The sequence below is a fragment of the Furipterus horrens genome, unplaced genomic scaffold (genome assembly GCF_987537825.1).
Source record: "Furipterus horrens unplaced genomic scaffold, mFurHor1.1.pri manual_scaffold_2, whole genome shotgun sequence".
NCBI classification, from domain to species: Eukaryota; Metazoa; Chordata; class Mammalia; order Chiroptera; family Furipteridae; genus Furipterus; species Furipterus horrens.
Window position 1 is genome coordinate 131,225,933 of NW_028327172.1, and position 72,089 is coordinate 131,298,021.

General features: G+C 40.6%; 1 protein-coding gene across 1 annotated transcript; it reads right to left on the reverse strand.

The window, feature by feature from the left end:
- Positions 1 to 33,512: 33,512 nt before the first annotated feature.
- Positions 33,513 to 42,086, reverse strand: KLF6 (KLF transcription factor 6). The gene is made up of 4 exons (XM_090266451.1): positions 41,740 to 42,086; positions 38,424 to 38,997; positions 36,888 to 37,011; positions 33,513 to 36,464 (listed from the first exon to the last, which is right to left on the reverse strand). Exons 1-4 carry the CDS (start codon positions 41,839 to 41,841, stop codon positions 36,413 to 36,415), a joined length of 852 nt encoding a protein of 283 aa, XP_090122577.1. The 5' UTR covers positions 41,842 to 42,086; the 3' UTR covers positions 33,513 to 36,412.
- Between the last annotated feature and the right edge of the window lie 30,003 nt (positions 42,087 to 72,089).

Sequence of the window (72,089 nt, forward strand, 5' to 3'; positions counted from 1 at the left end):
TATGTATTTGCACACTTTCAGAGCTCTGCTTCAGTCAGCCTGAATCTAGATGCTAACAGTCCTCCCGTGAAGGGCACTGACATAAAGGGTTCTGGCACACCCTCAGCTCCTGGGAGCTCCTAGAAATAAAGCAGGCTACTGGGACGATCACAGAGGTTTGAGAGCCAGCCAAGAGCTGAGATAGGATTGAATAATAAGGTTCATCTCCTCCAGGAGACTGCTCCTTCATGACAGGGCGAGGGGCTATTTCATAAAATGCATAGAAACCAAAAGAGCAAGACAGAAAATGAAGGAAGGGAATTATGCTGAGGTGTCCGAAACACCAGCCCTCCTGCTTGTCCTGTATTTAAGTCACTTGTGCTGTCTTCTGGGCCCATGGACATCTTTTACTTCAGAATTTTGCAATATTTGTATGCAGAAGTAGCATATTCTTTATTCCTGGAGGAATTAAGGAGAAAAGAAGGGATATATAGGGCAGTGTTTCCTCCTAATGAGGTAATTTATGCTCCTGTATTCATCCATTTTCTGATGAAGGGGACTTGACCCTTCCCCCTGAGTTCTGTCCCTGGGAAGAGAAGGGAGGAGGAATAGGTATTGGCTGAAACTCCCCTCCAGATGTGAGTGTGTGCAGCAGACACATCCCTAGAATAAGTTTTCCTTCTGCCAACCAAAAAAGCCAGATCCATTGTCCACCAGGGGTTCTGGTGTTCTCATCTAGGAAGCAAATTTATAGAATATCATTAAAAGCTATTTCCAGTTCAGACAAGTTAATAGGACCCATCTCTCCCTGATCACTCCCACCAATGACAACTATAAAATCTGAAGATAAGCAAAAGATAAAGTGAAGTGTGAAAGGAGAAATGTGGGCTGCTTAGGGGCCCATGGACTGGGCGACAACACAGAGGCAAGTTGTAGACACCCCAAGAGCCAGAGTCTCTCTCTCTATCTGGAGACATGGGTGTCCCAGGAGACCTTGGAAAAGTGGAGTCCCACACCAGCACCAGCACCAGAAAGCAGCTCCTTTCCCCATCTTGAGGAGCTCATTCCACACTTTCAGGGCCCCTGGCAGTATCAGTGGGAGCTTCAGAGGCTGCACACAAACTGAGTAGACAACAATGCCTTGATCAAAGGCTTGAGAATTAAACAGCCATTGGAAGCGCAGCCCACAAAATCAGGCCAAGACCTGCTTGTTGAACCAAAACAGGGTGACTGCATGCCAAAATGCAAGATGGAAATGGGGTCCGTAATAGGCAAAATTTCAGGAAGCAATAAAAAATCACCTATCATAGAACTGAGAAAAATCACAACTTGCATGAGTAAAGACTGATGCCAAAAGGGAACTGAATTAAATGCTGGAAATATCAACAAGAATTTGAAAGCAGATATGATGAGTGCTCCAGCAATCAATTACAAATTATCTCAAAAGAAAATTTTTTTAAATAGCAAGTAGATGTTATAAAAAAGAACCAAATGGAAATTATAGAATGAAAAATGCAATGCAATAACTAAAATAACTCACTGGATGGGCTTAATTAGTAGAGTGTCCTCATAAGTTCAGCCCAAAGCCTTTGGTATAATCAACACCAAACCAGATTCAGATAATCGGCAAACCAGATTCATACTCAATGCCAATCAAAGGGCAGCCAGCACTAAGGAGCCTAAAAAGCCCATCAGAGATTTACCAGAACAATCCAGCTTTGCAACTAAATCTCTAATAAGAACATTAGCAAAATCTTCCTCAAACCCCAAGTATTATACATTTTCTCTTTAAATATGTGTATTCATTCATTCCATATTATTATGTTCATCTCTTCTGAGTGAAGAATTATGTTACACATTTTAAAGACTGCAGTGAACAAAATGATCTTGTCACTTCTGGAGCTTGGAGTTATTTCCCATTTCAAAGTACATTCAAGCAAAGCACCTGTACTACCTTCATATTTTCAAACCAAATTTCTTAATGTTTAGAAACATGGGTCCTGCTAACCTTCCTGTGGGCGTTCAGTGACCTGAGGCATTACTAGACAGAGTAGAGAAATAAATGTGTGTGTGGGAGTAGAAACTACTGTAAACCATTTGGGAAGCAATCTTACATTGGTCCAAATGTCTCTCTAATATATCCTGTCTTTCTGGAATTACCCAGTTCCTAAAATTCAGGTTCCAAGTGGATAGAGCAGGGGTAAATTGTCTGTAGTCCAATGACTGCAGGACATGTGAACATGTTGTCTCATCCTAGGCACATACACAATCTGAATGGGGAAACAAACTCCTATGGCAGATAACCTACCCTCTTTTCATACTACCTTATATTTAACCTTATTATGTGAATGTGTGTGCTGAAGCCCTGAGCTCCATTATGCGTTCAACTCCAGAATGGAGGCACAGGAGACCAATTAGCTCTGCCACATTGGTGGTCTGGAATCCTCTCCTCTTTCCATATCCCATGACTAGAAGAAGAAGGGTAACTGGTACAACCTCTAGGGAAAACAGTACTACTCAAAAAATTAAGAAAAGAGTTACCATAGGACCCAGCAACCCCTCTTCTGACTCTCTCCTTAAAAAATTGAAAACATTTATTTGTAAAGATATATGTACTGCTACGTTCAGTGCAGCATTGTTCACAGTGGCCAGGACATGGAAACAACCAAAGTGTCCCTCAATAGATAATTGGATAAAGAAGATGTGGTATATATATACTATGGGACACTTCTCTGTCATAAGAAAATAATGCCATTTCCAACAACATAGAAGGAACTTGACAGTATCATTCTAAGTGAAATAAGTCAGACAGAAAAAGTCAAGAACCATATAATTTCATTCATATGTGGAATATAACACTGTAAGCAACAAATCAACAAACAAGACAAACAAACAAAAACTTATAGACAGATAACAGTGTGATGGTTACCAGATGGAAAAGAGGGAAGGAGGTAGTAAAAGGTAAAGGGGGTCAAACATATGGTGACAGAAGGGGACTTGACTTTGGGAGATAGACGTACAATGTAATATATAGATGATATATTATAGAATCATGCACTTAAAACCTATGTAATTTTGTTAAATAATGCTGCCCCAATAAGTTTAATTTTAAAAAAGGAGAAGGGTTGTGAGGAGTTTTCTAGTTGGTCAAAGATGCCTCTGGTGACATCTAAGGAGCAGAGATGTCTGTGTCCACACCATGATGTAAGACCTCTTTCTTTCTGCATGGCAAAACATCTTAAGGTTCTTTCTTTTAGAAATATTTTTTTCCCCTTGATGCTGATGCTGTGTTATGAAATGTGAACACCTTGCACTTGGGAGAGGCTTCCTTTGCTTAGAAAACCAAATTGATATTGTTACCCAGAGAAATACAATAGGCAGCAAGCCACTTAGGTCTGCCTGTGCTCTCCCAAAATGCAGTAGTCCCTCCCACATGTCCCCAGTTTCAGTTACCTGTGATCAACCTCAATGCAAAAATATTAAATGCAAAATTTCAAAAAACAATTCATAAGTTTAAATTGCACACTATTCTGAGTAGCATGATGGAACCGCTCACTGTCCCACTCGTCATGTCGGGATGTGAATCATCCTTTCATCTAGCATATCTACACTGCGCACGCTTTTCCCCTTACCCCCGTTAGTCACTTAGTAACCATCTCAGTTATCAGATTGACTGTCGCTGTATCACAGCACTTGTTGAAAGTCACCCTTATTTTACTTAATAATGTCCCAAAAGTCTTTCTCATAACTTTTGTTACAATGTATTGTTATAATCATTTTACTTTATTGGTTATTGTTGTTCATCTTTTACTGTGCTTAATTTAATTAAATTAAATTTTATCATTGGTATGTATGTATAGAAAACACACACACACACCCATACACATACGTATGGTTCAGTATTATCTGTGGTGTTAGGCATCCCCTGGGGGTCTTGGAACATATCTCTCACAGATAAGAGGGGACGCTATAGTCTTTTGTCCCACATGGGACCGAATCTTGAAATCTAAACACATCAGATTTCAAGACCAGAACACTGACAATGAGAAAGTGTATATTTGTAAGAAATGTCTTCTGAATTAGTCAGCTTCCCTTTGGACCAAACCACTGTGATTAAGACTATGGCAGAAATAATTTGGGTGTTAGGAGCTCTAGAGCCTGCCTAAATAATTTTTCCATCTCCCAGCATGAGTAAGGTTTAATATGTGTGGACACAATCTAATACTTAATTAGATAATTTATTCTGTTGTTCCAAGATCTCATTCCTAATGAGGGAAGTCCAGAGTATATATGTGCAACTTTGCGCTACATTATATAATGCTTGTTAATTATCTCACAAGTTTTAGTAGTACTGTTTATTCCATTAAATTGTGATAATTCCATATAATTTTTAATATCATCACCAGAGTCTCCCAGAGTACACAGTACACTGTAAGCATTTAGCAGACACCTGATCACTATTGTGCAAGGTGAGCCCTGTTCCCAACAAGAACCGCTTTCCTTAGGGCTTGTTATCATGAGCTTTTCACTGAGCAGTTTTGAAGCTGGTAAAACGAAGAGATGCACACTAAAAAGATAGAACAAATTTGAAGGTCATAGAATAAATTGAGAAGAACCTCAAAATTCACTAACTCAATAATGAATCTGTAAAGAGTAAACTTTCAAAAGAAAATAAAGATAAGGATATAAGGAGAGAGGAGGTGAGGAAGGCCAAATCAGCAACAATAACAAAGAATCAAATAAAATTATTGTATTTCTGTAACAGTAAGTGGCTTAGAATAGTAGAACACAGGGAATTTAAAAAGAAGAAGAAAAATAACTTAGTACATTAAAAGAGACCAAAAATAAGGGCAATGTTTTGGCTGTGGACCAGGGACGGATATCTGATGAGCTACAGCCCTCTTAGCATTCTCTAATATGGAAATAGAGTGGGCGGTTGGGGGGGAGGTGTGTGAGGACGGTCTCTGCTTCAGCATCTTTTTAAGAGAGGCTTTACATAATTATATGAAGCCAGGACGCAAATGGACATGGAACAGTATCTCCCTCTTCCTCCCACAGGAGAAAAAAAATCTGGATCTGTGCATTAGTGTTGTCACGCACTTGTCCTAATAAACTGGTTTCAGTGTCAGAATCAATCACCATATTCCATACATAAAAGATGACTAAGGTTATATCCTAAAATCTTCACAACATGTTTTCAAACATAAAGTTACTTATGATACTGTAGTTTAGTCTCTCTTTCTTTTTTTTTTTTTCAAAATACAACAAAAAATTCTATTGTTATTTTTACTAGTTTACTCTGCAAAATCAGATGTTGCTCACCAGTCTTTCCGTTCTGAAATTCTCTATGCTTAGTTTTCAGTATATTAATTTTCTCTTGAATTTTATTCTTCCTCTCTGGCATTCCACAGTTCCCTTTCCCCTACCCGCACCTTAAGAGTCAGAGTTACCTTGGTGATCTCCTCGCATTTTCTCTGGGTGACACTGCCCCTGGATTTGATGTGCTGGATTAGATATTGATGTATTTTACCTTTTCCTATTATTTTCTGCATATTTATAGTTTTCTCAGTTATCTTCTAGACTAATGTAAATAACTATTTGACTCTTTGAAAGTCTAATATTAATATCATATCAGAGGTAAGATTTATGGGAGAAAATAGAACAATGAAACAATGACAGTACCTTACATAATATATATGTCAATAATGCTGATTGAATTAACTGTGCTAGGAGAACCACAAATTAGCTTTAGTGAGTAGAGAGGAAGGACACTTTTCCCATTCAAGAAATCATCGGGAAACATTGATCGGGCACTCACCAGATCTGTACTAGGTATTGCTGATCCGTGATAAGGCTGTCTGCTTGACCTCTAGTCCTGCCACCCTTTGCCATATTAAAACAATTCCTTACTTTGAATAAAGCTCCTCATTAAGTTACGGTGTAAAAATATTAAACTTTACTCCTCAAAATCTTGCAATCACTACCCATTTTTATAATTTATCAGAAGATTACCAGGCAGTAAGGACTTGTGCTCTTTCATTTATTCATGGTTTCATTCACCCTCATTCACAGAAACACACATACATTCATTATTCATGCACCTGAGAGCTAGCTACACCCCAATCAGTCTCTTCATATATTTAAAGTTGTGTCCTTTGTCACTCATTAGAACCAATTTCTACTTTGACTAGGATTCCATTAGCTGTAAAATTCTTAACCGTTAAAGAAAAGTTAATTACTTTCCAGAATTCTTCATTCCTCATGACAATCTTGTTATTTTTTTATTTATTTTTTTTAGGTTTTTCATTATTTTAATAATTTGTAATTACCCAATTACTTGTTTATATTCTTTTTTAATGTATTTTATTGATTATATTATTACAATAGTTCCAATTTTCTCCCCTTTACTCCCCTCCACCCAGCATCTCCCTCCCCCAGCAATCCCCCCACCCCAAGTCCATAACCATGGTTCATAAAAAATAACTATCCTTCCCTCTCAGATATTAAGACCCTTTGTAATCTTGTAGAGGACAATGGGCAAAGGTCTCAAGCTCCTCTAGCTGCTTCAAGCTGGACATGGTCGTCGTCCTACCTACCCTTGGGTCCAGAAATTCCTAATAATAGTGGGGGTGTGGAGGGGAGGGTGGCCTTCCCACATGGGGAAGGATCGTGCAGGCTCCAGGTCAGTTGGCTGTCTCCGGGCAATGGTGTGCTTGGTTTAATGGGCTGGCATCCTTGTTGTGTTCTGGGGGCAACAGATTTGGCAAAAAAGGTTAAAAGACGTCATTCAATCCATAACTACTAGATGACAAAAGGCAGGGATTAATTTTTCAATGTTCCACATTAGGGGAAAAAGAAAAGAAAAAAAGGGCTTCTTTGGAGGAAGGTGTGCTAGGCACATCTCACCTGTCCAAAACCCCTTTGCCAATTATACTTAGTTTGGGCTGAGGGAAATAGTTTATGTTTCCCCCCTCTCAGACCTCTGGGTCCTTTCTGTCCAAGCCATTAGGACAGAAAAGAGAAACCAGTTTTAAAGTGAAGCTCACAGACCATCCCATTCTTCACCAACCCATACATATACTGTTTACTCCCGTTGCATCTGGACCAGGTGCTGGAGTGAGAGACACAGGGAAACACCCCTCCTCCCATCTCTCAAAAGCATAGTTCCTCATGTCAATCACCATGAAACAGAGTAGGAACACAGGGCAAAAAGACAAGTGCCTAACAGACGAAAGAGTATGTAACTATCAGCAAAAAGTGAGACCTTAATACCAACCTCAGAAAGGTCTGCTACACCCCTCCCAAAAGCAGCTTCTTGCTTAAAAGACTATTGAAATTAGAAACTAGCTCAGGAAATAGTACAATGTCACTACTGATCTCAGCAAAAGACCCAAGATTAAAAAAAAAAAAAAAAAATTTCTCAGGAAATCATTCACAAGTGAAAAAAAAAACAGTATAAAATTAATGACAAAATATTTACCTTCAAAATATAATGGCAGCTGGAAACAGTTTAAATGCTTATCAACATGGAGATGATAGTATAAGTTAGACTGTATCTATTTGGTCCAAATTCTACACCCCCAATGTTACAGTTGACTGACTGAGTAGCAGAGGGAGACATGCCTCACCCCCTAACTCAGCGGTTTTGGGCCTGGTTCCATAATATTGCCCGGTGTTTCTATATTACAAGAAACACTATGTTAGCATGGGAAGAGGAAAGTTCTTGGAATTTTATGTGTCCTTTCCACCATTTGGAAAGGAAAGCCTTTCAAATTGTTTATATCCCAACACCCAAAAGATGGAAAAGGCCCATAGTGCCCAAAAGAAGAAGCCCATTAACATCTTTGGGTACTCACGCCCCAGTCCTGGAAAGCAAGCGCCACCTTTACCTGTCAGTCAATATGTGACTTCTTCACCCTCATCCTGCCAACTATATAAGTCCTCAGAACAAAGGACTCACTCTCTTGGCTCTCATGGTGCTTCTGGTGCTTTTGGCCTTCTGGCCACCCTAGGGTGAGCTTGTAACTGGCCTTTGACCACCCTTGCTTTTGCTCTCCCATTCACTAATAAACTTTGTGTGCATGCTAATAGGCTTATTGATCTGTAATTTCTTACTGTATCAGCGAGAAGAACCTGGGTTTCTCTGATAACATCAAACATACATGGCACCAACAAGCAAGTCTCTTTACACCAGCTGAGTGCCCTACAATTCAGCTCAATGCTGTCACTGTCTACCTAGAGATAGCAACAGATCCCACAGGTTGAGGATTCAGTCCCATGAGACAGCCCCCAGTTCAGAAGCCACTGCAGGTCCAGGCTGTCTCCTGTGCTTCTGACCAGTTGGCTGTAGATTGGAAATCCCCAAGACCCCTCCTCCTAAGGTTCAATTAATTTGCTCACAGAACTCAAAAAACATATTTTACTTACTGGATTTTTAGTTTGTTATAAAGTGATACAATTTAAGAACAGCCATATGGAAGAGATGCATAGGGGAACGTATGGGGAAAGAACAGGGAGCTTCCAGGCCCTTCCCCAGGTGTGGATGAAAAAGGAACCCTGTACTAACCCTGACAGGCTCAGGGGAGGCCTGCATGGCAACCTTACAAACTCAGAGACCTAAAGTAGCCGCAGAAGATGGTCTGAAATTAAAACTTTCTAACTAAAAGTAGTTCATGGCCAGGAGTCTTGTCATAGCCCAGTATCTTTTTCCCTAACAAAGGTCAATTTTTACCTTAAGTGTGCCTGTCTTTTTTGCATCTATGATAACATAACTGATGACATACCATTGGAATATCAAAGTAATTTCCTTTCTCCCGCCCGGCCCCTACTCCTCAAAGCACAACCACCACACCAGAGCAGAGAGCACAAAGCTCCTCACTGTTATTATTATGTTGTTAACTGTTAACTATCCTACCCCTACCTGTATAAAAGAAGTATGTGTCTATTCTTATCCAGTCTCAGAGATCCCCCGTTTGCTTTCACGCACCTTGCTAATTTATTGTCAATGAATTTTATGTAGCCCCCTTTGATTCTAATGTATAAAATAAGCTGCAAAAGTGCCATTCTCTGAAGCATTTTCTCTGTCCCTCGAGATTTTGCTTAGCAGAAAGTGTCTTCAGTGTAGCTCAGATAAGCTCGTAAAAATTATTACAGGTTTGGGCTTTTCTTATGTTGACACAGGCTAGCTACTCTCTTCAACTCTTCAGTTGTTCACCAACCTGGGACTTCTCCAAACCCCATCCTTTTGGATTTTTATGGAGGTTTCATTACACAGGCATGATTGATTAAGTCATTGGCCTTTGGTGATAAATTTAACCTCCAGTCCATCTCCCCTCTGGAGTTTGGGGTTCAGACCAAAAATTCCAATCCTTTGATCACATGGTTGGCTCCATGGCAACCAGCCCCCATCCTAAGGTGCTTTCCAAAAGTCACCTCATTCACATAACAAAAGACACCTTTATGGCTCTCTGCACTTAGGAAATTTAAAGGGTTTTAGGAATGTTGTGCCAGAAAAGGGGACAAAGACCAAACATATTCTTATAAATCACAGTGTCACATATCAATCCTAAAAATGGTCATATAGAATCATATCCATTGATTTGAAAAAATATTCATAATTTTTATGAGAAAGAGGTTTTATAGACACCTATTTTATTAAGTAAAACAAGATTCTGTTGTAAAGCCATGAGGAAAAGGAGAAACGGGGGTGAAAACTCAGTAGGATCTGCAACTTTGGTTAATGGTGGATGGCAAGTTGTTTTCTGTTTTTTCTTTTACTCTATCTGATCTAATATTTAGAATGAATATATATTGTGTAAAATATTTGAACATTTACAATTTACACAATGAAATGCAGAGGCACTGGGGGCTATGAGGATCAGTTCTAGATGGAGTCTACATGTCCAGGTCCCAATTTTGGGTCTGCTGCCAGGACATCCAGGAAGGCCATTTAGCTACCTGAGCCTGAGTCTCCTACCTTAAGAGTGAAGATGTTTTTAATTTAAATAATGGCTGTAAATTTTGAATTGATAGATTTCCTAAACTTCTATATCTCACTATATTACCTATCCCTACAATATACACTATCCAAACACATTCGCAAATACTCAAATACACCTTAAAGAGTGGAGACATGCTGACCCACGGTCCTGCTAGGCCATAGCACTGTTGGTGGCTTCCGGCCACCCAGAGTCCCTCATATGCCCTCTTTGTACCTTGCACATACCAGAGGCCATACAAGATCACCCTTGTCAGTCCAGGATACGGAATTGCCAGTAATAAGATGCTATTCATTTGGAGTTTCTCAGTCTTCATTGAACTTGACTTAAAATACAAGGAGACATTTTTCATGTTTTATTTGGGAAGGGACTTTTGAGGACTCTGTCAACTCCTGTCAATATTTGCAGTAAACAGGCATAGCTGTCTCTCTCACTGCTGGTCTAAGAAGTCTAATGTGAACCACTAGGGTGAATACAGCACATGTTATGTGGACTTAGAAGTGCAATCGTACATGTGGTCTAGATGGAATCCTTTCTTGCTGAGGCAAAGATATGAATGCCAGAGTCCACAGGCCAGGGGTGTGGGGGCCTAGAGCCCAGCTTCCCTGCTGAAGGCGGGTATGTATGCCTTGAGAATAGTAGTCAGAACCTGTGGATCCGTCCAAAGTAGGTAATGGTAAAGCCTGACAGTAAGAAGAGGCAGGCAAAGGGAACACTCTGATTTTCAAGCTGGAAGATGCCAGAGTAAATGGGGCCCCCAAAGAAGTCAGCTTGACTTGCATGAGCAGGATGAATGGATTTGGAGAGTGTTGTCCAGGACTCAGCCCAGGAGCATGAAGACCTGAAAACAGGGTGAGGCTACAGTACCAGGTAGGATGACTCACCCTGCACCCCTGTGTACAGTGCTTAGGTAGTAAGTCCAAGAGTAGGTTCTAGAATTTTCAGGGGTCACTATATATTTTTCCCTGAACTCCCCATTTTTGCTGCTCACATCTTTTTCACTGTATGGGGGAGGAAGAAATTTTTCTCTACCTTCCATGGTTCTTAGACTAGTCTAACAGTTGGTTGTATGTGAGACAGATTAACAAGAGAAAATGACTAAATTTAATTATATGTACAGATGGGAACCACATATACACTAGAGTCAGAGGCTCTACATACATGAGAGGTTCAGAGACAAAAAAGGGAGATGAGTCATATATGACATTCTGAGCTAAAGATGAAGTAAGGAGCCTAGAACTTCAGAAGGAAGGCAAGTCACTGCAGGACAATAAGAAGAATAGATGTTCAATAATTAGCTTTCCCTGCCCTACAGATAGGTCATAATAGTCATTTTTGGTGATAACTCTTATTATTGGCAGGACCCTTAACTTAAATTCTTTAAGGAAGAGATAAAAGTTTCTTGTGAGTCCACAAGGTCTTGATTGTCTTCAGATCAAAATAATCTCCATGCCAGAGTGGAACATCTTGAAGGCGCTCATGGGGATAGCCTGTTCTGAATCCTTTCAAATAACATCCCCACTGGGAAAGGTCTTGGGTGACACCCAGACTCTGAGGGAATGGAACATTACAATGGTACCCTACATGCTAGTTTTAATTGTTGACACTACTGTTTCACTATGAAAAACCATAGAGGAAGGATGACTAAGCAAAGATGGGAGGAAAGTAAGAATGTTCACCAAATAGGAATAAACATAATTTTAATCAAGTTAGATTTTCAGGAATGATACACACTTTACTATACAAACTCAAAGCTCTTTTACATTTAATCTGAGGAAGTAATAAAATGTGTTCTCTTTGACCGAGAACCCTGGTAATCCATTAAAACAAGAGTTCTCAACAAGAGCGGAGCCGATGGGATAACCCTGAAATATGAGCACCGTGCACACCAGGGAGTGATGAGAACAGGACCTTTTCCTGGATATTGTTTCATGGATCTTGATTACAGTTTCAAAATTTGTGTGCCTCATTATTGGCACAATGTTCTACACTTACACCCTAGTAAATATTTTTGCAAGATAATGTTTAATGATAAAAATATTTTGCTCACTAGCCTTTTCCCTGTAAACAACTGGAAGTTGACCTCTAACTTTCCCAAAGCTGAACAAACAGTGGTGGTGGATGTTTGCATCTGTCACTTCGAAAATGCCTTCCTTTTAAAATTTGAAATGAAAGAGAGTTTCTTTACCACCCTCACATACCACACCCCCCAAATTGTACCAAAATGAAAACTTATTATTATTATTTTCCTTCCTTTTTGAAAGACTCCAATAGAAAGCTGAGTCTTTTCTTGAAACACAGTAGTTAGCACTGATGAATAAAATGCCATTTGTAGTAACTCCTCTCCCACCTTCACAACTGAAGATGAGATTCATGACCATGTAGGAATATGCCATCAGAGAGAGTCTGAACTTTCAAACTTCTCTTTCCTATCTCACCTCTTTTCCTCCTCCAGAAACTTTTGTGGAAGTGATGCTATGATGTATGAATATTTCTGTGTTGTGCGGAACTACACGGAAAACAGCCCCCTACCATGCTCAGGAGGAATTATCCTGTCAAAACAGCATTTGCCTGGGAGTCAGGACACCTGACCACAACTTGGCTAAAAGTCATTTCCCTCCTCCAGGCCTCAGTTTTCTTTCTGGGTAATGAGGAGACCCCAATGACCCTATTTTGATATTCACCAATTTTATGAAACATAACAAGCAACAATTGCCGGCAGATGTATTACAACAGACCTGGCTTCTGTGGATCGAGAACATGCAGGCTCTTTCTAAGAGCTGAGATTCTGTCCTCATCTGACACTGACCTTCTGGGAAAAAAATATGAAGCACAAAGGACAACATGGAATGTAAAGGAGAGTAGGTATTTTCTGATGGGGCTGGCTGCTCTCTGTGGTGCATTCAGTGCTGAATAAAGAATTTGTGAGAGGTATGTGGCTCTCCCTAAACCAGAACATCTGTTTACTAAACACAGTGAGGCACCAACGTGACCCAGGAAGGATTTTATAGCTTCTTCTGAGCCCAGAGACATCAGCTGTGGGGAGCACTTGTGGCTGGTTTCATTCTATTTATGGGGATAGGATTGTAAAGGTGGGACATAAATTCAAGTCCACATGCTAAGGAGAAATACACATTTCCAAAGTGGCTGGGTGGCTATTTTTAAAGCCATAGCTAATAATTCACAGTTTGATGCCCTGGGGCTTGCCTGTGTCTAAAAATAGTTGTTCCTGAGCTTTCCTACAGCATCAGGGAACACTTGAGAGCTAAAATCTGGACCATCAGGAAATACAAGACCAAATCAAATCCTGTCACCCAAGATCTGATTTTAAAAAGATGGATGTGACTATTGATTTTTTATTAATTAAATTTGTAAAGATGTTTTCAGGATAGAAATAAAATGAGAGGCAACTGGATACATCCTTTGGGCTTAAGACTGAGTCTGAAATCTTATTACATCACCTCTTTAGTGGCAGGTTAGCAACATCAGGGAAACAATTAAAGCAAATGGCCCACTTAGGGCTGACAGCTGACCCTCCTTCCAGCTGGCAGCACTTAGACGGGTCAGGGCCCCCCAGGGAAGGGGGACCCATTCAGCCACAGGCAGTTCTTCACATTCTGACTTCTCCAAGAGCAGTGCACTTCACACAGATGGAATTAACCCTGAAGGAAACACGAAGACTGCCACTTGTTTCTCCCCAAAGCAAATCATAGCTATTTGGCCCTTGTCCAAGGACTGGAAAAAAATCTGTCCAAGTACTTTTTCTGATAGCTGATATTTATTTAACAAAGGAACTAAAATTTTTCTGTGTGCTTGGATTTGAATGTTTAAGAAATATTTGATTAGAGAACCTCCTATCATTACTTAAATAATGGGAAAGGTAGCTCAAAAAGGGGAATTCAAGACAATTTTTAAAACTTTTGCTATACTTTGGCTTCCTTCTGGCCAAGTGCTACTTGCATTATTGTTTATCTATCTATCTATCTATCTATCTATCTATCTATCTATCTATCATCTATCATCTATTTATCTATCTATCCATCTGTGTATCTTTCTTCCATGTACAAGTATCTACCCATCTATCTGTCTTGGATGTAGGAATTAAATGAGGAGTTTTCAAATTTCTAGTGAGTTGCTTCACTCACATTTTTACTAATATATTTAAAGTTCTCAGCTAAGTGAAACTGAGTATTTAATGCTTTTGGTAACATGAAAGGGAGTTGAGAGCGGGGAAAGAGAGGAGGGGAACACAGATGGGTTAATTGACACAAGTAGACTGTCTTTATTCCTGAACATGAGAGAAAATGCTTTCCATGCATCTATTATTTTCCTGCTTCAAACTTAGTTGAGACTGCAGATAAATATAGAAATCACATTTGAACATAGGAAATGCTTTCTGATAACAAAAACACATTCTTTTCTCTCTCTCTCTCTCTCTCTCTCACACACACACAAACACACACACACACACACACACACACACACACACACACACACACAGGGATCTTCTGCCCACAGCTCAGAAGAGAGTCAGAGGCTCTTCTGCAAACACGTGTTGGAGGTACTGGTGCCCTGGAAGGGGAGGGGCTGTTCTCAAGAGTAGAGGGTACACTGGCAGGGTATGTTTTGCTTGGTCGGTTGAAACCTAATTTATGGAGTTGGGTTTCTTTCAAAATTTTAAATCCATCATAACAGCCAGGCTATGGAGGAGAAATTAATGGATTCCAACGTTGTTCCAAACATTTTAATTTATTTTCATTCAAATGGAGAAAAATTGGAAAACAAATTAGTCTTGTACTGTCAAATTGTAATGGAGCAAAGAATATGATGCTATATTGTTTAATTCTGAAAGAAAACCCTGAAGGAGTCGAACATTGAAACTAAGCTAGGTACCAAGTGCTTTATTAGTCCATCCTAGGGCTACAAATATCATATTTTACTATGTAAACATCATATGGCTGACTAAGGAAAATATGGACTATGAGTTGTATAATATTTAAAGTAGTTTTGAGTGCCATAGCTTAAAAAAGATATTACGGTAATCAGTTATCATAGAGTAAGACATCTCATAGTTTTGATTCCTTGTATAAGTTTTTCCTTTGTAGCATAGTTCTGTGGCATTATTCTTTGATTTTTAGTAGTCAATAATAAATTTGGCACAAAATGTTCAGAGAACTTTAGGAGTTATTTTAGGATATATTTTACCATCAAATTTACTCACAGTCTTTTCCATAGAAAGAAATATCTTCCACTCTAAGAAACTATATATCTAATAGCAGGACATTTTTCTTCACCTTACTTAAAAATCATACAGCATATCTTACTTCAGGTGAGTCTAAATTTTCTAAAAAATTTCAGAAATCTTAGAAACATGTAAACATTTTAGAAGTATAGACATATTTCTAAGCGTATCCTCTTTAATTAGATCTCATCTTTTTATTCCCCTTGATATGAATAGAGCCCCATTCTAATAAAACAAACAACAACAAAAAATACAGAGCTCTTTGGGCTATATTTAGACATCAGAAATTTGAGTCTGCTTGTTTTCTAAAGATTATATTGATGTAGTCTCAGATATACTTTCAACGAGAGTCATAAATCGGCCCAGAAAACTGTATACTGTAAGGCAGGATGTGGGAGAGAAATCCCTGTCCTGTGAATTTGTTATATCAGAACAAGGGCTGGAGGCAAAGGAAAAAGTGTAGCAAAGGGGTAACAGGTGCTTGGACCTGGAGAAATTCCTGTCAACCACCAGGGCCTTAGGAAGGACAGGAGACGCTCTGTTTCCTGTGGGGTCATGTATTATCAGGTCAGTACCTATTCTGGGTGACTGCCTGCTGTCCAGTGGTCTGAACAGGAACCTCTCCCATCAGATGCAATGACAAGCTCCATGCTTAAATGTGCCATTATGAAATTTTATACTATCCTTATGTCATCTCTTCAGTAGGTATCATCATCAGGTGGTCTGTATAATAAAAACCACTTTTGAGTGTTACAGAATGCCATAGGCTGTTAAGTTATGAGGGGCCCGATTGCCCCCTGCCAGCAGCATAACTCTCAACACCGGAGTTTGGTGAAAAGAAAAAGGATTGTTTATTTTAAGATTATGCAGATTTAGATCTGTGGAGTTCCCAGCTTCCTTGCAAAGAAAGCATGGATCTCTCCTCTACCTCTGCAATACCGCGTGATTCTCTTTCTCACCCTTTCTCTTTGTAAACTGCCTAATTCTCCTCCTTTGCCAGCTGCATGGAACTCTCTTCTTCCTCTTCTTTTTTCTTCCTCTCTGCTTCCTCTCTGCTTCCTCTTTGCTTCCTCTCTGCTTCCTTTCTGCTTCCTCTCTAAATGCCTGCTGCCCTCTCCTTAAATACCGGCCTGTGGCCTGTGACGCAGTAGGCATGGTAACTGGTTCTGACCATTCACAGAAACTTCCAAAGGCCTTGCTTATTCACTGCTCATTATGTATTCCTTGGAGCTGTGGAAGAACTGAAGCCATTTACATAATTAAGACCCTAGTTGCTAGCCATAGATATGCAAAGGCATCTTGAAAGCTGTTTCTCCTTCCTCCATCCTCCAAACCACAGGCTCTGGGGTTTTCTGGGGGACCCCATTCTGTAACATGAGGACTCAAGAAAACCATGTTATTCTAAAGTCAATCTCTTGAGCAGATTTTCTTCCAGACATGTCAAAGGAAGAAGGCTGCTGATACATTCCAGAGATGACTGGCAAGTCAACACTAATGCTCTGAATGTTTTTTTTCCAACGAGAAGAAGAAAAATATCTTATCATACAGAAATTTGAAGACTTAGAACAAAAGGTCATGCATTATTATCAGCTCCTGTGCAAGACCTGACCTTTGATGACCAGAGTCCTGAGAAATATGGAGCAGGTGTCAGAGCTGGAGCCTGACGGCGAGTTGAGGAATCTCTTGCACAGTCTCAGGAAAGAGGAAGGAAAACTTGCTGAGACCGGAGAAGGTGCTCAGGTAAAATGGTGCTGGGGAGTAAACATGGAAGACAGTCTGGTTTTCTTTTGACCAGCAAGCACCATTGGCATATTTTGCACCAACACATTTCTTATTTCAGACTGAAACATCCAGGCCAGTGGTTTTAACTGAAGTGATTCTAGCCCTCCCTCTTGCCATCCTCTGGGCTGAGATAATGGGAATGTATGAAAACACCTTGGAGAATACAGTTGTTACTGGCACCTAGTGAGTGGGGGCCTGGGATGCAGCTGCACACTGTCCATGGACACTCCCACCACAGAGAGTTTTCTGAGCTGAAATGTTAATAAGGTTGAGATTGAGAAAACATAGTCTAAGCTATTTGGAAAAAAATGGATCTGATATCTTAGATTTATTTATAAATTTTTGCATGTGTATAAGAAATTAAATAATTTTACATGCATAACATAGAACTATATATTATGTAAAATTATACATTTATGTAATATGTAACTATTATGTAAAATTATATTTATATAAACAGAAATATATTGATATATATGCACATTTATATTAAATATATATATGGCATGTAATTATAGATATATGTAAGGTATAAGTTTATATATATGTATATAAAAAGGAAAAGCAATACTGGATTATAAAGCTAAAGGTATTGATTTGCAGAAAATGATGGTGGCAATGATGTTAGTGTGTCTAGCTCTATAGGACCTCAGACATCCCTGTAAGCCTCAGTTTCCTCATCTGTAACTTAAAAAAATAATATCTAGTTAACAGTTTCCAAGGGCATTAAATAATATAAACACTCATCTTAGTGTTTTGTGCATACATAATAAGCCCTAAATAAATATTGGCTATTACATACATAATAAGCCCTAAATAAATATTGGCTACAATGTTTTTAACATTGTACCTGAGTTACTACATGGAAGTGAACTTAACCTCAGAGGGAGTCACAAAAATAATATATTAACATTGGATCTTTGGGTTGATTAAAATAAAATAAAATTCTCAATAAGAGTAAGCCCTCATCACAAACTGTAAAGTGAGCAAAGGTAGTGTCTGTTGAGGGAATTTTGCCTGGAGAAGGCAGGAGAGGTTATTGAATATGAGCCTCTCATGGTGTGGGAGAACCCACTTCCCGTGGTAACAGATGGAGATTTGGGGGAAGGATAGCCTGTGAGCCTGCTGAATAACCACAAAACTCATGCTCACCATTGAGTAATCCTTCCTAGCTCACGTTCACTGTGAAGTAAGTCACTTCTTGAGCACGTCTAGGGACAGGGAACATACCTGTGTGAGAAGTCTTATTTCTCCCCAGTTGTCTTGGCAGAGTTTAAAATTTAAACATGGTCTTATGGAACTTTCTTGGCCATGACTTGTACAGTAATGTTCTCAGAAGCAAACTAATTGTCCTGGCTGGCTGAACTATTGGCTATGCTTTCATTTGGATCTTTTTGCCAGCAGATGAGAAAGAATGCACAGGAACCACAGACCTTCCAGTCACTGTCTGGAACAGGACCTACTGTAGCTGACTCAGCTGAGCCTTGCACAGCAAACACTGTGTGAGCTTGGATACCCGGCTGCCAGATGATTCAGGGGTGCAACCATGTAAATTTTCACATGGAAAGGAGTCAGGGTCTGCATGAAAAGGGGCATGTACACCACACACATAGTGGGATCACCTCTTTCTATCCACTGTTATTGGAATTCTTGAGGGTTAGTTTTATTTTTCCTAGGATCCCAGATGATGCTCCCAAACCAGAACCATATGATGATGTTCCTAATTTTAACAGGAATGACACACAGCTCTCACAGAAGTTCCCTGTCCACTGACAGAGCAGAAGTCACCAATGAGATTGAGCATGAAAGTTCCTCTGAAGAATCTTGAAGTGCTTGGCCACTGAGGTCCTTCAGGTTCTGTTTACCTGGATAATCTCTAAGTCACACTCTTTAGATAGATAGATAAGACAGATGGATGGATGGATGGACATTGCTGATCTACACTTCAGTCCCAGGACTCCCACCTAAGGCTCTTGTCGACAACTCTTCTAGGACCTGGAATAAGGCCTCTTCCATTCCCAGAAAACCACATTTCTTTCAGTAGCTATGGTCCTGCCAATTCCTGGAATTCTGTTTTAAAATGCCAATGCTGTCTTTGGGAAAGCAGGTATATGTGGGAAGAAAATCTCTCAATCACTCAAAGGTAGTTATGGAAGGAAAAGTATGACATTAATTTTTAAAACCTTCACCCAAATATATATTTATTGATTTTAGAGAGAGAGGAAGGGAGAGAGAAAAAAACATCAGTCAGTTGCCTCCCGCATGTGCCCCAACCAGGGATCAAACCCACAACCTAGGTATGTGCCCTTACTGGGAATCGAACCTGTAACCTTTTGGTGTATGAGACAACCACTCCAACTAACTGAGTCACTCAGCCAGGGCTATGACCTCAAGTTTTTATAAAGCAATACCATGGTTAGGTTTTCCACGTTGATAACATAACAAAGATCCTGTGGAATAGCAGAGCAGAAATCCCCAGCAAAGAATAAAAATCAGATTAGACAAGAATGACGCACAACCTGAAAAAAAAGGGAACACAATCTTCTCTATGTGGTGCCCGGGACCTCGCCTGTTTTGTTACCAATGAACATCGTTTTCCTGGAAGGGGCCTAAAATTGACAGTGGTACTGGGTCCGCAGCCCTGCATCTGTGTGTGTCTTAGTGTTTTCCCAGAGAAAGTCAATTCCACACAGAGCAGGACACATCCTGCTTATTTTATAATAAAGGCGAAGTTCCAGATTCAGTGAATAATTGTTTTTTATTTTTCCTGTGAAAGAAATTTGCCCTAAAAAGAACAGGATTTTCTAACACTTTGTGTGAATAAAAGAACACCCGTTACCTAAAAAGCAGACATCACATCTACTAGTATGGAGCCACACAGCTTCCTTCAGGCAATTAAATCTCCCTGACAGGCCTAGAAGGTGAGGGGAGGTTCCCTGTCACAGGGGAGGGCTGGCTTGGTGCCCCACTCAGGTCTCTGGGTCTGAGAGCTAGCTGGTCCTGATGCTATGCCAACACTGTCTCTGTCACAGCAGAGCTGTTTCCAACAGCAAAGTATATTCAGGAAATATGGGCTTGTGCTGGTTACCCAGGAGGATGATAAAAAAAAAAATGAAAAAAAAAAAAAAAAAACAGATGCTCATTGCTGCTCAGTTCTGCCTTTATTGAAGCTATCCATTTTCATTATTTCAATCAATGGTGTTACTGGGTGTATTCTCTGGAAATGTAAGCAAAAAGGATGATGTAGAAAATCTGATAAATGAGTAAAAGGGGATGAACAGAGAACCTCATGTTTTGCTGGCATAAGAACAGGGACATCAGTGAGGATTTCTCCTGCTCCTCATATCCTCACTAGCTTGTGCTGGCCAGTTTGCTGTGCATGATTACCTGAGACAGGTGTCACATCAGCACACAGGTGTCACATCTGCACAAAGGTATCACATCGGCACCAGTCTCTGAATTCTCTGCACAGCCAGCTTCTGGCCTCGAAATAGCAGAAGTGGGCAGGCAGTCCCTCTCAAGCAGGGGACCTCTGGCCAGCTTTCTCCCTTTTGCAACTTGAGTACCCGTATGTGTAAACTGAGAATAATAATGCCTATGTTCAATGCATTTTTATAGGAAATAAGTGTAGATTTTCTTCCCATTTCTAGATTTACCTTTATGCCACAGATAGATGAACATTTCTAGAGCACCTATTTTGTCATATTCTTTTCCTGCTCAAAAACATCAAGGCTCCCAGATATGACTTGGAAGAAAGGATGCAGTCTATGTGCAAACATATCATTTCTTTCTGCCCCATATCCTTGAATCTCCCTACCCCCATTCTTTCTGGGGCTGTGTAATTCTGTGTGACTTATTTCTGCCCACCTGAAGAGAAGGCTCACATTGGGCTGCCCTCGTGTCCTCTGGGTGCAGGGGGACCAGACACTGCCTCCTTTTTCCTGTGGTCCTTCCTCAGACACCAGACCCAGGATGCACGTGTAGCTACAAGATGGTGTCTAGATGCAAATCTCAGGTTGAACACACCTCAGTGCCTGGATGACAGAGCTAATGTTTCATGAGTTTTCCTTCTGATCCCTCTCCAAGATAACATAATTGAGATAATGGGTGAGTTAAAAAAATAAGAGGGGTTTTTGGTTTTATTTTTCAAATATGTTCTAGATAACTCTCAGAATGATAAGGTGTTCTCACGCACTTGCGGCACATTGAAGGCCAGGGGATGTGGTTAATCATGATGAGCTACAAAGAATGTGACCAGCAGTTGGGGCAGGGGTGGGTCTGTCATCTCCATGTATCTACCTCTGAGCTCACACCACTTTTCCAAAATAGTTTTATGCTTCATCAAGGAATCTGAGCTTAATTATTAGCATTAAGAAAAATACTGAAGGCTAGTGATGATTGGTTTCTTCTTCTTCAAACTGCACTAACACATCCACATTTGTTTTTTGGAGTGCATGTTTAGGAGTAAGGATCTGTCTAATATTTGGGATTCAGAGAAGTTAACTTTTTAATCTGAGCCAAAGGCTTCTGGTGACTTTCAAGTTCCCTGAATCTTCTGATTTTCATTCTGGGTCAAAACCACAGCTCCATGTGCAGTTGAAGTGGCATTTTCTCCCATCTGCTACTTCTGCATTTAGTATCAAGTCTTTCTTTGGTAAGATGCATGGCTGTGGGATGAGCAGGGACATCAGTGTTTGCCTCTCCCTCGGGAAGAGTTCCCCCAAATGAACTAGGGTCCATCTAGGCAGAAGTCACAGGTGAAGCCTTGCTCCTCCGAGTGCCAATCCAGGCTACCTAGAAACATCAAGAAGCTGGACTTAGCTTGATACAGGAAATGAAAAACGGAAGTGACCACATTAGAGCAGAACTGAAAGTCTGCAAGTAAAAATTGCAGATCCTTAATCACAACCTTTCCTCTGCACAAGCTGTATAAAAACACGCCATTCTGTAAGAGACCTTTTTTTTTTTTTTTAATTTCAAGAGCGCTTTAGTCATCTTGGTTTCTGTCTCTGGATTGATTTAGATTTAACTCAGAGAGTAGCAAAATAGTAAAACCACCGTGTTTCCCTGCTCTGCACACCAGAAGGATATTTCTCCACCAAGGAGCCTGATTTGAGGACTTTTCCTCCAACTTAACTGAGCTTGGTCAGCTTGATCTTCTCTCCTGGCAATTTGAGAAAGTGGGAAAGTACCTCAAACCCTAACTTTTTGTTTCATTTCTAAACCAAATACTTTTTTAAAAGGTAAATCGAGATAAAGCCATCATTGACTCTGTGGAAAAGAATGTCGGCAAAAAAAAAAGGACAAAAATAATAAGTTGGACATGTTTATTAAAAATTAAAGACTGAATGGGCTGCACAAAAGATTGTAAGCCAAGGTCATCTCTGCCCCAGTTGTTAAAGCCTTTTATCCATTGGGGTCTTGCCTTTGACTCACTGAATCAGCAGTTAGGAAACAGAAGGACATATAGACAAACAACTTGCAATTCCTCAGGAGTCTAACTTTTGATCCATATCCACTTTGTAAAGCCTTTCTGCACTTTGGATAAAAAGGAACTGACCGTTACCAGCCTTCAGGATTCTTTTTAATGCTAATAATTAAGCTCAAATTCCTTACAAGTTACACTGAGCTCCAGCATTAATTCTTGGGAAACATTTGGAGAGCTCATACCATCAACTTGCATATGACCTTTCTTCCAACCTCCTCATCAGAACCTATTGTTGAGGCAAAAGTTGTTCGTTCATTTGTTTTTCGGAACACAGCAAGTTAGAGGGACTTCAAAGGAGAAGAAAGAAACTTACAAACCTGGGCTCTTATGTTATGAACACACCCTGTGAAATATTAGCATGCCAATATATTTTAATGAGCATTCATTATTTACTGGACATAAGCCCACATATGCAATACTGCAATACTACCCTTAAATTTGTTTATAGATTTTATTGTTTTTCATGGGAGGTGATTTAAGGAAGTGCATTCCTTCAAGCCTGTCATGTCATTCATGCCTTAGCAGAAGCACCTGTGGCAATCAGCAGGCCTAAAGCCTGAGAATTCTTAGGCATGTCACAAACTGACTGGAAAATAAGGATAACAACAGTTTCTTCATTGCACTAACTATGGGGATAAAATAACATTTGTGAATGCTATGTAAACTGATATAAGATTACCCGAACAAACTAGTCATTCTGAAATAAATTATCCTAGTCGGTAGTCACCAGTAAGGTGAACATGCCATCTTTGCCTCTTCTGCATCTACAGTGCCCTGGCCCACAGGATTCTAAAGCATTAAATTGAGTCTACAACAGCGTGGTGTGCAAGTCATACTGTGACCTTGGTTTGTAATTGAAGCAAATGTACCACAGTCTACTTACCAACTTCTTAAACAATCTTTCCCAGCTGTTCCTTTCTCTGACCCTAGAAAAACTTAAATGCCCCACATTTGAAAGAAAGAGGACTTAATATCTACCAAATGCTTATTTTGTATAATTCCCACAGAGTTTTGCAAGGAAGGTAATTGTCCTTTCTTCACAGATGTCTCACTGAAGGCTCAGCGAGTTTGAGTGAATCGCCCATAGCCACACAGCTCAGACGTGCAGACAGGACTAGAACTCCGCTCTCAAACCTGCCTCATTCTTTACCCCAGGCCACTTCCCACGGTATAAGTCATCACCCAACAATCCAGTTTTTTGAGGCCACACCTTGCATTTCTTCAGGGAGTCTTACCTGGGTCCTTCCTTTTACTACAAGGTTAAGAGGTGTGGTTCCTTTTGTGTACATGCCCAAAAGATTAAGTCCTGGTGAAATGTGTCAGGCTGCCATTCCAGGCTTGATAGATTTTCCCAGAACGTTTATGAATGGCCCAGGAAAGTACAAATTCTTGTTCAGCTGCACCACCCTAGGTGTCTGTCTTCTGAGTCCAGGGCCATCTGTAGGTACAAGCCCAGGAGAACTGAGTCACCACAGCCTTCCTCCACTGGCCTATAGAGAGAGCTGCTCCTCAATAAAAGCTTGCTCCTCATGAGCCTGACCGATTACTCTACAGTTCTGAAGAATCATGGGCAGTTTAGCCAAATAAATATCTGGATGATGGTCTGGCTTGTAGTTTGGTGACATTAGCATGCTTGGGCCTCAAAGACTGCTATTATGAAACAGGGACAATAATTTCCACTCACAAGATTTGGGGGAGAATAAAATACCATATGCAATGTGTATTGGGGGGGGGGGGTGTACAACATTCAGTCCATAACAATATAAAATATAAGGAGTAGCAATGGGGATCAGGCTGATGAAGGTGAGGGCTGACTCCATAGCAATTCACTCTCCACACCCTCCCTCCACGCAAGGTCACAGGAGCTTTGATGACTATAATTCAGTAAGAAACAGGTAGAACTGGGAGCCAGAAAGCCTAGGTTCTGGTCTCAGCTCTGACACTAATATTATGGTCTTACTACCTACAATTAGATAACATTCGTACTTCAGACACAGGAGCCTGATGGCACCGGAAAGAACAGGCAGAGAAAAGAAAGCCACAGAGCTGAAATTGGTCCAGGGCTGAAAGCAACCTGTGGAGTCGGATGTTTTCATGAGTCTAAGTTCTGGGGAGGCTAGATACAATGTTGAAAGAGCTCCAGGTGCCTAGCTCTAAGATATCATTGCTCAGGATTGAACTGAAAAGGGAAGCAGAATATTCAGTCTACTAGGGGTTGAGCACTTGCCAAGAAGCAAATTCCTCCCCTCCAGGCTCTCCCAGAAGAGACATACTGGGTGGAGACCTAAGAGGTTGACGTCCCAACCTCCATTTTAACAGCAGATGATGGATGCTCCCAAAGTTCAAGTGGCTTCAGAGGTGAGAAGCCTTCAGAACTGGCATTTGAGCCCTGGTGTGTTGGACTCTAAAGTACATCCATCTCTAATCCAAGGCTGGTACAGAGACTTGCCCCCAAGGCCACTGGATTTGGTCTGTCACTCATTTCACTACAGTTGCAGAGATGGGATAGAGAAATGGGTAGCCACTGTGGGCCGCTGTGCTGGCAGGGGATGTGGAAACAAAAGGGTAATTTCCCTAAAGTAATGATTCACCTGTTAGTTTTATAGGTGCAAGCATTGCTTGTGATCTGCGAATGCCAAATAATTTTACTCTTTTTTTGTGACTGTTGCTGTTGTTACCTGTAGGGGAGGGATGGAGGAGTCTGGTTGCTATTCTGCTGCCCTTGTGTCTGAGACCATGTTGCATCCAATGTTTCCTCCATCGTTGGACCACAATGGACACAAACCTTCATAATGACAATATTCAGTGTAGACAACACTGTCTGTACTCCCAAGTTATGCAAATAAAAATGGACCTAACCATTTCAAAGCAAGGTGGTCACCTATCAATTCAACTAAGGTTTATTAATGTCAGATTCTTGGTAAGTTTTCCTCTGCCAGCAATACTTGTCCTCTTTATAAAGAAAAAATCTCTCTGTAGAGAACCAGTAATAGAAATTATGACATCATTAAGCAAAGATGAATATTATCTTCACGACATGCATATACAATGTTGGAACCCGTGACAGCTTCTCCCCATGAGGTTGGAAGAAGAGGGCCTCTTGTATGACCAATGTTACATCCTAATTTCTGTCTGTCATTTTTTAGGATAACTTGCTGGAGCTGGATGGCAAAGTACAGGTGTGTTCGACACACAGTTGGAGGCTGTGGTCATACTGAGAGCGACAGCGGCCTCTGAAAGTGCTACTACTGACTTCCCCAAGTTGTTTCTATATCTCAAAGTCCTCTGGACCCACCTAACAATTAACAATTTTATGAGAGTATTTAAAAATTACTTCTTCAGTTTTACATAGAAGAAGTTACAATAAGAATCTGAATCTTAGTGAGTTCTGACATACATCACCCACCTTGGATCCAGATCCCAGGCTAGCTTCTTCCGTATATTATTTCTCATCCTAACAACAGCTCAGCACATTGTGACCGATGAGAAGCTGAAGCAGAGGGAGGTAGGAAAGCAGCAACATGTAAGAACTAAGCACAATTCCAGCAGCCAAAGGCGTTTTTTTCGTGCCATTGCTCCTGAGACCTGCACCATAGGGATGTCAGAAGACAGGCATTTCTATGGCAGGAAGTGGAGCTTCTTGGCCTGAGTCACTGAGCCAGCGGTGGACATGGCCTGGCGGGGGACCAGGCCTTCAGGCCCTGGCACGTTTCATTTGTTGCTGTAATCTCCTGAAAGGACATTTCCCTGTGACTGGTCACAAAAATCAATTGAATGGAAAAGAGTTGCTAAAGGGAATGCGGGCATGTGAGAAAAGCTTCTAGGCAAGGGGCTTGAGACTAAAACAAGCTGCCTCTGAGTTAACCACTTGGAGAAAAGTAGATTGAGGTCTCTTGGTACCAGGGGCTGTATCTGGACATTCACATAAGTCTTTTATTTAATATTTGCAGCAACCATCCGAAGGAATCCTAATATAGAAACAAGAACAGACTCGGAGCTTCAGCAGCCATCCCTGCTTCTTTCAGTTGCATGAGGGAGAGATGTGAACTCATTTTTTGTTTCAAACACTCACTGAATCGTGCTTCCTTTAACTGGAAGATGACTGTACGCACTTTGTAATGTCCTGCCTAAAAAGAGAACATGATAAGCAATGACAGCTTAGTCACCCATTTGACCTTGAAGAAAAGGACACCACTCTGATTGAATGCAGTAAATCAACATCAACTGGCTTTGAGTAGAATGTAGAAAAAGGTTGTGAGAAGTAAGGCCTGGGATTGCAGACATTTTAACTAGTCACCTGGGAACCCCACATTTATTCCTCATGTGCAAAAGAATCACATTCAGAATTAAAGGGGTTTTGCGTTTGGTTTGGAAGTACTGTGTCAAAACAGTTGATTATTTAACTTTAATGACAAGAACAGAACATGCTCTCATAAAGTTTCACTTTCATTTCCCTGAGAAGCTCTGTTCAGTCATGTGGCCTTTTCTGGAGCATTCAATGCATCTGTAGGGGGGAAAGGCCTTTTAATTAGTACAAAGTTGAAAAAAAGACAATTCACATGGGTGATGTTGTCCCAATGTAGATGGTTCTCGCTAACATTGTACTATTCGGAACCCAGCTGACAGGTGTATGGATTTTCTTGATCATTTTCCTGATTTTCAAACACTTCTCATTGGATAACTTTTCAATCTAAGGTGAAAGGGAAGAAGGAAAGAATAAAACACAAAATGGGTAACTGGCCTTTCTTAAGCCCCTCCAGGCGAAAGATCTACCCAAGAAGTACAATATTTTGGATCCAATGAGTTGTTGGCTTTTATTTAGATGTTATCTTTAGAGATCCAGGCTGTTGGCACAAGAAGTAAAGTAGCAACAGGCAGTCATTCGTTCATTCACTCTTGGAACAGGCATTTCTATGACACCCATGCTAGAAGCTGAGCAGTCTGAGATGCAAACTATATGTACACAATTCTTAGCCCAAAGGGACTCCACCTCCAGGAAGCCAGAGAGAAAGATAAGGAAGCCTAAAGAAAATGCAGGTTATCCGGACTGAGGAAGAGCAGAGGACACCCCAGGAGGGACCATGGAGCTGACTCACAGGCACTTCCACCCATTTGGAAATGCGTTACCACTGGGAAGGATGTGCCAGACATTCCTTCACAACGATTCAACCACCTCATAGCAGAAATGAAAACAAATCTATTTGTATGTTGCTCAGATCCATCCTGGGCATTTGGTGGTGGAAACTCCAACACTGGTGCAGTAGTAAGGGCATGGATCTGCCAGTTATTCTGCAGGGAGAATTCCTGACAGCCATGAAATGCTCTGTGACCAGAGTGGATGGCCCTGGTGGCACATTATGAGATCTAATGAAACAAGTCAGAGGGGCGATGAGGGCGGTGGTGAGGAGCTATGGGTGCACACAAAACATATACACATATCATCATCATTGTCAAAACTAGGAAGCAGTCAGGAGCACTGACTTGATACAGACGATGTGATCTGTGCATGAGGGCCACGTGCACACAAGCTTTGCTTTGAAATGACTTGCTCTCTAGCCATGAGTTACAAGTGAAAAATAAAATCACGAACAATAAAAGAAAGTAGCAAGCAAAGGACAGAAGCACAGGGCAGGAGACTCCCATGGCTGGTGAGGCTGGGGAGGCTGGCATGGGTCGCTAGGGAAGCTGATGGAAAAAGTCAGTATGTAAGCTAACTTCTGAAGACAAGTGTCCAGATTCAATGAGACCATTTTACAAGCAAATAATAGCAACACAAAAAAACAAAACAAAACAAAAAAAAAAAAAAAAAAAAAACACCCTATAAAACAAAAAAAAAACTTCTGCAAATATGTGACATTTTATTTTCACTCAGGACAATGAAGGCATAGAATGCATGTTCATGGAAGCACGTAAGAACAAGGGGTGGTGAAAATAATAAACAATCAAACAAATGAAGAAAATAAACCAACAAGTGTATGTGAATATAAGCATAGGAATTTTAATTGTGTAGAGCCTATTGCATGCATATAATCTATTTATCAGAAAGAATATCATAAATCCAATAACGCAGTCATTCCTGGGGACCATGATTAGACATTTGTCCAGCTCAGTCCCCTAATTCAGGAGAACTGGACCCATCTCCAAATATGTAGCTGTTCATGAAAACTGCAGTTAACAGTCGGGACTTTGGAGTTCTTTGTCATTTGTTAAAAACCCTGTGAATTCAACTTATTGAATCTGTTGGTCAGTTCAGTTTTGCCATTGGTCAGTGTGTTTATGGCTTTGAAAGGGAAGTGTTTTACTCAAAGATTTGCAGAACTTCCTTCCTGTGAGATTTCAGTAGCACATCCAGTGTTGCGAGAGGAAACAACTTTATTGATCATAAAAACACAGCATAAAGTCTCAACTTGTCCTTTACTTAATTTACAAAAATCGTGTTGTGGAAAATATATATGAGTGAATGTTTTCTAATCCTACTTTTTAATTCTATTTTTTAAAAATTTCAAACAGAAGAACAAGAATTATTTTCCTGATGGGGAAATATATACCCAGCACACAATGAAATAATGACCAACTATTGATTCTTGAATACCTTATCTCCAATCTTCCAACGGTCCCCAAGGGGTTCCCATTGTCCCCATTTTGGAGAAGAGAAAAACAATGTTCAAAGGATTGAAGTCACCATCACAAAGCCAGGAATCAGTGAATCCTCTATTCATAAGTTCCATGTGGGAAGGCTCCCCAGAACATAATAGTTAAATGCCTTGTCTTGACAAATATAAATCTTAGAATTTCCTTTAAAAAACAGTAATTATGAGATTGCATTACTATTAAACATTTCCAAGGGAACTCACAGCTTAAAGAAAAGGCTATGAGATGCTTGGGCAGCAACTTCCCCATGTTCTTGTACAGTTGTCAGGCTTCTAGGTGCTACTCCAGCTGGGCGCTAGAACACAGCACTTTGGAAAGAAATATTCTGGATTACTTAAATGCAGGAAGCTCAAGGGGTGGGTCATGATTGATCCAGGGTGAACTAGAAGCTGCTGGCACTCTTTCCTCTCTTAAGCACCATAAACATTTCTCATCAGAATGAGACTAGAGCCTGTTCTGATAGTTCCACCCTGTTGACAGACTGGAAGTTTGAGTGTGCGGCATCACAAACTGGAGAAGCTCACAGATAGGTGGTATGTCCCCTAGAACCATCCTCATGTGCTGCTCTTCCCCTCAGCACAGGCTCCAGTCATCCTTCCTGATACACCTCTCTCTGTTCATGCCATTTAGATCTGAGGGATATTGCTGGGGGCAACCTCAGAACTGCTGCACTTTCAGTGGCCTCTTGCACCCCAGAGTCCTTCAGTATCTCCGTTACCTTACCATTGTCTTGATAGGATGTAAGGACAGATAGATATTTAAAATTGGAATATCATGGTTCAATATTTTAAATCTGTAGCAAACATGAATGTTTTCTTTAATTTATTTTAACTAAGTGATTTATGTATCTCAATTTTGTCCAAAGGCAATTTTACCATGAAGACTGAGATTTTTACACTTAAAATACATATATACATGTGTCATAGTGAGGAGGCTTGCTCAGGCTTTTGAGCTTGTGAATGAATGATCTGTTTTGGGAAGGATGGTAAGTGGTACAAGTGAAGATGGGCGCGAAAAGGCAGAATTTTTTTTACATTCCGTCTGAAAGGGACCATAAGGCACACTGCCATCTCTCCTATCCCACTTTGCCACCACGTTTTCATCTCCTCACCAGCACAAACAGAAAAATGACACTGGGCAATGTCACCTGTTTTTACACTGAGCTAATTGATAATGCCAGTGCATGTCATTGCCTATCTTGCGCATCTGCAGGGAAGTCTTACACAACTCACACGAAATGTGGTAATGTGAAACTTAAGCAATGGAGGGGAACAGAGCTATGCTTAGCTGATAAATGCAAGTCATAGGTAAATGTGTGGACGTCTAGCAAGCACAGGCTTCAGAAAAAGCTGATATGTGGCATGGTACACGGGTATCCATTATCTAAGCAGCTAAGCCTTTTAAAAAGTTCACAACCGTTTGTTCATGGCAGCTCTGAATTGGGGGCTCTTAATTTAAGGAACAATCCTTGATCACATTTTCTTTTCTTTTTTTTTTCTTTTGGCATGAGTTATGTACAGGGAAGTCAGTGGAAGGTTTAGCCATCTTTTTGAAGAGGGACTCCGTGACTGTGGGCATTCTAGTTAAATCTGTCTATTATCGAAAACTCTGAGGTGATTGCTCAGCCCAGTGTGGTTCCTATCAGGACATGTGCTACCCAGATTTCTTCTCCTCTTTGTCTTTTTTCATTCACAGTCATTTAGAGAATTCTCATTAAAATTACTTAGAGTGAAAGAGAACATGTTATAAAATAAATCTAGTTAAATACACTTCGTTGTATTGCCTCATTTGGGTGATGCATGCACCTAATTTTCCTCTTTGTGTCTTAACTACATACATTAGGTGATGCCTGCCAATTAATGCAGGATGTCACATTCCCAATTGTGTTCTCTATCTTCTTAAACATTAAAAATAAATACATGCCATCTGTCTCATATCTTGAAAGCAATTCAAAATGGTTACTTTGTTTGCTTAGGATTACAGCACAGTTTATAGCTTTAGTGCTCCTGAATTGTAAGGAAGTTCTGCCTCCGTTTCATAAATGTAACTTTATTCTAAGGTGAATTCGACAGGAGTAGAAGTCTCTTGTGGGAACTTGGGTGAGACAGAAAGCAGTGTTAAGTGGTGATTAAAACCTTGGTCTTTTCTTTGGCATTTGAGAGTGCTGAACTGAATGATTGCCTGCAGCTTCCCCAGGAAGGCAGCCTAACTTCCTGAGGCCTCACTATTCCTCATCTGCAAAATGGGGATAGCATTTACCGTGTGGTGTTCTATAGAACACACACAGATATGACATATTGCCTACTCAATTCCTGGTTAAGGCACAAGAAGTAGTAGATACCATCATCTTCCACTTTTGGGAAACAATTTATTGGGGAAGGAGGGTTGTTAAAAAATAGCTCATGGTGCCAGAAGGTTAGAACCTAAAAAAGGAGTTACATATGAAAGCTATGCTTTCTCCACAGCAACCACAATACAAAGGTAAACAGCTTGGCTCTAGTCACCTCCACGGCTGCTGGAGCACATGGCTCAGCCTGAACGTGTGGATAAGATTGGTAAATTGGAGGAATTTGAGACACTTGGATCGCAATGGCTACAATGGCACTTTTCAAAGAGGTTTATTTATTTGTTTGTTTTTGAAATAAAATAATGGCATGTTGTAAAGCACCAAGTGCCTGAATAACTAACTACAATTAAAGCGGCAAAGGGCGATTTGAGCATGTTCTGTTTTCTGTTCTAAGAGCAATTTTCTCAATAATACTTTCTACTGCAGTAAAAGAGAAAGTTTTCTAGATTTGAGCCATGTATCTGTGGATGGTAAACCTATGATTTGAAGTCCACCCTATACACACAGACTACAGAATTTCAGTGCTATATTAAATGCTAGATGCATGTGACCTAGCTGAAAATATCTCAGCAATAAAAAAACGGAGGTCCATCATAGCTCAACAAATTGTACAAGAGCTTACAGCAACTAGTTAGAAGGGGAATGTTTCCTTGTTTGAGCTAGATTTTAAAAGAATTTGTAAGCAGACTGAAATTTTTGATACTTCTATAAATACGCTGGGTTTACAGCTGATTCCTTGCACAACAGTTCTCCTAAGAACCTTATTTGAACACAACTGAGCTGTTCAGCACAGTCTGCACATGACAAAGTGGTCAAGTCTTACCAGTAGCCGACAGTGCATTATCAAGCCTTTATTTAGCCGTACAGTCAGGGCAATCCAACTATTAGTCATCCTGACATGTGTTTCAGAACAACACACCCATGAGTTCTGGCCAAATTTCATCTGCTTCCTCCACCCTCCCACACCGCAACTCCTCCCAAATTGCTGATATTTTTACTGCAGTTCTAGAAAGAAAGTCACTTGACATTCCTAATCTGGGGACGCACTTAAAATTCCCCTCCCAAGTTATAAAATTAAAAGCACTAGTGTAAAGTCTGCACATCCAGCAAAACAAAGGTCTGCTATGAAGAGAAGTCATAAGCACTTAAAGCAACTGAAATGTGAGAACTTCCTCACATTAAGGACATTAAGAAGCTTTCCCATGGAAATTTCCACGATCCCATATCCCCTTCTAGAAAGCACACATTGCTTTTAACCTATCACTACTGAGCTTAATATGACCTGAAAATGGACTTGCAGATAAACTAATGCTGCTAATTATGCAGTAAAACTGAGACCAAGATCTAACACTACTCACATGAAACCCTTCTAAAAAACCAAAAGTGGACTATTTATTTTCAGACTCTACATTGAATGTATCCCATTGGCCCTTAAAAGAAAGGATGTTAAATTACCTGGTGGTCATGTAAATAATCTTTCTCCCTTGTTTTACTGGTCTAACCAAAGAAGGCACGTAAGGGTAGGCTGGAGAAATCCAGGACAGCTTTTGGGCCTGTCCCTCCTGTCATTTTTGCCTTCCTCCGTGACATCTCAGCCAGGTGCGTGGGCCAGGTCCGAGAAGGCTGGCCCTGATTTAACTGCTTAACTGGAACAGGGCTGCTGGAGCATGAGGAAGGGAAAGGAGGCATTCACGTTTGTCATTGTGCAGATGCCTCTGCAGTATATTCCCCTGGCTGGAGTGACAGGAAGATAAAACACAGCAAATGTTTTCCTACTGTGCCCCGAAGCCTGGTGGTTGCTTCTGTCAGTTTCTGGAGAAGGGAATTCAGTACACTTCAGGGCAGCAACATTAAGCTGCTCTTTGCACATTAGCTCCCAGGTTAGGCTGTGAAGTTGACAGGAAGGGACAAGGCAGGCAAATGGTTTTTAGGGTAACACAAGGGAGATTTCCCAAGTTTGATTAATAGAGCAGGAATTTGTTTCACCTCCCCCCAGTCCCCAGAAAGAAACAACCAGAGTTCAGATGCTGATAAGAATTCTTTTATGTTATTCCGATAAAAAATACATTCATACAGAAATATAACAATCTTGCAAAAAACAATTTCAAATAAAATCTTGTAAAACAAAATTTTACAAAAATCTTACAAAGATTCTTTAGATAACAGGGTGCTTCCAAAAAAAAAGAAATTTCACTAATAGAAATTTTTCAATGTCAAGCAAAAAGGTTCTGCTTGATTGAGGCTCAGTTATCACCTGAACAGAATGTAATTCTTTATGTAGTTGTTTATTATGAAAATTACAGGCATGGATATACATGGCACCCAGCCCCACCCAATCAAACAACTCCATGGTGTTTCATAAGTGAGACAAGCTAGCACAAGTTGTTGTTTTTTTCTTTCTTTTTGTCTTTTGTTTACCTTCTTGCTTAATGGAATTGTTATGGCTAGGCGCACAGCAGGGCCAAAAAAGGAGTTTTCCAAAATCCAGTAAATCAAGTGCCTGGATTTTGAATTGCCAAAAGTGCATTTTCCCCCTTAGCAAATTGAAATGAGTTCTTTAGGTAAGTGTATTCATCAGCCCAGATAAAAAAAAAAACCAGTTAAGTGAGCTTTCATCATTGCTCATTTCCAGGAAGATCAAACAAAATACCAGCCCAGCCAGACTCACGTGTATATATATGTGTATATATATATATTAAGAAAAGATTCACACCCACAAGCCAGCAGCTGGATGAAATATCAGCTGTCCACACTGCAGTGTGCCAATTCAGGGAAATTATTTGTTGAAAAAATGTGAAGAATCTATGTGCTGAAAAAAAATATCTTCATCTGCATAAAAAATGTTCTAAAAAAAGAATCCCTGTAATTAGCTGACTCTTAGATTTTCTAATAAGGCTGAAATTCAAAATCAAAACCGTAGTGTGTCTGAGACCAGTTGGTGGGCTAGTATTCTGTTCATGCCATTTTTGAACAGCCAAGAGTACCCTGTTCCAGACCTGCCAATAAGGATGAGCAAAGTCAGCAGTCTGGAACAGAGTCTATGCCAAGAGTGTAGCAAATCATTAAATTAAAGATAAAGCCTTTATAAAAGTCATAGTTTTCATTTTTACCTCCTTTATGGCCATTTTGAAATATTTCTTCATAGGCTGTGAAATTTTCTAGCTAAACATCTAATTTCTCCTTAAAAAAATATTTATATATTATATATGTATATATATATATACACACACACATACATATACTATACACACAAATATATATACACACACAAGAGTTCTGCCCACTTTTACAAAAATTAATATACTTTCTGTATTACCAACAGATAGCTAGATAGATATGTGAAACTTGTGCCTTTTAAGCCAATACATTAACATTGTTTTTTATACTTCTGTATCTTTAATATGTGTGAAAATAGTACATATTAAATACAGCCGGTGTGTGATCTATACAACTGTTGTGCAAAGTCTATATGAAAGTCCCGTGGTGACAGAAATGATCAGATTTTCCAATTATCACGTGTTTTCCACTTTTTAACACTGACGGTCAAGTTGTCTAAAATACTGAGTAAATACTGACTTGTTTGGGGGGGGTTTCATCTCTATTTGTCTTTGTGAAGGAGGACCTTAAAGAGATTTTTCTTTTCTGTATTTTACATTGATACAGTACAATGCCAGGTGAAAAAAGAGCCTTAATAAAGCATGCATCACCCATACCCCTGTATGAGACCCCCACGTAAGGGGCCACTTGCATAAGGCACCATTATAAAGATCTACAGTGCATTAACAGCTAGAAAACCAGAAATTAGTCCTCAAGGCATAAATAAGAGAAACATAGCTGCATGAGAAAACACTTTCTAAGCTTTAGTGGTTTCATCCACCCAACTGAGAAAAACTTTAGGTTCTTAGTCTAACGTTACATTAGACCAGGAGCTCCCGGCCCTTGCATTCTTGACACCCAGCATGTGTCCAATGTCTCAAAGGACATCACTAAATTCTCCAAAAAGGTCGTTAAATTCAGAATCATTTAAAAAATAATCCTATGCTGCACGCCACCTTTCTGGAAGCGGAGTGTTACAAAATCGAAGGGGGAGAAATATTGTGTATTGCCAGGCCCAGATGGCTAGGGAATCACTAATTTTGACAAATTGCATTTTAGCTGCTCAGTAACTGGAGTCAAAACTGTAGTTCTGATTTAAAAATGGAAAAGCAGAAAGTTCCCTAGACCATGCATTACTTTTGTCTTATAAGGAAAGGTTACCATTGTGTTATATCTGTAAATACACAGCTTATACAACTGGTAACAAATGAGCTGTTGTAGCCAGTAGAACAAGCTACTTGACACATTGCACGTTTCATAGCTGCACCAGACGCCAACGTCCCTCTCACACAGGAGGGCTCCCCCCTCCCACACCCACTCACCACTCAGGGTCCTGACCACTCACACTCCCGCCCTCCATGTTCACCCCCCCTTTTTTTTTTCTTTTCTAAGGCGCAGACACCCCCCCAGGAAATGATTGGTGGTTATCTCATCTCATGGTTTACCCATCACACACAAAACATTCAAACAACATTTCTGTCTGTCTCTTGCAGTCTTGCCCCTGCACAGGAAAGACTCTGCCTCATCACACAGTCCCTATAGATCCTCCACATACAGTCAACCCAACCATTAACATTCTCAGTGCACATGCTCACGGCAAAGGCTTAGGGACCAGTGCGAGTCCAGGCCACCCAAACACCACACACCACAGGCGCTCTGCCGCTTCTGACATGATTTTTTTCGCCCTCGAAAGACCTTCCAAAGAGAGGTCCTGGAGGCAACTGGGTGGGGTGCAAAATGGCATGCTTTGGCTGGAACACGCACCCTCCTTCCAAGGCCATCTCTCAGCCTGGAAGCCGTTTTAGCCGCAGGATTCACACTCTGCTCCCTCAGAGGTGCCTCTTCATGTGCAGGGCCAGGTGGTCGGACCTGGAGAAACACCTGCAGAGCCAATCAGCATCAGAGAGGTTAGGTCTCCAGCCCTAGTTCACTTATAGACCTCCCACCCAGCTCTTCTCAAAGGGAAGCTGGCAATCCACTCAGTCATTACAATTCATTTTCAGGGGGCAGGAAATTCCAGCTGATAGGAACATAAATTAAGGTCTCCATTCAACTCTTTAGAGTTTCTGACCAATCTTACTGCACAGTCTTAAAATTCGAAAACTACTGAAGGCCTGTTTTCAGAAAGTAGGAATGAAATCACTCTAGTTTTACACACACAAGAGCATCTTAGCTTGCACAACTGGCATATCAGAGATGTTTAAGTTCTAGGCTAAAAAAAGGCCAATATAGGACAGGAAAACATCTGCCTTCCTACACCACTATGGGGATGGCATTCCAGAACCCAGAGCTTCAAGCACATACCTGTCACAGTGAGAACATTTAAAAGGCTTGGCACCAGTGTGCTTTCTGAAGTGTCTGGTTAACTCATCGCTTCTTGCAAAACGCCACTCACACCCTTCCCATGAGCATCTGTAAGGCTTTTCTCCTGGGAAGAGAAGACAGGACAAGCACACCATGATTTCACTGACCAGTGAGGAGGGAAGGAGCCCTGCTATGACAGCACATGGTGAAAGTCAACTCATTAGCAAGCTCCAGGTCTGGTGGCCCCAGGAACTCCTAACACCTCAATTGGGTACAGCAGCTGGTACTCAGAAAGCGACACCCCGGCGTTCTTTCCTCACCTAGCCTCAGTCCTCCAAGTGCTGCGGAAGGGACCTAGAGCCCACATAACCATATTCAGTTAACATGTATGGAGGACAATTACTCAGCCTGGAGAAATACTTCGGAGGTGATGTGTCAGCCCACTGGACCCACAGCCTCTCCAAGGGCAGGGTTTTATTGCTTTCTCCATGGAAACGGTTTCTTCCAAGCACTTATTTTGCTCCTTACTCACTTCCCTGTGGAATGACCTTTGTCATTTCCTGAGAAACTCCATTTCTCCAGAACTGAAGTCATGAGTTTCTGGGAAACCCCATGCAAAGTCTTCAAAGAACTTTCTAAATGGCAATCAAATAACCAAGTTCACTCTGTCCCTTGGTCTGATTATAAATATGAATTCACTAAACATGTGACCTGAGGATATTGAACATTTTTTGCCAAAACCAGTCCTAGAGAATGCTATGGGGACAAATGACACCTGGGTCCTGATCCCACTCTGCCATGAGCATTTTGGGGACCCTAATTGAGGGCTCAGCCATCTCCTCTCATTATTGGTAAGATGAGAGTCTTGGTGTCTTGATCTCTAAGATCCCTTTCAGCTCTAAAATTTCTGTGACTCATCACCAATAACCCTAGAGACTATCATGGTAATTTTAAGTGGAACTTTCATCTAGGTTGTGGTATTTTTTTAAGAAATTTCATTTCTAAAAAAATTGGTATCAGAAAACAAAAGCAGCATGATCCATAGAGAAATTCCTAGTAAGCACCCACTGACCAATACTGCTACATATGAAGTCTATGGTCAAGCTCAATCCTCATACCACTGTCAACACCGGAATGCTCCACATTGCCCAGCCACCCTCTCCGCTGAACCTTGAGTTTCATTAAAAAAAAAAAATCAGAGGCAACAGCATGTAACATTATTGTGGACACTGCAAACTAAGTATAATAGGTCCTGATAACAGAGAGGATTGGAGTGGGTTGGGGGTTGGGTGGAGATGGAGAACGTGATTTACCTCTTGTCTGTTTACTCTGAAAGTGTCAACCATTCATCGAGCACATGTCCAGTCTTTCACCTCCTAATCTGTCTTCCCCAGAGACCCAACTCTTTGGGGAAAGAGTGAGGTGAGGATGTGTCTGCTCTGACAGCCTTCTGCGGAGCCCGGCCCCCTCCCAGGGCTGGTACAATTCAGTGGTGCCCACCAGCGGCCCACCTCCCAGGTCACAGGAGGGACTGACCTGTGTGAGTGCGCTGATGTGCTTTCAAGTGGGAGCTTTTGGTGTAAACTTTTCTGCAACCGTTAAAGTGGCATCGATGCACCCTTCTCCGGCCATCTGGGGAGGCGTCCCCACTGCCCTTGTCACCAGGCTTCCCCGAAGTCCCACTGCGTATCTTCCCTGGAGGGTGTGGCTCACCAGGCGCACAGCCCCATGGGTGAGAAGGGTCTCTGCTCAGTTCTGGAGAAGAAGGAGGTGTGGAGGTGACAGACGAGCTCAGGTTCCCCGAGTTGACCAGCACTTCGCCGATGGGGTCAGAGGTAAACTTGGAAGTGGGTGAGAGTTCCTCAGAACTGTCAGATGACTCGCTGCTCACATCAGAGTTCAAGCTGTTGGTCTCCAGGTTGTAACCAAAGTTGGGGCTGCTTAGAGTATCCTCTGTAGGGCTGGGGGACACCTTCACTTCCGGGTCCTCCTTTTTCTCCCGAGCCAGGATGATTTTGGTCCACAGATCTTCTTGGCTGTCAAATTTTATTTCGGAGGCTGACACATAGCAGGGTTCACTCTGGAGGTAACGCTCCAACTCCAAGCAGGTCTGTGCGAAAGGAACCACAGGGAGGCTCGTGATTATGACAACTGAAAACAGAACCAAAAGCACTTTTCCAAAAACATGCAGGAATGAAGGGCAAACAGACTGTGGCCATGTCACTATAAGAACCGTGTCTTTAGGAGAGCAAGAGGAAAGCTGTTTCTAGGAATGGGAATGGATTGAGAAGAAATACCATGTAGGACCAAAGACCACGGTGACTGAAGGTCACTAAGCCAGTGTTTGTTATAGTTACCAGTGTTGATGTTTCTAATGAGTTTCTGTAAACCACACAACGAAAACCAGCCTCAGACACACACCCCTGACAGGTTTAGCCAGATTATCTGACACTCAAGAACCATGTGCATTAAGAAAAGCCCCAGCCATCCTCCTTTCTCAGGCACAAGACAAAAAGGCTGCACCGCACGCAATGCAATGTGTTCTGACATTGCATGTGTCTCCCGTTGCAGACACAGCTGACAGCACAGGGCCACACTCAGTGAGCAGACGCAGCAAGCTGATGGTCTATATTCAAGGACATCAATGGAGCTGCACAGAAACCACCCATTTCCTGCTTAGCCCAGACCTAGCAGGCTTTCAAAGAATGCCATTCCCAAGTGCAGGGCCATGAGTGCACACAACTTTTAATGACTTCCACAGTGGTCAGAGAAAAACAAGAGCTTCAACAACAGAGTGGAGAAATCATTCCAGAATGGCCATCTGCTATTGTAAAGGATGCAGGAGGGGAAATTCCTCCGGGCCCTGCTGGGAGTGCCACAATGGACAAGAACTTTATCTACTGGCCAAGAGTACAACTGTATGAGTCATCACTCTATTTCTTTCACGCAATGCCAGAGGAGACTTCCTTTTGAAATTCTGACCAGCAGCCAAAAAAGGACGGGGTTCAGATATACATGCAGTGTGTCATGGACAGAGTGCCCCCTCCCCAGACCCACAACCAACCTTTCAAGAAGCTACAAACTGCCGAGAGACCAGCATCCCCTCTCCCCACCATTTCAAACTTTCTAGCCACTGGAAAAGAAAAACGGTAGGAAACATTTTAGGATTAAATTATATCTGCCCTTCTCTTCATCAGGATCAATTGCCTTGATGGCCATAGAAGGTTATCTATATGACCACACTTCTACAGATTTAAATTTCTACGGCCCACTCTACTCTTTTTAGCAAATGACGTTCAGTACTAGCTAGCTAAGCTACCCAAATGGGCTCATGCTTGATTTTAGCAATGTGCCTGCTATCATAATATAGCACATACCCTTCCCCCTCCCCACAGAATCCTCACAGAGCAAGCATGAGCAAGCAAAGGGGGAAAAACAACCATTGTTTTCTCTTTACCCTTAAAATTGGATGTCTGGGTTACAACACACACCAGACTGTTCTGAGGATAGATGGCTAGATATTTTATGGATGTTTCAAAGAAAAACGAAAGCACATTTATTGAGATCTTGTTAAACTTTAATCATCTGGCTAATTTAAAATCTCCATTATGCTGATGAGCACTGGGGACCAGAACGAAGCTCTCCGAGAGTTTAAAAGCCTCTGAAGGCAAAGGAAAGCTCAGCCTGGCTTGTGGCCCAAATCCCAAATGCCCGAAGGAAACTACTTAGATCAATTTCAATCACGTCTTAGGGAGCAGCTTCTTAAGGAGGAAAAGGGGGGAGGGGAGAGGAAGGCAGGACAGGACTGAGAACAATTAAGCAGGCATGTGAAAGTTGCCACACTTAGCATTTCATCTCTCTTTAAGCTGTGAAATCCACAGAATATATTTGTAGTTTGTGTCAAAAAGCCATCAGTCTAGCAGGTTAGAAACAGCCCTTTCTGTTTTTAAAAACAATGGAGCAACTGTCAAAAGCTCTGTCCCTTCAGGTAATCCTAACAAATTAGAGGGGGGAAATTAAGTTTCATAATTGTCCAATGCCAGAAATTCCAGTTCCACTAAAAAATGCCGGAAACCAAGGCTCTTCTTCCCAAACTCAGACTTGAAGCAATTCAGAGGGACTCATTGTCATATGACTGATAAGTCACTGGTTGTGCAAACACTGTTGGTTTCTTTCTTTCTTTTTTTTTTTTTTTTTTTTTTTTTTGGTCAACAAAAGAGTCAGGTAAGAAAAACAAGGCAGATGGAGGCATATGTTAAGGATTCCAAAGAAGCAACTGGAAATGGTGGCCTGTTAGAGAAAAGGAGCTGGTGGATGTTTTGCTGGTGAAATTTCTAACTTAAAAAGGAAAAACACCCTCTAAGTACAAAGACCAAAAAGGAAAACAAAAACAAATCTCCTTAAAAAAAAATACCCCTGGCATCCACGCAAGTTCAAATGACAAGTTCCAGCTGTGGAGTCTGGAGCTGGTACAAGTACCAAACTTCTGCCAAGAGCTCGGGCCGGGATCAGGCAGCGGAGCTGGGTCTGCCCTCTAGTTCAGAAGCCCCAGAAACGGGCAAATATACTGGGAGAGACGAAGCGCTGCTAGCGCCACGCAAATGACAACTCCGCTCCACGCAGGAAAAAGCCTTTTTAAGGTGCCTCCCGCACCGGTGGCAGGAGTACGTTTTAAGACTAATTATTTTAATTTAAAAAAAAATTTTCCCCCCAAACCATATATATATATTTTTTTTATTTAAAAAAAGCCAAAGCAATAGCACTGAACCTCCAACCACACATCGTCCTGTCCGTGCGTGCATGCACTCCCTCCGAGGCGCACCGGGGTACCTGGCACACAATTCCTATTTACCTGTTGCCAATATTCCTCCAGGGAGGGCAACGCCGAGAAGTACCCGGTCTCGTGCACAATCTGGAGTTCCTGGAAGATGCTGCACATTGGGAGTACATCCATGTCGGGTTGGAAAAGACAGTCCCCGCTGCTGTACCAACACGGAGATGTGCGGTCGGGAGTCGGGAGCGCAGCGACAGTGCCTGCAGTGCCGGGAAAGTTTCATGCAAACTCAGTGCACAGCAATGAGGCGCCGCGGGTTCAGATCCTGCCGGAGCCCGGAGACGCGCTCGCTAGCCCACACAATATTTGCAAACACCGGACTGACTGCAAACGTAACCCCTGCAAAACTTCCCTATTCAAACCTCCGCTGCCAGATCCCCCTCCTCCAGGCCTAACTCCCCCCATTCCCTCCCCCGCCACGTGACTTGTACGGCCCGCCCCGCGCACCGCCCAATCACGCCGCGCCCGGCCCGGGGGCTGCGCGCCGATGATGTCAGCTTCGGCCAATGGCGGGCGCCGGCTCAGCGCGGCCCCGCCTGGCGTGACCGAGCCTCTCCATCACGGCCCTCGCCATTGGCTAAATTCGAACTTTGGTCGTCTCTGATTGGAGAGAGACCTCGCAGGCTATTTTTAGCAGGGTATTTAAGGCGAGGGCCGCCGCTCGCCGAAGGAGTCGGCGCTGGGAGGTGCGCGGCCGAGCGGTTCAGTGCGCCCGTGGCCTGGCCGAGGGAGCTGGTTCTCTTCTTGTACCCGTTCAGTCCCTGCCACCCCAGCCGGTTACCGGTCACCCAGGCCCTCGTCACTCAAGGCCGGTCTGGGTCTGCAGGGAGCGGTCTCTCGGACACCTTTCCCCAACCGTTACTGCCCTGTCACCGCGTCCCTTGCGTTACGCAAGGCAACTCGGTGTGTCGCGGCCTGACTGAGGGGAGCCGGGCGGATCTCCGTCACCTGCTCGTCCCTGTCCGTATCTCCTCTGTCTACCCCTGTTCACCCTTCTCCAGCCTCGGGGAACATCTCCTTTTCTCCGTCTCGCCTCTGCTCCATCTCCTTTATCCTGAGTCCCTCTGTCCCTACCCCTCCGATCTCGGGGCTCCCTGCTCCCTGCCTTCCCCAGGCCCAAGGCTGTGACTCTGGGGGTCGGGTGAGGGGGTGGGGAGCAGGGACACAGTCACGGAGATCCTTCGTGTGCGAATCGAGGCCCCATCCCAGGGGCAAGGGACACACCTGCTCGCCGGCGTACCTGCCTGACCTGCGGGAAAAGGGTCAGACGGGCCCGGAAGATCCCTGTTGTATCTACTGGCTCTTGATGGGTTTACTTTAGGGTAAAGTGAAGTTGTTCCACTGATTCTGTGGCGAACAAATGCTCCCTTAAAAAAAGACTCCCTATAACTGGGTCTCAGTAGGGGCAGGAGCTACAGAAGCATCAACCCCAGCTGTGTACTTGTTAGAAACGTAATTTCCAGGGCCCCTAAACCTACAGAACCAAAAAATGGGGGCTGGGGGCTGTCCCAGCCATTGTGTTTGAACAACCACCCCCCCCGCCCCCATGTGAATCTGTTGCCTGCTAAAGTTTGCAAATCAGAGATTTATAACTTAAAATGTTATTGGTTTTGTTACCTACCAGTCAGCAGCCCTCATTCTAAGAAGTTATGGAGTCTACTCCTAATTGGGAGAAATCTGTTTATTTTGTAGAGCTTCAGTCTCAGCCCTCACCAAGGTTAAAACTTAACAGTTTAGGCTTTTCCCCTCTGAATATGTAAACAGTTTAAATTAGGTTGAAGCTGACATTCAGAGTACCTGTGTGTATTTTTTCTATAAATTATCTCCTACAATATAGTGTTCATTTTAATTAAAAAATACCAAGACTACAAAGAATGCACATTTTAAATTCAAAATGGAAAACTGAATTATAGCTACTACTTTCATTTTTGTCTCTCAAAATAGTTTAATGAACATTCTTTTAAAAATAATTGTTTTTTAAAGTGCAGTATGTCAAAGAATTTTCAGAGGAATTTGTGTGTTAGATTCTAGCAGACTAAAGCAGAGAAGAATATACCAGGATTTAAGACGCTTTAAGATTCTAGGCAGGGACCCTTGTGAATCAAAAGTTAGGATTATAGCTATTATATAGAATCTGTGAAGGTAATGCAAAAAACACATTGATAAAAATTATCACAGATCTCTGTTCATCTTATTTTACACAGAGACAAAAGCATAACAGACTCTGATGGAAACAAAAATCCAGTGACTATACAAGCGAAGGCCAGCATGCTGGACCTTTTGGAAGGGATTTAGGTTATCCTTACTTATCTTTTTGGGTAATTAGTTATTGGTTGTTATAATACTTTTCTTTACAGACCTATGGAATGCAAATTTATTCTTGTCTCTTACATGCATTGACCAATACTTAGAAGATTGTATAGTTTTTAAAAAAAATGAACTGAGTACAAACTTTTAGTACCAGGGGTGCAATGTTCAAAGTGATGAACATAGCTAATACTGCTATTTGATAAATAGGAAAATTATTAAGAATAAATCCTCAGAGTTCTCATTATAAGGAAAATTTTTTTAAATTGTTATCTATGTGAGAAAATTAATATTAGCTGAACCTATTGTAATCATCTCACAATATATATAAATCAAACCACACGCTGTATGCCTTAAACTGACACAGTGATGTATGTTAATCACTTCTCAATAAAACTGGAAAAAATAGTGAACCTAATTGAACATAATGCAGATACACTCAAAATGGTAATTTTCAGGAAAAATAAAAAGTTATAAAAACAGGTTTGTAATGTATTAGTATTACTCACACCCTGTGACTGGCCAGGTATTTAGGATTCACACATTCACAAAATTTTGAGAAAGTTCTATTGGTGGGGGAGGTAAAAGACTATAGACGGACTCCTTAAAGCAAAGGCATGGCCACTCTTGGTGTATGTCACTATTTGGTGGAGATGTAGTGTCAGCTTCCTATGTGAAAAAGATGTGCTGGATCCTAAGCAATACTAGGCAACAAAGACAAATCACAGGAGAGAGAGTCATTTAGAGGGAGAAATGTGGCATGGTGTAAAAAGTTGGACTTTAGACTCTAGTTATCTGCACTACCTGTGTGACTTTGGTCACTTCCTTTCAGTGGGATGTAAATGTGTCTATCGCAGTTTGATAGAATTGAAATAGATGACGCATCAAAGTCCCTGGTTCATGGCAAATAATAATCATTCAATAAATTAAAGGCAATATTCACTTATTCAACACTCATCCATCTCAAAGCATACTGTTGATATTTATTTTATAATTCCTTTTTTAAGAAGAGATGAGTGAACACAGACAGCAAAATGAAATCACCTTTGCAAGTCACATAATCAGAGACCAAGTTGGGTCCATAGTCTGGTCCAGTAACTCCAAAAGAACTGGTTTGTCCTACCCCACACTGAAGATTCTTGTTCTCATTCCTTTCCACTCTCCCAGTCGTGCTGAGAAAATAATAAACTTCAGTTGGTGAACATGACTATTGTTCTCACTTCATCTCCATCTGTTCATCTCTTTTTCCAGTTGTCATGCTGCCTACCTATTCCACCATCTTCAGAAGGTCAGGACTCATTCATTGTGACTGCCCCAGGCTTCTTTCACATTCCTGAATGACTGAGGTATTGGATTCCCCTTGCAACCTGTGTTATTCTCTTTCATCTCCCCCACCCCCAACCTACCTTTACTCCCTCCTTCACTTTTTTTCCTTCTCTCATACTCCCAGTTACACTCACTTATTTTACACTACTAAGCACTCTTAGCCACACCTAGAAAAAATCTACTCTTTAAAATAAACATTGCATTTTAAACCCATTTTAATTTAAAGATTTATGGAATGGTATATTGGTTTTGAGTACTTTTGATCTTCCCGTTCTTCTAAATAATTCAAGAGGGACTCATATGAGAAGTCTCAGGAATCTGTTCCAAGGACCGTTCCAGTAATGCTCCCAATGACATTGGAGCTCCCATTGCGCAAGGAAGCCACTCTGTTCTGTTTTGTTTTCAGTATCACTACCAAAACATCAGTTACCATATGACATACAGTACAGATTCACTTTTTGTAATAACTATTAGTGTTGAGAATAGCTAATGAGGAAAGTTCTCTATTTATAGTTTTTAATAGTTGTTCAACTTCATTTGTTTCTCCTGGGACCATGATGGGAACCCTTTAAAAATCTATCACATGGGTTGAAAAGTAGACTGTTCCTAAGAAACCTTTTGTAAGCTGAAATGGGGTGAAGTGAGCAAACAATTATCTTAGGACACATCTTGCTAAGTGATGCGTAAAATATCGGTTTGGTCAAAAAGTCCATTTAGGTTTTTTCTGTAAAATAAAAGACACATTTTTCATTTTCTCCAATAACTTAATTGATTGGATATTTGAGTATGTCAGCGATTACTCACTATTTAGAGGCCAGGGGTGCTGCTAAACATCTTCCAATGCATAAAACAGCCCCACAGCAAAGAATTATTTGGCCAAAATGTCAATAGTACCAAGAAGCTTCACAAACCACTTTTAACACATTCGATCAGTCACAGCACCTTCTTCATAAGCTGCACAAGTCTTTTCTTTGTGTTTCAGTTGCATTTTCACCTTTCTTGAAATAATAAAGCATAATACAATGAAAATGTCACATGTTTTCTTCCAACTTCAATATTAAAGTGGCTGCACAAAAATTCACCAATTTTGATAAGTTTTCTTTTAATGTACACTGATATGACAGATGTTACAAAACAATCTAACAAAACTGTTTCAAGTGAAGTTAAAGAAAACTAAGTACTACTAGAGCCATTGTACAGAAAAATAAATAAACTTTTTGGTGACCCAATGAGTCAAGATAAAGCACAGATGCTCACAGACACAGGTCAAAGCTCTGGAGCTTGAGGCTGCGATACTGAGTGTGGTTCCCAGGGAAGGTGCTCAGGGGGCTACTCTCCCTGCTCTGGGGGAGCACTGCCTCTTTGTGCTCTGGTTACTGCAGAACAAGCTCTGAATTCTGTTTTAGCTTTCCACATTATTTTTTTGTAAAAGCAAAAATCTATTTCTTTCAGTTAGTAAAAATAGGTACTAATGTAGTCTTTTGTAAAAGTGAAGCAGTCTAACACGAACTATCAAAAAGCATGGGATACCTGTATATGTGTGTAGCAGAGAACTTTGGCATCATCTCACACTCATACAAAAACTAATTTGAGACAGATTATAAAGTAGGTGAAAAGCTGAACTCTAAAGCTTACATAAGAAAATATAAGAGAATATCATCATGACTTCGGGGTAATCAAAATTTTTTAGAACACAACAAGCAATACCTTAAAATTTTTTTTCTCATTAAATTAGACTTCATCAAAATTTAAACTGTATTAAAAGACATTACAAAGAAAATGAACAGACAAGTTTTAGGCTGAAAAATAGGTAGTTCTCAAAACATACATGTAGTATTGAATAGGTATCGAAAGAATATAAATTACATATAAAAGTCAATAATAAAAATATTTTTTTAAAAAACATAAAGATAGGAAAAATGTTTGAGCAGATACTTCATATGTATATCTTATATATATGTATATTTATATATATGTAAAATGACCAGTAAGCAGATGAAAATGTGTTCAACATTACTCATCATCAGGGAAATGTGAAATAGAACCCACGATTGGTGGGAATGTAGAGCTATAACCACTTTTGAAAAAGTTCTGGCCGTTTTTAATAAAACTAAGCATATGACTATTCTGTGACTCAGGTCTTTCATCATCCAGGCATTTAACCAAAAGCACTGAAAGAATATGTTCACAAAGAAATCTATACACGTCATTTGTAGCAGTTTATTCATAATAAATAACTGGTCATCTCCCAGGTGTCCACCACCAGGAGATGTGGTATTCTCATATAATGTGATGCTGCTTATCAGCAAATAGAAGAAATTGTTATACCTAGAGCAACATGAATGTGTCTCAGAAATATAGGCTGAGTGAAAGAAGCCTTGCACACAGGAATTCCTACTACAAGATTCAGATTACATTAAGCTCTACAGGCAACACTGATGTTTGGTTGCCTCTGTTGGGCAGGGGTGAAAATTAACTGGGGAGGGGTCTGAGGAAGCTCCTCTGGTGATGGGTGATGATGGTGGATGATGGGTGTTGGGTGATTAATGATGGTGATGGGTAATTAGTGATGGTGAGAGGTGATTGGTAATGGTGATGGGTGACAGTGATAAGTGATGCTCAATCCAGAGGGTCCTATGTCCTTCCTATCTCATTTCTATAAAGCATTAGCATTTTCAGATAAGTCAGAAATCTGGGTCACCTATATGGGAATTCTATTCCACTTATGCAAAAACATTCCTAAGTATTCTAAGAAAAGCTTATTTTGTTTCTGAGTGCTTACTCTTTGCTAGGCATCATTCTTTCTCCTCAGGAAATAGCAGTAATTAAGACTAATTGTTCTATACAGGTCACGTTCTAGTTGGGGGACAAACAGCTATTAGATAATATCTCTGGTGGTAACAGATGCTATGCAGGGTAAGGAGATGGGAAGTAATGGGCACGGGAGTTAGAGAGAGCTGTCTTAGACAGGATGGTTCTGAAAGGCCTCTTGGATGAATTACCTTACCTTTGTGCAGAGACAGGATAAGATGAGGATACACTGAAGACATCATGATATCAGGCAGGAACTGCACACAAACTATAATTGTCAAGTGACAATAGTTCTGCTTCCACCATAACTTTAAAAGACTTTTAAGCATATCCCTTTAATTAATTCCTTATATATAAATTGCATTTATTTTTATTAGATAAAATTTGTTTTTAGGCAATCTTAAGTATAAACTTCTAGGAGGTCATGATGACCTAAATGCTTGGAAGAAATAAATATAGTCATACCTCAGTACTCATTGGCTTCAGAACTCATCAAACTCTGTATTCATTACATGTTGACAAGGAAAAGAATGTTTCAGCACTCAGCATTTACTTGGGACTAAAACTTGTATGAGTCATGAAGCTGCCCCGCAGGAGAAAATGCTTCATTGTTTTGTACTCACTGGTTTCAGCACTTGTCATGTGTTCTGGAACAACTTAACAGTGAGTACCAAGGTATCACTATACTTTAAAACTTATAGTAAGTGAGTTTGTGGAAAGAATCTCTTGTTTGCACATGTTCCAAGACCATTGGAATCCTGTGTCAGAAACCTGGCCAGCCACTGCTCAGAGAGGACGAGGCATTTCAGATCCCTCAGCTCTCCCATGTTAAATGATTCTGAACCATTTTAACAGTTTTGTTGACTTTATAAAGAACCTACAGCACCCCATGCCCACGGTGCTCATCTGGAAGAACCAGGATCCTGAGTGTTGTGCTTCCTCCCTGAAAGTTCTCCAAGATCTATTTCTTGTGGAGCCAAAGCTCCCAAGAGCTGAGGGACAAGCAGATGATGATCTGCACTGAATGATACAGCACACTGAAACATGCACTGACTTATGAGTAAAAAGTGTTTGCTCAGGCCGTTGGCAGGATTGGACCATTGGCATGATCATATACCTGGAAGACCTTCTTTTCTGTTTTGTAATTGAGCCCCTTCCTTGTCTCAGAGTCGCTGACATGAGTCACTGGCCCTGCGCCTCACACGGGGGTCCGGATGGTCTTTCCTAGTCCGCAGGCAACATTTGAGCTCCAAGGATGAGCCTGACTGAGAGATGCTTGTCCACTTCATACTTTCAGGAGTCCTCAGGGGAGGGCTCTGGGAAGAGCAGCCTGAGATGAAAGTGTTAGATGTTGGTCCTTAGAAATGAAATTTTAATAGCAAAGGAGTTAGTGATTTACATCATGCTCTGTTTATTATTATAGAATTTGGAAGCCAGAGTTGGTAACCTGGTGTCAATTACAATAATAAGTTGTCCATTTCTCCATGGAATTTAAGTATAGGACAGAACTCTTGTCATGAGTTGAGTTCACTCAGAGACATAGAAGAGGGTCCTGGGTTGAACCCCTTCTCTGATATCAAACCAGCTTTTCTGAATTTAGTTAAAAACATGCTTCCTTTGCAGGAACTATCAGGGATTAGATGAGATAACGTATGTTTAGCACATAAGAGAAGCTCTACTAATTATAAATTCGACTTTGTTGAAGGCAAAGCAGTGACAAATCCAGCCTTACTCCCTGCAAGAAGCCATAGAGATAGAAAGTGGGGTAATGCCAACTGGCGACTGCAGAGGCTCGCCCCTCTCCTTTCTGTGCCCAGGGGCAGCTGCAGAGATGAATGTGGACAGCAGGGGAATTCTTGGATGAAGACTGATTGCTTTTTTTCCCCTTTCTACATTTCCTTCTCTACTTGGTTATAGAGACCTCTGGTCCTACATTGCCCTTCAAACAGCCTCAGACCCTAGGAATGTTCCCGTGTCTCCACTGTCATGGTGTCTTCTTGGTCCTTGGTGGCTGGCATATAGCAGGGCTGTGCTTTTGGCAGCTCCATACAGCTTATCCTTGTGACCCTGGTCCAAATGCATTGTCTTTTTTGATTCTTTGTACGGTTTTGGTTTCCCCTAGGAAAAGTCTTTGTGGTGAGTAAGCACACACAGAGATAAATACAGATACAGACACACTCATACAGAGATACACTCATAGAGACACACACACACACACACAGACATACAGACACACATGAGGGTCTCCTGCTGTACTGTGGCCAATTAATGGGCTGATAAGAGTTTATAGCTGACTTCAGGCAAATTACAGCCTGGATGAGTATCTTTACTTACTTTAGAATAAATTGTAGTATTGTTGTAACAAACAGATTTATAAAAACCTGTCAGGTTTCTGGAGTGTTTAAATGATTAATTTTAGGGACTGAGTAGGTAGCACATATTTAGTTAGAATTACCTATTCTCAGCACCATGCAATTGAAGGAAAACCCTCTGGGTGATGAACTATTTATAACATAATTTTAAAAGGCTGTCTTGTGGAAATGCAACATCTCATTAGAAGTTAAATCCTGGAACTTCCTGGCAAAAAAAGTAGTACTTCAAAATAGCATGTTGTCAAGGTAGTGTGAAAATGTTACAGTGGGACTGTTTCTGTATGAAGTGAGCAGATGACCACAATGACTTGAACTTCTGTGCTGAGAAATCGTGATGCTCTCCTGAGCTCAGAAACCCTTACAGATGGCAGAGCAGTGAGAAGTTTTCTTCATGCTTTAAGGTAAAATATTAGATGACAGAACACAAAAAACCATGTTACTTTAAAACACAAATTGACAAAATCTGTCATTTAGGAGAACTAAAATCATCAAGGACTTTTCATGTCTTGAGGAAAATAATGGAGAAGAGATGACAGGCACTATGGGTTTCCTGAATGGGTTTTTAGCTCATGTGCACCCCCAGCCATTTTTTAGAACAGTCAATTATTCACACATTTACAGAAATCAATTTTTATTTTAGATATGCAATGAAGGTTTGAAACTGCATTTTTGAAACTGTCAATCTAAGATAACATGTGGGTTATCCTTTTTATTAGTACCTAAATGAGATCTATGCAATATGGAAAAAACAAATAATTGGCACTACAAACTAGTGAAGAAAATAAAAAAAGTAACTCTGTAAGCATCTCCCTCCCTCCAGACAAAATGAAGTGATGGCTGGTATTGTGCTGTTATCAACATAGTTGCATGCATCAAATATGTGAATGACTTCAGAGATAATGAAACGTTAAGTTTTTTTGGTTCACTATTTAAAAATAGTAAACCAACAATTACAGATGAAAACTATTCATTCTGAGATTTGAGGAGGGAAAAGCAGAAAAAAATGGTCTTTCAACTTCTGAGAACACAGTGCAGTCCTGAATCTTCCACAAAGGAACCTGGCAAGTCTTTGAGAAAAAGGGACAGGCAGGAACGTGTGCTGTAGTTCTGGTTCTGGCTGAGCCCCAGGCAAGCCTCCTGTTGCCTCCAACCTCCAGCACCTGGCTGTGAAGAGGCCCACAGACAGTCCTGACACACATGGCCTCAGGGCCCTGCCTTCCATGGGGTCTGTCTGTAGTGTCCAATAGTGGGAGATGATCCTTATACAATAAATTATGCATCAGGTGGACTTTTTTCTCACTAGGAAAGCTGGCAATTAACAAGAGAGGTCACATGTCAACACCCAATGAAGCTTTCTTATTGAATCATTGAAGGGCTAGTTGGGGAACACATGAACATTTAATGATAAAATTTAAAGAATCCTTTTTGATTTTTTAATTCTCACCTGAGGACATCCTTACTGATTTTAGAGAGAGAGAAACAGAACAGGGGGTGGGGGTGGGGGAACCCAGAGAGAAAGAGAGAGGAAAACATCGATGTAAGAGAGAAACGTCAATTGGTTGCCTCCTATACATATCCTGACAGGGGATCAAACCCACAACCTACATATGTGTCCTGGCCAGGAATCAAACCCTATAACCTTTTAGTTTATGGTATGGTGTGCCAATCAACTGAGCTACCTAGCCAGGACAAGGACCCTTTTAAATTTTATTTTAAGCACATTTCGGTATTGGAGGCCCTGACTGTAAACATATTATCAGTGTTTCATAGGCAAATAGCTTCAGTGGTATATATGGAAATGTTTTTAAATATTGTAAGAAGCAATTGTTCTGAAATACATTTTTATTATATTATCAATTTTCACTGTGTAGATGCAAAAGTTTAATGGACAAAGATAAACTTCATCCCAGCCCTGGTCATAATGAACACAAATTCTGAAATTAATAAAATCTAAAGTCAGTGCCTCTGAATGTCTTAAAATTTTCCCTTCACCAGATGTAAGGTTTTACAACTGTACACCAAATACTAGAACCTGAGCCCTTAAAAATATTAAAGTACATTTCCTTTCATTAGAAATACTATCTGATTCTATCGTATACTTGTGAAACCTATTTTGCAATATTGTACTTGTGATATATTAATTGAGGAAGTCTCCCTTAATTTCCTAGAAAACATTAACTAAATTTTCAAAGCTTTCATCTCTAGGTTATATTTTTCTCCAAAGAAAATGTGTTATTTAGAAAACAAACACTGTTGCCTTGTGATAGTTATTGTTTTTCAAATAAGCCAACACAACGGAATAAAATATATGATCTGTCGGGGCTGAGTCACTTCCTGTTTCAATAACAAGAGTGTCATCAGCTAAACTCTAACCAGCACAGTTTGTCACTGTGTGTGTGGCTTTATTTGTACATGTTGCCAGAGCGTTCTTAGGGAAAATACACTCATCATTTTCATACCAAAAAGAAAACTTTCGGTGAGTGGTTTTGGCTGGGGCTGTTGCCTTGTTTATTATTGATGCCATAACCGAAGCTTTCCTAATGGAAGGGAGAATGCTTGCCCAGCAGCAGAAAGTGGGGCTGTAAGTTTGCCCAGGGAAGTCATAATTTACTCCTGTCACCAAAGCTCTAACACAAATGTGCAGTGGTTTCCCAAAGATTGAGAGTTGTGCTCCAGTGGTGTGACAAATCAAAAGGCCTGAATGTTTGCCTGGCTTGGCTACTAAGTGACCATTTGATCTTGGATTTCTGTTCCCACATCTGTAAAATGCTGGTGTTGAACTGCACAATCTCTGACCTTTCTTACAGTGACAAACGCTTTGGCTCTTGTCCTAGACTCATGAAAGTGAGCTGGCATTCTTTGCAGGTTAAATGCCTGATACCCCCTGAATTTAGAATCCTCCTGCCCCCGCCGAGATCTCACAGGGCAGATTTTAAATGACTCATCTGGGTGATTTATTGCTACTCTGCCTTCCGGGCAAGACTGTTATTGCCTGGGTGCTATCATTTTTGCAAATCGCTTAAACCCAGGAGCTGAAGAATTCCAGACAGTGCTCCTGGTTAGCTCAGCTTGAGGACATCGCCCAGAGCACTGAAGACATGGGTGGGGGTGTGGAGAAAGAGTTTAGGCCTCTCCTCTGAACACTTCTGAAATCTTCTCCCCAGTTAGTGTGATTGGGGTCAGACTCTCAGTACATTGAGACATATTTCACGGTTTTACCTGCAGGAAGGCACCTGAGTGACTCATTGGTGTGAAATTCTCTTTGGAGTCAAATGAGACATCATCTTATGGGAGAGGAGAAGAACTTTTCTGTGTTATGAGGGAAGCTTAGACAATACTGGAGTCATGTTTTGTCAGATTTTAAAATCTGGTACTTTTGTGGAAGTACCTGGACACTAACCATTTTTCTTTCAAAAGCCCCACCAAGAATTTCATTATGAGCCCTAACCAATGTGGCTCAGTTGGTTGGGTGTCATCCCACAAAACAAAGGGTCACCGGTTTGATTACCAGTCAGAGCACATGCCTGGGTCGTTGGTTCAGTCCCTAGTCTGGGCTCATACAAGAGACAAGCCATCAATGTTTCTCTCTCACATTGATGCTTCTTTTCCTCTTTCTTGCTCTATTTCTCTCTCTCTAAAAATAAATAAAAGTCTTTAAAAGATAATTACATTATGAGTATGTTGTAATAATTCATCCAGTCTTACTGTAAAGACATCATGAAGCTATAATAATTAACATCTTATTTGCCTTCAGCAGAATCATATACAATAGTCTTATCTGGTGAAACGTGTTTGTAATTGCTAAGTAAATATTTACTCTCAGGTATAAAGAATGAATTAAATTGGGCATGATTGGATCCTGCTTTCCTGTTGCTGATAGTCCAGGGTGGCCTTCACTGTGGGTGGTGTATGTGTATAGCTGAGTCAGGTAAAACTGGACCCTGAGCCTGCCACCTCATGTATGGCCCTGAGTGTCTGCGGTGAGTGCCCACACTCCTTATTGCTAATGGCCTGCCACCTGGGATTCAGTCACATAAACACCATATGAGATGACATTGCTATGTAACTGCTGAAAATGTTAACATTCTTTTTCTGTTCAAGCCAGAGGTCCTAGGGGAGGGGCTATAACTTAGAAAATGTACAGCCCTCAGGAGATGGGCCCATAACCGGACAATGCTGTGGACATGGGTTGAGGTCCTAAGTTCCCTGTGCCCCTCGAGAGTGACAAGCCAGAATAAATAAATGATGAGCAGCCATTCCTGTTGCTGTGGTTATAAACCCTGCTGCTATTTTAGGGCCAGGATTGTTCAATCTGGGTTTCGTTTCCTTTCACCATCTGTTTTGGCATTGCTTTGCCCTAAAGGGCAGGCTGTATCACAGCCAGGGCGTTGTTGGTGATCTGTGCCCAGGTTTACACAGTGAGATGCCACCCATAGAAGAAACAGAGGATGACAGAACTTAAGGGAAATAATTTCCCTTGAGGATTTGTTTTTAAAATATGTTTTTAATGAAAAGTTCAAGGAAATCAGATTTATTCAGTGATAGAATTTTGGTGGCAGAGAGGAATTGTGAAGATCATTCTCCAGTGTTATGTGTGTATGTGTAAAATTCCTCATCTGTTTATCTGTTTTCTCAGTGGGATGGTTCTTAGAAACCAAGGAAAGAGTCTTTTTTTATACCCATGAGTCTGTCAATAAAGTGGGTCCATAAGATCATTAGCAGTTGATTATATAATAATTGAGGGACGGAGAGTATCTGCTGTGGGTATTTAATATACACTTGACAGTACATATTAAACACTGCATGATACACTTCATGCTCACGAAGATCAGGGCATTCTGCCTTGCTCATTCACTGTTACTCTGACTGCCAGGGGAACAGCACCTGACTGAGGGCAGTGACAGGCTGTTGACTGTTGCCATTCTTGATGGATTTGGCCAGAGTCTAGAGATGACTAGAGAATTAGTCTTGGCACTGATGCAGGTAAGAGCCGAAGAGGTTTGTATCACTATCAAATTTGCCAGCTCCCCAAACATGGTCAACTGGATTTACAGGAAATGCACTCACAGGTGAAACAACCTTTGGCACCCAGCTCCCAGCTTTCAGTTCAGAGAACGCTGCGTTCCCGGTACAGGGAGTGGAAGTTGATGTCATCAAAAAGATATTGCCTTGCTTTGAAATCAGCCAGTGTGTTCAAAGTTCTCCAACAAAAACAAAAAACAAATTAAGTAAAAACATTTATGTAGTTGCTGCTAAAGAACGCTACATAGCCTTTACATGAACATTACAATCTTACTTTCACTTACAACTTTCCCAGAAGATATTGTTAGGAGTGTAACTCCAAAATTAGCTCGAGGCCAAAAGTGAAAAATTTCAACAGCCACTCTAAAACATTTTATGTGTTTGGAACCATATATGGGTGAAAGTAACAATTGCAACAAGAAGAAGAAAAAAAAAAGGAAGACTTTTTCATACTTAACAAAATGCTTAAACTTTCATCTATGAAGAGCTCAAATTCCCAAGCCTTGTTGAATGAAACTCCAGGTAGCTTATAAACTTGCTTTTATAAAGTTCATTTGAAATGCTTCACTAACTTTCAGGGCCAAATCAAGAAACATGGTTCTCACTATTATTTAGCAGTTAGTTAGCATCTCACTTCTGTATGTATTCTCCTTTTTATAACTAAATACTAGTGAACATTTCATTGAATTTTGGTGATAATTTTAATAGCGTTGTTTTACATTTACTTCTTAAAGCAATTTCATATTTGCAAATTGTTTTGCATTTTTATTAGCTAGTTACATAACTTTGCTCCAAGAGTAAAATTAATTTCTTTTTTTTTAAGTATATTTTATTGATTATGTTGTTACAGTATTTTCAATTTTTTTCCCCTTTGCTCCCCTCTGCCCAGTACCCCCCTTCCCTCTGGCAATCCCACCTCCCTTAGTTCATGTCCATGGGTCATGCATCTAAGTTCTTTGGCTTCACCCTTTCCTATATTATTCTTAACTTCCCCCTGTCTATTTTGTACTAACATATTATGCTTCTTAATCCCTGCACCACTTCCCCATTTCTCCCCCTCCCCCTCCCAGCTGATAACCCTCCAAATGATCCCCATACCTATGATTCTGTTCCTATTCTGGTTTGCTTAGTTGGATTTTGTTTTTATTTTAGAGATTCAGTTATTGATAGTTGTGAGATTGTTGTCATATTAGTGTTCATAGTTTTGATCTTTTTCTTAAGTAAGTCCCTTTGACATTTCATATAATAATGGCTTGGTGATGATGAACTCCTTTAGCTTCACCTTGTCTGGGAAGCACTTTATCTGCCCTTCCATTCTAAATGATAGCCTCGCTGGATCGAGTAATCTTGGTTGTAGGTAGCTTTTCATCACATTAAATACTGCTTGCCAGTCCCTTCCTGCCTGCAACGTGTCGTCTGAGAAAGCAGCTGATAGTCTTATAGGCACCCCCTGTAGGAAACTCTCTGCCTCTCTCTTCTGCCCCCAGGACTCTCTCTTTATCTTTCACCTATGGCATCTCAGTCATGATGCGTCCTGGTGTGGTCCCCTCTGGGTCCAGCTCGCCCAGGACCCTCCGTGCTTCCCAGACCTGTATGTCCATCTCCTTCACAAAATTTGGGAAGTTTTCCTCATTTTTTTCAATTCTTGCTTCCTCATTCTGCACTGGATGACTGTCTTTTTCTTTCTTATGTTCCAAATCATTGATTTGAACCCCAGTTTCCTTCCCTTCACCATTGGTTTAGTGTGGATTTTCCTTTGTTTCACTGAGCATAGCCTTCACTTCTTCTCTTATGTGTTTGCCGTACTCAAGCATATCTATCAAGCCTGTGAGCATCTTTATCACCAGTGTTTTGAATTCTGCATCTGTTAGATTGTCTATCTCCTCATCTGATAGGTTGGCTATCTCCTTGTTGCTTAGTTCTCCCACTGGAACCTTGATCCGTTCCCCCTTTTGGGCCATGCTTCTCTGTCTCCTCATTCTGACAGGCTCCTGTGTTTGTTTGCCTCCACGTCCCAGGTAGAGCTGTAGCTCCTGTCTGGATGAGTATTTCTTTATATCTTTGTTTTCTGGACTTCCATGTAGTTTGATTTTCTGAAACTTCTGGTTGTTTCTAGTTTTGAGGTAGCTGTAGTCCTTCTTAGTTGTGGAAGGAAATGCAGTGTGTCTGTCTATGCCTCCACCTTGGACGAAAGTCCTAAAATTAAATTCTTTACTAAGATAACATGTTTTTTATTTTTTCATGTAAACACAAACATGTGAAAAAATGCATAGAAAATGACCTCATTGAAATGGGGACTCTTCAATGTTAGTTATTAAGGGTCTCTCTCTATTCTTCTGTGGTACCACAGACTGCCTTTCTCACAGATCTGGAGGTGGGCACTGAAGTGAAGTTTTAAAATACGGTATTTCCTGACATGCTGTCAGTTGATTTCATTATCTAAACTCTGGTCAGCAGACACCGTTGGCAGCCAGGTCAGGAGCTGATTAGAGTCCAGAAGGGGGTCCAAGTTTGGTGTTTTGAAGGAGCTTACAGAGGTTTTTAATACTTAATGATCACATTGAAGGTCTCATCAATTTCAAAAGAGCTTTCCACTGTGGAAGAGCAGCCAGGAGATGCAACCTTAAGCAGATGCCTCTTTAGGAGAAACTGTAGTTAAAAACAAAAAACAAAAAACTAGTGACCAGCAGCAACAGAGGCACACCCCAATCTGTGTAAACTCAGAATTCAAAACTGCAATGAATGGCTACATGAGAGTTGTTATTATTATTAAGAAACAAACATAATCTCTCTAAAGTACTAACATGTTCAGGCTCGGCCTCCAGATGGCCATCAAGTGTGCAGGGGCTCAGGTGGGAAGTTCAGGTTAGGGAAGGCTCGAAGGAAACTGTGAATTACAGTGTCGGCCTGAGGATGCGATGTACACACATTTCAGGGATAGATTGATTTAAAAATTTTAGGGGCAGTGTGGTGTTACCTTATCAGCATCCAGCTGCTGTCTCTTTATTATAAATTTTGTCAGAATGTCAAAAATAATCTATTTGGAAAAACCCATGCAGGAGAGGAATGGACTTTGGGTAGTTAGGGGCATGTTTTCTAACTTTACTCGGCGCTTTCCCTTAGAAGAGTCACACCCTCCCCTAGAAGGAAAAGCCTTAAGTGCTGGGAGCATCAGAGGCCCCTGGAACACTTTGGAACTTTAATTTTCAACCAGTGCCAACACATGCTTCCCTAGCTGTGGTCAATGCAAGTGCCTCAGGCCCTCTTCCCTGTGCCGCCCCACACCAAACTGTCCTCCTTGGCTCATCTCCTTTCTGCCGGACTTTCCCCCATTGTGGTAAGTGTGCCTGTCATGACAGTGCTACCTCTGGTGACCTTGTTCCCTCCCAAGACCATTGCACATTTCCTGCCGTAAATCATGCCTTCTGTTTGGATTATCGAAGACAGTGGTGTAGCAAATGGCTGGTGGGTCTAGGTCCCTGTTGAAAGTGTACAACTTGCAGAACATGAACTTTCTTATAAAAATTCCTTTGTATTCTTTGAATTTTATCAACTTTAAAGGATATTCTTGAGAATTTGAAGTTTTCTTTTTCCTTTTTAAAATTAAGGTATAATTGACATGTAACATTATGTCATATATTAATTTCAGGAGTACAACATGATGATTGAATTTATGCATACGTTTCAAAACGATCACCAACTGTAAGTCTAGTTAGTAAACATAGAATTTTAAAAAATGTGTTGAGAACTTTTAAGATCTACTCTTAGCAACTTTCAAATATGTAATATGGTATTATTAACTATAGTCACCATGCTGTATATTCTCTGAGTAATACATTGAGGGGCTTTTCTGTTCAATGTAAAAATAATCATTTTGAAATTTGCATAACAAAGGTGATTAGTTTGGACCTTCTGAGTAGACATGTATTAGATACTTTCAGAAGCTGGCTTTACTTGTTTGTGATCAGGGTAATTACTCAAAGACCATATAAGCTTACTGATTTTTTTTCTACATGGATTGAAAAGAAAATTCATCACATTGACTTATCAACAAATTTCTCATGGGCATTTTGATAAAGTAAAATTCATAGACCCCAAAAGATCCCAGAGGGCACCTGTGTAGCTGGTTCTCCTGGTAAACACTCCAGTTCTCTTGTATTGGTCACTTGGCCATTTTGTAAATGGTTATCATGAGATTTCAAGTGTAGTTTTTGTCTAGATTAGTAGTTTGTGTACATTTTATTCCCATGTGCCTTATGTCACCATAGCAGCACTCCGCGTTTCTGCAGGAACTCTCCTCCAAGGTGGTGTGGCATTTTAGGAGGGCTGGACAGACGTCACAGCGGTGGAGGCACAGGGCTGTAATCAGAGGCAGATTAAGGTCGGTTGAGTCCCTGGGAGCAGAAGAAAATACTGGGCCCCTTAAAAAAGAGAGAGAGAGAGAGACAGGGAAAATAAAAATACATGGTTTTGCGGAGCACTTCAGAAGTTGGGACCCAGGGCGCATGCCCGATGTGCCCGCCGTTAAATCCGCCTCTGGCTCTAATGCAAGAAAGCAACCCCTTCCTGAAATTCTGTCATGGTTGATATTACTTTGCATATATATTCCTCACCCACCATGTCCTCTTGCACTTTATGATAAATATATTCCTGGGCATTAATTAAAAAGAAAACCCTCTCACCATAAATCTAAACCTTGCAGGTATAAGAACCAGTATTTCTTTTCATTGTTAAAAAGTCCTAAAGATTAAGGTCTTCATTGACAGAAGCATCCTGAGGATGATACATAAGTGAGAGATGGGTTCCCCAGGACTCACCAGAGAAATTTTGATGTGCACTAGAGAAAGTCAACATGTTCTTTGTTTCGCTGACAATGGTCGTGATTCCATAAGCATTTGTAATCTAACATGCTGGATTTTTGTCTTTCTCAGCAACATTCACTATTCCTGGATTAGAATGCATACATATCAGTTAATGCCCCCAAAGACATTTATCTCCTCTACTGCCTTTCATAGGTGACAGGAGACTGTGCTGGAAACAACACTGTCTGCATGCAGATGACTGCAGAGAAGAGCAGTGCTGCAGGGTCCTTTGTGTGGTCATGGCAAGTTGACTTTTGGGTTTGCGGTTCTGACTTCTCTTTCAGGAGTCTGCTATGACTAGACTCCACAAGCCTACATTCACAGCCATCAACTTATTTTTATATTCTTGCTACTCTCTAAAACAATGACAGAGAGAAGGAGACTAGTACTAATAAAATAAGTTATATTTTGCTTTGGACATAGCCATCCCATCCCCTCATAGCTTTTAACATTTCCCACCTTTCTGAACTGGTGTCAGCAGCCCACCACTGGCTTCTTTCTTGGTACAGAAATGTTCAGGATGGCCTCATAGGTTGTCCTAGATAGTCTACCACAGGAATAATAGACTCAGTCGTGTCCAAGGCTTGGCTCTATGTTCTAACTTTATTGGTATTGTGTTTTCTAGAAACAGATTAAAATTTACTTGCCTTCCTAAAAATATCTGAGGTTCAGACATTTTAAGTTGATATGCTTAAATCATTTAAGTGTCTGGGAAAAATCAGTACTGTATTGAGTTAAATTGGAAAAAAATATGTTTTGATATGATTCTAAGTTGGAAATAAGAGATCAATGTTTTTGTTTTTGGTAGGGTTCAAAGGTGCTTTAGAATACGTCCACAGATTCTTTGCTAATTCTACCCTTAAAGAGCAGACCTAACTTCCCCTTTTCTTGAATGTGTGCTGGACTCAGTGCCTCACTTCTAATGGAAATGATGTGGTAAGTGACTATATGTGATGCTGAGACCAGGTTTTAGAAGGTACTGTGGTTTTTTCCTTGAGTTCTCTTGCACCATTTAGCCTGGGGAAGCCAGCCGCCATATCCTGAGAATGTTCAAGCCACCCTAAGGAGAGGCCCATTCCATGAGGAACAGAGATCTCCTGCCAAGAGCCATGTGACAAATTAACTTTGTTGTGGCTTCTTCAGATCCAGTCAAGTCCCGCTACAGTCTCTGTCTCTGAAATCACCCCAACTACCTGCTGCTCCTGGAATCTGAACCTGGCCCCCCTGCTCTTTATGATAGTGTGAGCTCCAACTGCTTAATTCACATGAGCACTTAGAGCACTATTGCTATGTTCATTTTTATGCATGGAGCAATAGAGGTTTCTGAATGCAAACACTAGTTCTTAATATCATTTTTGGTCTAACATCTCAGGTGTGCTAGGATGCACTGTGATAAGTCCTTATGACTATATCTTTTCTTCACTGTAAGGTAGTCACAAGTGAATAGAAAAATTTCTTTTGTGGCTATGCAGATATACAGAGGACAAAAAAAAACATTTTTAAAGAACTATGAATCTGGTTTTTAATACATACTCTCTCTTGCGTGCAGTATCTGTCATGTAGGGGAAAAAGCATATCTGTGTAAGTTTTGTGACCATCTTCAAGGCAATATGCTCAGACAATTGAAATGATTTTGTGTTATTACACCTTCAAAGGGACAAGGCCCCAAACAAAGACCACTGGGGTAAAAAGGAGAGTCTGATTGCAACAAATCACTTTGATACTGGTAATACCTGGTACTTGGATGTAGAATTAAAACCAAAGTTATAGTGACACTTCCTAGGAAAAACTTAATATATTACCTTTAAACATTTTTATCTCAAATTCTCAAGTTTCTTTAAAAAAGATCCACAGAATTGGATGCTTTTCCCCTTCTGGCGCTGGAAACCCCTCAGCTGAGGGAACATTTTTGCTGCACTCCTGAGTCCTCTTCTGTGTTTATGACAATAGACCTGTAATCACTATTGCTGTGTAACAAGTTACTCCCACATTTAGCAAGTTCAAACAACAGTTTTATTTTTTTGCATGTGGCTTTGTGGATTTCTAAAAAAAAAAAAAAAAGCATGTTTTAATTTTAGGGTTTTTTTGAATGCAATAAAAAGGGTACCAAGTTGTAAATGATCTAAAACTTATGTTTTTCATCAACTATTATATTGTTACCATGTATGTGGTGATTGCTGCTGAGGAGCACACACATTCATAGACTAGTTGCTGCAAGAATACCCACTGACAGTTTGTAGCAAGTTAAACTAGAAGGTTTTTTTCCCCACTTCAGGTGTCTACTAGGTGAAATCATTTTGTTTGTTTAAATCATGAATGGAATTTAAATTTTATTAATGTTTTCAGTATCTGATGAAACAGAAATATCTGGTGGGGAAATTATCCAAAACATGTCATGTAAATGGAGTGACACCTAGCAGGCGCTGACAAAAGAAACCACCCAGGAAAGAGACCTACCATACAGTTCCATTTATGAAGTCCCAGAATAGATAAAAGGAGTCTCTGGTCCACAGAGGGGTATGACGAAGCTGTGTGTTAGCAGAAATGTCCTATATTGATTTGGGTATGGTTACACAGGTGGGTGCAGTTGTTCAATTTCATCCAACTGAACCCTTAAAATGGTGCACTTTAGAGTGTGCTGATTACACACTCTTTAATACAGTATCTGCATCTCATGCTTATTGTGGTGATTAAACAAAGTGAGGTGTTCTCAGTCCTCGTGGAGGCCAGAGCCGGGGACACGCTAAGCATTCGGCTAATGTTTTCATCAGTATTATTGGTTTTGCTTGTCCACACAACTATACTCAGGAAAGATTACTGTGGAGGGAGGCAGATGGAAAAGGCAGTGATCTTCCTGCTGCAGGGAGGGGCTCTAATGGGGAGGCCAGGGATAGCTGCGATGAGGAATTCCTTTTCCAGGGTGTTGGAACACACAGGTTGAAAGTTCTTTCCTTACATAACCCAGTCTCACATCCACTTCTGTGGATTAGATGGTTCAAACCCATTTCTTAAAATACAGGTCTGCAAGACTCATCTAATTCCATCAGGGCTGGGAGTGTCACTGGAAATCCAGGTGAGGAGTGTAGGGTGCCCCAGGGCCCCACTGCTGTATCTGTATCCCAGGGGCAGGGTGTATCCAGTTGACTGTGGAATGCTGGCTAATTCAATCAATGACTGAGCACAAACTTCAGCTATTTTAAACTTTCTAGTTTATCTCTCAGCACATTGGCAAGGGTACCTTTTTCTCCCTGAGTGCTAAGCATATAATTACTTTTTATCTCTGGAAAAGTAGATTTTCAGTATAGGCTATTTCAATTTTTTTCTGGTGTTATTGAGGTATAATTGACATAAATTGTAGATATTTAAAGTATAAATGTGATGTTTGATGTACATTGTGAGAGGATAACCACAATCAAGCTAATTAACACATTTAACACCTCACATAGCTACCACTGAAGATTTACTCTCATAGCAACTTCCAAGGACACAATACAGTCACAATGCTGTACATTAGATCCCCAACACTTATTCATCTTATAACTGGAAGTTTGTACCTTTTGAACATTTTCCCAACCCTCACCCCACCCCTTAGTCCTTGGTAACCACCATTCTACTCTCTGCTTCTATGAGTTTGACTTTTTGAGATTCCACATATAAGAGAGATCATGCAGTATTTTCTTTCTGTGTCTGGCTTCTTTCACTTAGCATACTGTCTTCCAGATCCATTTTGGAGGCAGGATTTCCTTCTTTTCTATGGTTGAATAATACTCCATTGCATATGCTATTTATATTTAAATTACTCATAGATGTTGACACTTAGTATTCCCACATATAATAAGCATTAATTCTTAAGCCATACCTACAAACTTATCTCATGGCAGAAACGTTTTATTTTTAAAATAAGGATCACCAGAAGAAACTGAATCACAAGAAGGAATTGGATTCCTGCTAAGGCATTGATTATTCTTTTCTGACACCCCACTGATGGAAGTGTAGTAAAAACTAATTTGGGATCCTGGGTCAACACAGGAATCCATTCTCTGTGAACTGGTGTGACTATTCCTTTTGGAGAGTATTATCCTAAATGCCACTGTGGTGAATTTGTTAAACAAAAACTTTATAATATACATTCAATAAATAAAATAAAAAAGTTTATCTTATGACTAATCTTTGAATGTTCCCCAACAACGCATTCGAATTCTGTAAAGTGCGGATGCTGACATGATGCTTTTGTAAATCAACTTCCTTTTTGAAGGCTCCCAATAAAATTAGTATGAATTCATGGAGTCAGGAAGCACACACTCAGAGATGCATTAGTCATAGGACAAATGAGTTAACACTCACATGCAGATAAATCACTGCAGGGCTTTTTATTCTAAAGCATGATATTACCTTATAATATTTAAGAAGATACCAATTCTGCAATTTTATGATGTCTTTAGCATTTTTTTTGTACTTTACAAAAAATATGCATTTAATTCATGAATTCTACTAAAGGTATCTAAGGATGATGTCTCTCCCTGAAGAATTCATGTGTGTCATCTAGGTGTCAGCTTCAGGAGACAGTCTGACTGTTTCTAGGACTTGTAGTCATAAATGGTAGAGATTTAAACTGTTAAAATTAATTGAAAATATAAGGCTCTTCCATCCCTCATACTTCTGGTGTGACCTTATCTCAATTTCTTGTCATCCCTCTCTCAGGTAACAGCTCTTCTCTTTGATCGACATTTGGCTAATTAAAATAAACACAACTGTGAGCTAAAAACTACAAGACCCTTAATGTGGCATTGATAAGACAACAGAGCAAAAATCACATTTCAACCAAGAATAATCATATTGTAGGAGGCACATATAGTGTTTGACTCTTTTCTTTGGCAGCCGAGCCTGATGTATGTTACTTCTTTTCCTAATGGCATGTTTCTTTTGTATGAGCCTCTGTTTGAAGAGGAGGAATGCTAAGAACTTTTATTTTAATCAGACTTGGTTTCTGTGAATTTCAGTCATTCTTCTCTCCTGTTTATCAAAGTGATGATGTAAGCACTGTTAGCTGCACTGATTAGATAGTTGGTTGAACATACACTAGATCAAGGAAAGCCACTCCTTATGATCTTCAAAGAGAAAGAAAGTCTAGATGAAAAAGAAGAGACCCTGGTGATAAAACGCTGCCATATAATCAAGGGAGAAATTTGGTCACAACAGAGAGTTCTAACACATGCTAAGAACTTACTTTTGTCCGTAACCCATTTGATTTCCACTGATACTAACTTATGTTAGAAAAGTCTTGATAACTTAATGGAAACAACTCTGGTTCCTCTTTTTAATATTGATTTCCTTTTTCTAGGTATGATGTTAAGTTTTTTAGAATGGGTGTGAAATGTTAGAATATAGTTAATTATCAAGGTGCTTTCAAACTCTTTAACTCAATGACATATCCCAAGAGCAGTATGGATGTTTAAGAGATATTAATGTCTCCATAAGACAGAAGAGGATCCAGAATTTGGTGAAATGTTGTGACTTTCTTGGGGACACTTGGCTAGTGACATGCAGGATTTGGAGTTAGAGCTATTCTGTGTGCTAATTTTCTCTTAGTGACACACAGTACAAATATTTTTTATATATATTCTGCTTGTCACTATGCATATACATTATCCAAAGAAGAGGTATATTCAGTTTTACATTAGTGTATTAAGAAATAAACTTTTCAAATATGTGCTTAATACTATTGTCTTACACAGTGGTTCCCAATGGCTTTATAAATCTATCTACCTAGTAGTCATAGGATCCAGGTCATAATTTTGTATATTTAAATATTCTATATAACAACAATATCCAAAATTGTCATCTAGTATATTTAGCTTTTTTTAAACTCAATTTTACAACAATACTGCACACTATTACAATAAAATCTGTAATTGTTAGAGAAGGTGAAAATATTTTCAGAAAAGGTCTGAAAAACAGCATGGCAATTTGCATGCTCTTCCCCACAAGCCTATTTTCACTAGATTACTCCAATCTTTCTAAAGACATTGTGACTAAAAACACAATTATTTTTGTTTATGACTTTTTAATGTTTTGTTTAGATACACATGGAATATTTAGTCTGAATGACAACAGACCAGTAGATAGGGAGGCTGAATCTTCTTTAAAGAAAAAAGCTTAAGTTAAGAAAAAAGAATTAGGTGGATGGCTTATGCATGCCACATAGATATATGAATAAGCTATAGAATAATTTAAATATACTACATATTGATCAGAGAAGGAAAACTCTGACTCCAAAAAACCTCCGCTGCCTTGCGGCATACCTCTTCAGGGGAAAGGCTAAGGGAGTAAACCCCGACAGAAAATCCGGAGCCGGAGTCCCTAAGGCGGTTCGACGTTGTAGTCAACACCGGCAACTCCTGCGGCGCACCTGAAGCCAAGCTGTATTGACTCCGTCTTTCCCTTGGATCCTTCAGCTGCGAAGAGAGGGGGGGTCTGCTGCATGGGCAACAGCAGACCCTCCATATTACCCTGCCCAGGCTCTGTAGCTTCAGCATCATCGCACTTGATTCAACACGGGAGGAGACAGATACCATGTCACTCCCGAGTCGGACTGCACAACCATTTTCGGCGGTGCAGATAGACTATTAAGAAGCTACACCATCGTCTCTCGAGATGGACGGCTGCCGACGACGACGACTACATATTGATGTCATTTAAGCTAGATGTTATTACCATGTTGGTGTTTGATCCCCAAGCAACAAAAAATGACTTCAGTAAGGAAATATGAGTGAGTACATCTTGATTGAGGTTTGAGGTGAAAGGGCCAGCAGTCCCCAGGAGCAGAATGCACCAGCCAGGAGGCAATTGGAGAGCCTCTGCTCTGAAAATAAGGAGTCTGTTACTTGGGAGAGAGATAAGGTAGCAGAGTATATGTCACAGGATTATGAGAAACCTTGGAATTTAAACCAAACAATTTGACTTCAGCAGACATCTAACCTCAAGCTTCATTAAGGTAGTTCATTTACCTAAGATAAAGTGTTTGAGTAATGCAGAGTAAATATCAGAGAAAACCTGCAACCTGGAGCAGCCTTCTGGATGGGAAGGAAGACACTGATCATCATTTCACTATTCTTCCAAGGAAAAAAGTGTACTTAAATTAAGGTTGAAGGTACACTTAAAAAACTTAAAAGCATAAAATAATTTAATGATAGGAAAACTATACTGAGTCAACTACATGTGAAATATGTAGATTTATGTGAATGGTCTTGAAATTAATACCCAGTTTTAGAGATGACAAAGGTCCCAAAATATACCAAATGTCAACCTGATGCTCATGGTGACATTCGTCATGGGGTTGAAGTCCTTACAGGTGTGTTACTATGCTATGTAGAATGTATTGCTGAAATATAGAACTACTGTGTTCAGGGTTAACTTGATTTTTTAAAAGATATATAATTTACACATATCAGACTTCATATCTGGCTTGCTTCCCATGTCACCTGTGGGGACAGACCTCTTTCTGCATAGAGAAGCCATGGGGCTTTGTTTTGACTCTCATCTTTGCCTCCGTTCACTACTTGGTAGTTATTAGTAGACTATAGCATTAGCCAGGCACTTATGTTAACTGTTGACCAGTGGGACTGGCTCAGGTTCTTATCTGTAGTTATGAAAAAACTGGCTATGAAGTTCCTTCCATTCTTCCTAGTGGTTCCCACTGTGCTTCCTTGTCAATTTCAGTGGTTTCCAGTTTATCAAGTTGAAGTGTAGACTGAGACTGGGCTGGGTGCAGTATGGGATATTTAAGATGGTATCCTAGGAGTCTGGTGATAGGACGGGGTTATTTAGATATCTCTCAGTCATCTCAAATTTTGAAATCTCTGTATCAGTGAGATTTAAAGGACTACTTATAAAACTAGACTGATTTTGGAAAACAGCTAACCCTTTCAAGGGCCTGGACCCAAGTTATGTGTTATAGATGCATTTTCAAAGTATTTCTGTGAATTGACTCAATATTGTCTGAAAGAATGTGCCTTAACCCTAGACCTCGCAAGCTGTGGCTCCAGATAACACTTCCTTTTTTAAATAAAGATTTTGTTAATTTATTTTCAGAGAAAAGGGAAGGAAAGGGAATGAGAAAGAGAGAGAGAGAAACATTGCTGTGCAAGAGAAACATAAGTTGGTTGCCTCTCGCACACCCCCAATCACGGAACTGGCCCACAGCCTAGACATATGCCCTGACTGGGAATTGAACCAGTGACACTTCCCCAGAACCTTGGGTATCACAGAACCTATGAAAAAATTGAGACAAAAACCATATAACCTATGACAACATCTTTTGCTCTAACAAGACCCTGAAAGGTAAATCAAAGAATATTTGAAACTGGCTGCTGTTATGTTTATGACAATGACAACAGAGACAGCAGAAGGAAAAGGCAGGCTGGATGGTGGGCAGGACAGGGGCCTTGGGAGTAGAAAGGACCTGAGCTCACTCGAGGATTTCCAGTGGGACGTGAGTAGGGCTTGCTGGACAAGAGCTATTATTACCCCCTTTTCTGGATGAGAAATCAGATGGGTTAGAAGAGCTCCATCACCTTCCAGGGGACATGTGGCCTTCTTGGTGGGAGAACTCATGCCTGGGGCTGAATGACTTTAGTCATGCTCTAGGGTTACAGGTTAAGGGAAGTTGCCTTGTTAACATACATTTGCTTTTAGTTTCTCAAGACAGAGCTTCTTGGAAAATCTGGAGCAGCTTTTCATGTGTTAAGAATCCTATGAGAGGGTGAGAGGAGATGCAGGGTTTACCTGGGCTTCTAATACCCTTTATTGTATGTCTGACTCCTGCTCCTCATTCCTGGCCAGGCCTGTCTCCCTTTCGTTCCAACACACCAGTGACAGGAGCCTTGTTCACATAACTGGGTCTGGTGATCCCCCTGAGCAGGGACCTGAATGAATGTTGACTGGAGGAAGGTGAGGTGATTTCCTCTTCTCTCATGAGGAAACAATTCTACATGTGTGCATGTGTGCATATGTGTATATATGTGCACACGCACATGTGTACATATGCACATGAGTATGTGTGTTAGTGTGTGCGTGTGGGTATATGTGTACATATCTGTGCATGCCTATGTGTGGTGGTGGAGGAGATGAAAGCATGAAGTGAGATTACACAATATGTTAACTGAACATTGGTGTGTTCCCTAAAAAAAAACACATCCACCATTGGGATCCCTGAGTCTTTGAAATAAACTGCCTGCATTTCAGTAGATACACAGGAAGCTGTGCTCCATTCAGCAAGTAAAGACATAGATCTTCCCTTAATGTACCACTTGTGCTAGTGAATGAATTCATAAATATTCCTAAAAAAACTATTTTGAAATAACCTATAATGTAATTCAAAGGCCAAGCTGTAAATGGTGCTGTTTGCACTGCAACTAACTAAAAGAGTATTTCTTAAGGGATTCCCCATGTCAGAACACCCCCCACATGCACATACCGAGCTCTTTGGCTTCTGCTTTAATGATATGTACTTTTTATGCACTAGTTTTTCTTTGCCTTTCAAACTGCAATCAGAATTGATATGGAAATGAAGAAAGACTAAAGGACTTCAGCATTAGCCTTGTCAGCCCTTCAGAAACACAACTGAATTCTCAACATTGTTGTCAAGACACAGAATTACTAATAAGAAAAAACATATTTGCAAAACCTGGTACCAAACATTATTTTAGTTTCTATTTGTAAAATCCCCAATTACCTCATACAGTTTTTTAAAAAGAGAGGGAAGCTCATGTTCACTAAAAGTCAAAGAGGATGAACGTATTTTGAAAGAATGCCACAGTGCCTTCGATATGAAGCATAGACCTTCACATAGTCATAGCTCCTAACACGTCACATTGAGAAAGTGGTTTAATTCTACTTCGCTTGGCTGAGCACTCAAACAAAACAATTGTCTCTCCTCAAAAAAAAAAAAAAAGCAAAAAAATAAAATAAAATTGAGGCAGCTTCCCATGTGTCCTTTTGTCTGAGCAGGTTATGCCCACATGGAAGTTTCTGTAAGGTCTGCTGTTGTGCTCACTGATCTGCTCTCTGATCTCTGCTCCCAGCATTTGCCAGTAAAGTCTGATCTCCCTGCCTGAGTTCCCTCCTGACTGAGAGCTCAGACGAAGATGGGATTTTGGTTAGAGCTTTGGATGCTTTGCTCCCTGTGCTTCCGGCACACAGATTCTCCTCCACAGGGACTTTGCGCATAGGGGCCTTTTCTGCCTCTCTCCTCCCTGATGTGGGCCCTAACTATCCTAGCTGCTTTCACAGAACTCCAGCTTGCCTCTGACATCAGACTTGCCTGGTCAGGCTGACAGCCTCATTTTCTAGCACAGGTTCCCAGTGCCTAAAACAGGGTCTGACTCAATAAACACCCTCAAGTGGTCAGTTTAATCCAGTCACTGGAGTTTGGCTGTGGGGTGGCTTGAAGAGAAAAGAAAACATCTCAGACTCCTTAGGGCATGGCTTTCCCAGGCATTGTGCTTCTACAGAGTGTCCTCCTGAGTGCTTCTCAAAGTCAGCCCCCTCCATGGGGAAAAAGTTTTGGAAACTATGCTGTGTACCTTTCTCAGAAATTCACAATGATGTTAGCATGTTTTGGGGTTCAAAGAGTTCCTACATTAAAAGTTTGCTAAAGATTGTTTTACTTAGTGTTTCCCAGATTCAGTTGACCAAGGATAGTTGAAAAATAATAACATCCTCTGAAATCAGCTCCAGTGGAAATCAGGAAGTGAAGACACGTTGTCACCTGTGCAGGCTTTGAATTGAGACATGCTTTGAGCCCTGGGTCTGAACTCCTCACAGGCTGAGTAACCTTGGCATGCCATGTGACTTTTCCAAGCCTATTTCCTTAAAATAAAATGTGCATCAAGTCCAAAGCCAGAAACAAGACAAGGAAAATTGTAGCACAATGCCTAAACACAATCCATTCAATATAATGAGTTGCAGAACAGGATGGAGCTGCAGAAAATGCTAAAACTTATGTGATAAAGAAGGCAAATATTCCTTTGTTTTAAGCAATTATATTAAGGCATTTAGACTGGCTACTCAAACAGCACCTCTAAATCCCTGTTGTCTAGATCAAGATTCTAATATCAGCTGCTTTGAAATACTAATATGCCAATTATTTGGTTTTCTATTATTGAGTCAAATAAGCATCCGAGCCAAATAACGGAGGGTTCCAGAAAACAGGTTCCAACACACTCCAAAAGTAAACAACACATTCATTGGAAATTTTATATTTTGGCTGCAGCACAGAAGATTCTGGCGGCAGAATTCAAAAAAAGAAAAACTGACAACACTCTGTAAGCCAAACAAAGATGGCAGAATGTGTGAATCAGGTCACCAATTTTTCCTTTATGAAGATTAGATTTTAATCTGTTTCCAAAATGACTGGGTAATGTTTGAACTTGTACAATACAAATAATTTTCTTCCCACAAAAGGAAATATTTCTTTCTGTAAAATGCAACAAAATTTATAAACATTTCTTATTTAAAATCATATCTGTAGAGAATTTATTTGCATTTTAAATAAGAACTTGAAAATGGGCTATTTATAGTGTTCTGCATGTGAACTCCAGCTGATTTTAGCCCCACTCCTGGGCTTTTGTAATAGTAGGTGAATGGGAAAATAAATAACTATTAAGAA

What these genes read in the sequence shown, in the direction of transcription:
- KLF6 (XM_090266451.1), bottom strand. Translation starts at nt 41,841, where the DNA reads ATGGATGTACTCCCAATGTGCAGCATCTTCCAGGAACTCCAGATTGTG. An exon ending in TGGAGGAATATTGGCAACAG is followed by an intron (nt 38,998 to 41,739) that starts GTAAATAGGAAT and finishes CCTTTCGCACAG; the next exon opens with ACCTGCTTGGAGTTGGAGCG. An exon ending in AAATGTTCTCACTGTGACAG is followed by an intron (nt 36,465 to 36,887) that starts GTATGTGCTTGA and finishes TTGGCTCTGCAG; the next exon opens with GTGTTTCTCCAGGTCCGACC.